Raw genomic sequence first — 72089 nt, 5'->3', positions numbered from 1 at the left:
GCATGCAGTATTTGGGGGAAAACGCTAACACTGAAGGTGCGAGCACCTGGAATGAGGTCTGTATTACTGAGAAATAACAGCTGGAGAGTCTTTCCTGACCTGGAGGTTTTCCTCCCCAGGAGCCACGACTCTGAAATCACTCTGCACAGGCAGAGGCAGCCAGGCTCTCACCAACACTTCTTCCACACAGCTGGTCCCCAGTCCATTCACTTGTGCCCCCGGTCTGCTCACCTGGCCCTGGTCCACTCACCCGGCCCCCAGTCTGCTCACCTGGCCCCCCAGTCTGCTAACCTGGCCCCCCAATCTGCTCACTTATTCCCCTGGTCCACTTCCTCCCAGTCTGCTCACCTGGCCCCCTGGTCTGCTCTTCTGTTCCCCTGGTCCACTTACCTGTCTCCCCAGTCTGCTCACCTGGCCCCCAATCTGCTCATCTGGCCCCCTAGTCTACTCAACTATTCCCCTGGTCCACTTACCTATCCCCCCAGTCTGCCCACCTGGCCCCTGGCCAGCCCGGGCCCTGCTGCACACTCATTAACAGGCTGAATATGATCAACACTGGACTTCAAATGTGTCTGCTCGCTGTGGCTCCAGTTCACTATGTGCTGCAGGCACTCTCTCTAACCCTCCGTATAAATTATTTATGTGGCAAAGAAAGGATCACTTCCTCCTCACATGAAAGTAATAAAAGGAAGCATCAAATTATGTATTTATGTTTGGCGAAAACTGAATCATGTATTCAGTGACTCCTTGCCCAATAGGGACACTGAAAAACGATACCAGTGGGAGTTCCCATCTGTCTCCTGTGGGCCCAACATCATGATAAGTATTTACTCATCTCATCTTAGTTATAATTCACAGCAACCCTCAAAAGATTCAGGCTATTACCCCATTTCACAAATGAGGAGACTGAGGCCTGGAGATTTATGTAATTTGCCCAAGGTCACACATCTAGAGAGGAATCCAGAAGGACAAAGTTGAGGGCCTTAGTTGAGGGTTGGCAGCAATGAGAACTGCCCTGGAGCCTTCGTGGACTTTGATCCGTGTGTGCAGTCTGGCCAGAGGGCCCGGCCCTCGTCACCCCCGGAGCCATCTGCTGACCACATCTGGGTAGGAGGGGGTTCCTCAGCTTAGATCAGATGAGCAAATATTGCTTTGATTTCAACATCGTCCCACCCAGGGCTTGCAAGAGAGGGATCTCAGAAGGGGGAGTCCGTAGGCCGAGAGGTCGGAGAAGGCTCTTTGAGGAGCATATGAGGGATGTGATAATGGGCTTCCCAGAGAGGTTAGGGAGGGCTTGATTGTGTGCCAGGAGGGGCTGAGCAAGGGGTTCCTGAAGAGACAAAGGGGGGGCCCAGGACAGAGGTGAGATGTCATGGCTGGGGGAGGGGCCCCTGTGCTTAAGAGGGCCAGAGCAGGTTTAGGAAGAGCTAGCAAAATCTGACCTAGAAACCCGGGTAAGGAAGAGTCTCTGCAGCTGCTGCAGGTGTGGGAGATGCTTCCTTAACTTTTGAAGCCCTCAGGCTTGCGCACGACGCCCCAGGGATGAAGAGGAGGCAAGTGCCATTCTCATCCCCGGAGAGCCTGGGGTGAGGCAGCTCCCAGCCCGCCAATGCTTGCATCCCCCAGGAGCAGGGCTTTCCAAAGCGCATACTTGCTAACTCCCAGTGAGGTTGTGCAGGGACCCAGAGGGCCAGAAGCTTGGATTCCAGGAAGGAGTGTGTGAGCTAAGCGGAAAGAGGCCCCAGATGTCAGCAAGGCAGCCCTGGGGCAGCCCTGGGCCCTCCTCAGGTCCTCCCAGGGGCACTGTCCACACGGGGCTTCCATCGGAGCCTTGAAAACGCCAAGTTCACACACTAAGCCTCTCCCTCTCCTGAACAGCCTTGCAGCCCTTGCCTGGATGAGCCCTCGTGCACTCTTCTTCCCTCTCATGGAAACTAGTCATTTCCTCCAAATGTCTTTCCCACAATTGGTGAGATCGTGCATCAATTTGTCTGCTATTCGTTTATCTTTGGTCTCAGCCTCCGATGTATCCTCCCCACAGGAGCCGGGATGATGACTTTGACTTTTATAACTCTATCCCTGGTGCCTGACCCCCTGCCTGGAACAGGTGGGCCCTCAGGAAATACTTGATAATTATTTGTTCGCCAATTAGGTTGTGAGTAAATGATGAATGTGAGGAAGGGCAGCTGCAAGCTCTCCGACACACGGTCTCTGGGAGGCTGGAGGACTAGGAGATCTCACCGGAGGCGGGCTGGGGGCTCACCCAGGAAGGCAGGACTGGGACTTGCATTCATGTGTGACAAGCAGGTAGGCCTTCGTGGATCTGAATCAAGAGAGAGGCTGCCTCACTTGTACTTCGTGCTTGAACAGCCTCCCGGACACCTTGAGGAATCTCCTGGCCTGTGGATACCTGGTACTTTAGGTAACTTGAGGTGTGTCCTCCAAAATGAAGACCACCGTGTCGTATTGAATAATTTTTGAAAATGACATTTAATTGGAACTTAGACAATGAAACAAAATATGAAAATAAATGTATTTTGTCTTACCTGTAACAATAATCCAGTTATAATTACAATTAAAAAAATAGTTCCTAGAAGAGAAATAACTAAGAGTTGTTTGTTTTTTTGGTCAAGTTTTTCAGACACATTTTCAGGTTAGGCTGCTGTAGCTCCTTCTCTTCATGTTTACTTTTTTTAAAAAATAATTAGAAACACGAAGTTTTTTGTTTTCTTTTTTAAGATTTTATTTATTTATTAGAGAGAGAGAGAGAAAGGCAGAGACACAGGCAGAGGGAGAAGCAGGCCCCATGCAGGGAGCCCGACGTGGGACTTGATCCTGGGTCTCCAGGATCAGGCCCTGGGCTGAAGGCGGCGCTAAACTGCTGAGCCACCAGGGCTGCCCTTCATGTTTACTTCTGCAGCATAACCAAAACAATCGTCACATGGCAAACAAGTACTTTAGGTCTTTATCGTTTTTCCCAAGGATCTCTCCCAGGAAATGATTTGATCTCTGTATCACTTTCTTCAGAAGACCCTGTCATCCTGACAGAGTCTGTCCAAGGTGGCCTTAACAATTGCCTGCTAATGGCCAAATTCTCTTTGTCGATGTCTCTGTGTGAGATTTAACCACCATTCCTCCTACTGATATGTAGAAGTCGTATGCGATTTATGACATTCATAATTTTCTTTTACGGCTCAGTTGTATGTTCTTGGTGCTGTGTGGTTGGAGTGTCCACATCTGACTGAGTGAGTTCACCCCTGACCCAACGGGAATGAAGAAACTGTGGCTTTGGACACCAGCGGCTCCTTGACAGGGAGTCCATTCTCCAATGGAGGTCTCCTGCCTTGGTAAGCACACAGCAGCCATTCTCCGTCCATGCCCCGGGCCAACAGCACTCCTCATCCTTCCAGACTGTGCTCCCTGCTTTTCTGTCTGCATCCTAGATTCCTGCCAGGGACACCCTAATCGATTTCTCATACCTTGCTTCTCCCATAGAGCACTTCCTAACCTCCCTCATTGGATTTATATCCACGGTCTTCCCACTTGCTTTTCCATTCTTATTCTCCTTTTAACTGTAATAGAGAGTCAAATCTAAGTGCTTTCATGTGGTGTAAAAGAAGCTGTATATGTTCCGTGTGGCTGACCTTTTCAATCCCTGCCTGATAACTGATACCCAGGTGAAAAGATAAATCTGCTTAGAGATCCTCCAAAAAGGACTACTCCTTGTCTTTGTACCTGCACTTTTTTTTAAGTATTTATTTATTTATTTATTTATTTATTTATTTATTTATTCATAAGAGACAGAGAGAGACAAAGAGAGGCAGAAACATAGGCAGAGGGAGAAGCAGGCTCTATGCAGGGAGCCCGATGCGGGACTCAATCCTGGGACTCCGGGATCATGCCCTGAGCTAAAGGCAGAGCTCAACCACTGAGCCACCCAGGAGTCCCTGTACCTGCACTTTACAAACCAATATAGCCTGTGTGTTCACAGACCAATATGGTCACTCAGATGGACACCATGCTCCACTTCCACTTGATTAATCCATGTATCACTACATTTGACAAGTGTCTCTCCATTATCACTTGGCTGGATGCACTCATCCCACACTTGTACCTGTATGGCCACAATTCCTTGTGCCTACCACTTTATGACCATTCGCTGAAATGCATTATGGTTATCTGCTACATGTTGGTCTCTCCAACTAGATTGCATGTTACGTGGGGGTGAACACTGGATCATAGCTTTCCTTCAATCTCAAATATCTAGTAGAGTGTGATATATAGCAAAGTGCTTACTAAGAATTCATTTAGTTAAGTAATGGATGTGGAATACCTTTTTGTTATAATTATGTTGTTATATTAAGTTGCAGATTCCTACAAGGCTCAGTTAAGATGTGGCTCAGTGATCAATATATCCTGGTGGGAAAGACCCACGCAGGATGTCCACACTCTTGACCTTAGTCTTTATTCTGCCTCTCCTGGCTGATAACCCTGGATAGATCTCTAAGCTACCAAGCATTACCATCATCTAGAAATTAAGAGGATTGGACGTGTTGTCCTTGGGAACTCCTCCAGCTCAATAATTCCAAGAATCATCAGACAATATATAATTTACTAATCAAAAAACTCCCTTTTTAATTATTTCACAATTTGTTGTTCATCCATAAAGTCATATGATTTTGTATTTTATGTTTCCCAGAAGTAATCTGCAAATATATCAACCTCCTTCTAGTCTGGTATTTAATTCAGTAATCATTTTACCTCACTGGTAAACAGATCCACCATCTTGGGGTGAAAATGTTTAGATGCTTAGGAGCAGTGATTTGTTTGGGACCTTATCTTTTCAAATAGAACCCTTAACCAATTTTTGTCAGATTGATCTGAAATGTTCAAATGAGATTATAATGCAGATTCCATGACTCCTCGCTCCAAGAAGGGAGAATGAAAGCAACATATTTTCAAAACAGAGATAGCAGAGAATAGAACATGTAACCCAAGACCATCAGGGAAAACCATTTCTGCTTGTCATTGTTCAAAGATACTCATAAAAACAAACTCTTCTTTTTATGTGTGTATATTTACAACATGAAACTACCAAACATGAAACTGCTTTCATTGTTTATCTTGTATAGCTATACCTTTGGTGTATGTTATGAAAACTTTTTACCTTGAAGCGAAAGTACTTTAGGAAAGGAAAAGTCAGTTTTGTGCTAGCATCTGAGAATAAGCAGCATATGGAGTTTCATGTATAAATTCATAATCATTATTTGGTACATAGTATAATTTTCAAGAAGTTAAACCTACCAGTGAGAAATTTGGAATCATAAAAGAAGCAACATCAAGAGCAAGGAATTTTGGCTGCCACAGGAGATTTTAAAGCAGGTAGGAAGATGTGCTGGGTGATGTACAGTCATGCTATCATGTAAAGGACCAAAGACAATGCTGAAAAGGTCAGAGATTTGGCTGATTCCAATACATGATTAGCCAGGACAATGACGGCTGAAGAGTTAAATTTAGACCAAGAGACAGATGTGAGCATCCTGAAAGAAAACTGTACATGAGGAAGGTTCCTCTGAAGATTGTGCCAAGCACTTTGATTGATGAACAGAAACAGCAAAGCCTTGACATTTGTTCTGATCTTTCAGACAGAGCTGGATAAAATAATGCTTTATGAAGAAAAGAGTAACCAGGAATGAACCAAAGAGCAAAAGAACTTAGACTCAAAGATGAGAATTTTCAGTGGACACATCCGCATCCCTAATACTCCCCCAAAGTAAGTAGAAAGTTATTAAAATCATCTTTTACTTAATTAATGTACATTTGCTAAGCCCCACACAGGTATTATAACAGAATTATGTTAAGCATAATGAGAGTTTTAACTAGGAAGGAGACATTGTTCCTGCCCTCTGGCTGTTTATCATATAACGAAGGAAAGTAAGACAATCACAAGAACTGGGACAAAACCTCATAGAGGCAGTAAATGGTGAGCACCTAGCAGTGGCACAAACAGGTACCATTATGAGATGCACACATCTCTTTGTAAAGCGAACATCAGTGTGTTTCTCTTATATTGGTGGTATACTCGATTTGTCTTTCCAAGTAAAATAGCATATCCATGCATTTTGAAGAATTGTGGTGTGAACCTCTGAGTTATGCCAAAGGGAGAAATCAGGATGAACATCCTCACCACGCAGTCTGCCTTCCATTAAATTGGTTTGACCAGTTGTGTTGATACTATGGATCACATAGATGTGAAACAAAAGTTCAAATATACCTTGAGAGGAATAACATTTTCCACTACTGAGAAGAGTCAAGAAGATGTGATGTAGGCTTTGAAGGAATTCCCCAAAACGAGTCAATCCAGATCCATAGCTTCTCCAAATGACTCCCCTAAATAAGGTGATGCCCATCTCATTATTTGAAGATTTGGCATATTTGTTATTAAGAATCAGTCTCATCATCTAAGATCAGACATTTTATGCATTTATTCATTAAAAATACCCATGTGTTCAGTTCCTACAGTGTGCCTGGCATTCTGGTAGAGCTAGTTTTAGGCATCCATCATCGCTAAAGTTTATAGACTGCTTAATTTTCATCAACAATCAGCAAATTAGGGGATCCCATGTTGACACTTACATTTGAACCTAAAGGTTTATTTATTTTACCATCCACATGAAGGAAAGATTATAGAGAGCTCTTAGAAGAAAAACAAATAGTTTGGGGGACAAGGGCATAGAAAGTATCCCAATTTATCATTTGGCCAAGTTCAACAAACATTGCATCATGAACCAATAGCTCCTAATCAGGATAGCTGCAGAACCCTAAATAAATACCCCCTTTATACTTAGTTGACTTACATTGAAATCTCTTAATTTCCTGATTGTGAACTTTAGCCCATCTGCAGATGATGGTGGTTGTGTATGTGTGTGTTTTTGACAAACATGAAGGGACATCTTAAATGTTAATGGTAAAGTGAATAAATGTTACCATATACAACAAAGGGGGAAGAACATACCCATCTGACACTGACTTACACTCATTCTAATTCAGACCGGAGCATCATGAAGAATGGCATTCTTGCATACGTGTAGCCTGTATATGTATTCAGAGATTTTTACGAAAATGCGCCAAGTATACAGTAATATGAATTTAAAATGACTAGATGTAGCCAAGGGGAAAGCAAAAGTGGGGAGACAGAAGAGCAACCATGTAATTTACTGTGCTAGAAACTTTCAAATAAACTGGTATTAAAGCTATCATAGCAGTGATGAGAAGTAACTAGTCAAGCATCTGATTTGGGGTTTGTGAATGGTATTCTCATTACCCTCTTGTTCAAATGACTACTTGAGGGGCAAATGACTTTAGAAGAAAAAGCAATTATATTTAAAAATCCTAGCAAACTAATAGCCTACCTGGCTTTCTAGATAGATACTTTCTCTTCTATCAGGCGTTATCATGAGGTATGACACCAACAACTAGTCATAGTAAAGGTTTTTATTGTATTTGTCTTCACGAAACTAGCTATAGTCATTTTGATACCAAAACAAACAAACAAACAAAAATATCTTGTTTTGGAATGTGTTACAATACAGCTTACATACAAAGAAACAAGTTTATAAAATCTGGACTCTTAAGACTGCCTCTGGAGGTTATTTCTGTTAATTACTGTGTGTTCCGGGTCATCTTAGATATTTGCACTTATTTTTTAAGGTAAATTGAAGAAAATTTGACTTACACAGAGATGAAAACTACCATCCATAATAAATGACTCTAAGGATCCTAAAACGTTGAACTTCAGCAAAACGATTCCGAGCAGCTACTCATCAAGCATTCATTTTGGTTAAGGTAGTAGTGAAGGCTTTGCTTTTCTTATGCTAGGAGCCACTACTCAGAGCTGTAATGAGTTGTTTAAACAAAACTGCCAACCAAAATTCCCACAGTTCAATCATGGAATATGGTGAACTATTTTAAATTAATAATGACCTTGGTGAATCCAATTGGAAAAGAAATTTCTGGAAATTAAGTGCTCAATATAGGCAATGCTTTACTTCTCCCCAAACTAATTTCTTGGTGGTTTTTATGGGAGGTGAGTGGTAGGTAGGTTATGACCATAGTTGAATTATTTTAAGCCATCCATTTCAGGTGGCTGGGAAAGATGATAAATACAGGAGGAAGATGTATAAAAGGAGAAACAAAGAGAAAAAGCTTGTAGCAAAATGTTAATGGAAGGAGATACAGAATTTCAATTAGATTTGCTTCCTCCATCTTGGAAGAAGCAAATATAGATTATACATAGATCTGGATGAAAACTATTATAACCTCAGAGCAATACAAAGGAATTTTTTTTATCTAAAAGAAAATAAAAACTAGGCTTGCAAAAACTCCCTGTAAAATCCCACCACTGAGATCGTTCACGTGCCTTGAGAAGGTAGAAGGGTCATAGATTGTGCCCTGAAAATTCCAACAATCATTGTCGTATGGGGAGGAATCTGACAAATTATTATTGTACCATCTGTTCAGTTTCCTGTAAGCTTAATTCTACCCTTCTGTTTACAGAAAATATGTGTTTATAACATAGAAAGGGGGGAAAAAAACCTACTTCCTTTCAGGCTCCTGCAAGATTGGCTGGTCAGAAAAGACAAATTCCTCAGGCTACTACAAGCTACTAGAGTCTCTCAATAGACTTTGGAGAATAAAATTGACAGGTTTTTTGTTGTTGTCGTTGTTGCAAAGCATATTTACTTTTTATTCATGATCATCCTTAACTCCATCTAAACAATCTCTTCATTGTAACAGGTGATAAATGGGTCTGTAGCCATTGCATGTGTCAGGGTAACAGCATATGAGGTAAGGATTCTATCTCATAAAGTAGAGAATTTTATCTTGTTTGCTCAATAAACATATCTGTTGACGGCGTCCATATATTTTTACCCACATTTCTCCGTTTTGAACAGAGCCACCTCCCACTCAGGAAGACGGCTTCTCACGCTTGTGCTAGGTATCAGCTGCATCAGAGACTCTAGAGTTTGCACTTTCCGCAGAGCTGCCTGCCAGCCCCCGGGAAGCCACTCCCCTTCTACATCGGTACAAACATGCAGGGAAGCTTACAATAAGGTACACTGGGCTGCATGGCAGTAAGTCATGTGCAGATATAAGATTAAACGATAGAAATAAAAAGCCAGAAATCGTGATTAGCATTTAGAAGCAGCATCAGCAAATTTCAGATGCGGTAAGCCAATGTCGGTAATCTAACGGCCGTTTAAAATACATCAGAAATATCTAGCTTCATCTCAGGGTAATTTGTTGGACGTTTGATGCTTGAGTCTGTTGGAGAAAATCTAAATAAATTACTGTAAAATATGATCAACAGGAATCAACGACGATATCATCATCACTAGCCCAATTGTGTACGTGCTTATAAGATACCTTCAGGTTCACTGAAAAGACAAGTTTCTATTTTAATCTGTGTGTTGATTTGCAAGAGGCAATCAAGAATGAATAGTCTTTCTCATTTTTCTAAATCATATTAACTTTAACCTATAGACACACAATGGAAAAAAAAACACTAATTATGCATCTTGGTGAATTATTTCCATCAATAAGACCGCATTTTGAAAATAAGCTAACTTTCATAATAGCTTTCCACCAGGAAGATAGATATTCTGTGGTGCTGGAGTCTCGTCTTGCCTTGGTTCTGCGCTTTTTGTGAAGGAAGCCATTTGAGCAAAGGCATGGAACCAGGAAATCTGAGTTGCCTTCTCCCCTCTATGAACCCCTGCTCCTTATCTGGGCTCTGCTCCTTAGTAGACCAATTAATATTACTCTCTCTCTCTCTCTTTTCTTTTTTTTTTTTTTTGAGAAGCTGTAGGATTCCAAGAATGAAAAGAACCCTGGGAGATACTGAGTACATATCTGAGGGTGTACCTGGGAGGAGATTACATAATTGTATCTTCGTCTCCTTCTCCCGAGGGTGAGGGAATCACTCTTAAAGTAATCTAAGCCTCCCTCATGCATCTTTCATTAACGTAATGTTTAATTTATACACTCATGAATTAAGTAAAATACATCAGACAACAAATTTTGAAATTTTAAAACCAGCACCAAAGAGAGAAGAGAGCTGATGTTTCTGAAGGCCCATTAACATGCCAAGCGAGAGGCTTTTGCTAACACCATCTCGCGTACTGCGTCCAAGTCCATCCGCAGCTGCGGGTTTCCAGGGGCTGAGAGGCAGGCCAGGGAAGCCAGGTGACTTCGGCCAAGCCCTGCTACTAATTCTTTTCAGCATGCCACACAGCGATCAAAAGTCAGAAAACACCGTGAGGCCCAGGAAAAGCAGAAAACACCCCCCCTACAGATGGTCACACGGTGTAGTGACCTTTGCAGCTAAAAATTAAGAACACCGAATTTATTCTCAATCTGCTAACAAATCATAGTGGAATGGTTAAACAACTTTCTGCCGTTACAAAATCTGAATGCTTTGGGGAGGTACCTTTCTGCATTTCTACGGTCAGTATAGAAAACCTTGGTATTTGGCTGGGGCTTAGAGTTCCTAAAAGCAAAGAATCCACCTTTTTTTGTTTGTTTGTTTGTTTGTTTGTTTGTTTGTAGAGGGAGGTGGGGGCAGATGTCATTAACGTGCATGTCTTCAACAAAATGACAATGGGCATAACTAGTTAAGCATACTTTTATCGGCAAGGGGAGAGTTTTTAAGTGTTTTTATGTTCTGGGTACATTTTATTGCTCTTTTTTTCTTTACAATAAGACAAAAATCAATGAATGCTGTTTGAGTTTTATGAACTCTCATAAAGGCAAGAGAGTATGTGTACACAAATATTTACACATTTGGTTTGCATGCATTACATTTGTGAAATCTCTCTGTGACAATGAAGAATAAGTCACAATTTCATTGTTCCAACTTCTGAGGACTTTCCACAGGCATCATTTCATTAACTTTCACAATATTCAGGAAACATGGAGCGAGGATGGTATGTTTTCCTGTTGGCATTACAGCCTGAGAAGAGTGGCCCAGAAAGGTTGAATTATTTGCTCAGGGTCACACAGAAGGTCCCAGGAAGCCACAGGAAGGGCCACAGTAGGGCCCTTTCCAAAGCTCTTTTTTTTTTACATCCTGGATTCCAAAAGGCCAGATAACTTGGTGTAAACCCTTGAGGCCTCAGATGCTTTGTGCATGCATGCTGATTACAATTTGAAGAAACACTTTCTTGTGTTGTAGATCATGTGGCAACCTAGCTATCTCATCTGCATCATTAAAATGAAAACACGCACACACAAGATGTCTGATTGCCTCATCTAAGATTTTCAATGAAGACCAAAATACCATAAATAATTGTGAAAATTATGGAGGCCTTGGGTTTTTTTTAACTTTCTTTTTCTTCAGGTGTCAAATTTTTTAAAAAATCAGAAATGAAGAGGACCATCATCCATCCACACATGCACTCTGACAGTGGACCAGGGAGACGAGGAGCCCCTCCATGTGAGGCTGATGCAGCCGGCTCTCTGCCGGGAACCCCGCTCCTCCAGCATTCCTGGGAAGACCACGGGATACAAAGGCCATTCTCAGCTGACTGCAGGCTTAATGGGAAATTGAATTCATGTTTCAGTACAGGTTTGCAAAAATTGATTTTTTAAATAAGCTCTTAATTCTATAATAGTTTCAGATTTACCGAAAAGCTGTGAGGATAGCACTGGGTTCCCATATCCCCGTGCCAGCTTCCCCTACTGGTAGCCACTTGCACTGTCTGATGTATTTGTCCCAGTTGCTCAAACCAGTATTGCCACAATCATTATTCCTAAACTCCGTAGTTTACTCAGATTTCCTTCATTTTCCTCTAATGTCCTTTTTCTGTACCAGGATCCCATCCAGGACATATTGCATTTAGTTCTCAAGTTTCCTCAGGCACCTAGTGGTTGTGACAATTTCTCGAACCCTCCTTGTTTTGGCTAACGTCGACAGTTCTGAGAAGTGTTTGTCAGTCATTTTGTAGAATGCCCCTCCATTTGGACTTTGCTGACATTTTCTTTGTGGTTATCCTGGGAGTGTGGGTTTTGAGATGCGTCTGGTGGAGATGATGGACCATTGTTTCCACCCATTGAAGACCATTTGAAGCCCCCTTCCTGTATGAGGACCATGTACACTGTGGTAGAGGCTATAGGTGGCCTCGCCTTGTGACATGGTGCACACAACAAGAGAGATGAACAGAAATTTTGTGAGGTTTTCTGAAAAGCTTTGGCTTTCTTCATGAAGGTATTTCCTGCTTTGGCTCTCCTCTCCTCTTGATGGAGAGGTGACATCTGGAGGTGAAGAAGCCATTCTCTGACCCAGATGCAGTGAGCATGAAGATAGAAGTCAAAGCATGGGGTAACTAGGTGAAAAGTCAGAGCAGCACCTTGATCCCTGGTTATGTAAGGCTACTACATGCTCCTGGTGAGTCTGTCCCAGACTTCTTGACCTATGACCCAGGAAAGTACTTGCTTAGTAACTGTGGTCAACACATCTGTAACTTGTGGCCAGGGAAAACCCTAATTGACTTATGGGAATGGGGTCACCTGGACCTTCCTGCTCGTTCCATCTCCAATAACACTGGGGTGACCAACATTTCCTATGAGCAGATCTTGTTCACCATGTTGATGTTGCTATTTACTTCTCTCCAATAAGAATCTTACCCATGATTTGGAACACCTCAACTCCCAGGAAGATCCAGAAATCATTTTTATTTCCTCCCTATTGTTGCCAAATCCTGTTAACTAACTTTGACGCATGTTTTCTCACTTTCAAGCACTCTTTCTCACTTTATTACAACATTCTCCCTTTTATAGAACATAGAGGGTAGTACTCAACTCAGATTATAGCAGCAAGGTCATCTCTGAGGGTCAGATATCAGGACTAGAAGCGTGTTCTTCTGTTGCTGGAAAAATGACTCCTGACTTATCCACACGTGATTCAGTTCACAACTCCCAGCTTCAATGCAGCAATTGAAGCAACACATCTAAAAACCAAATGGCAATCTCTATTCTTCACTTTTGTCCTGTAATTGCTATGTGAGCAAATATACTTTCACAATATGGGAGAACCACTGAGTGCTGAAATCTTCTACCACCAAATATCCTGCTGAATTCTTCAATGAAATGAATATCTAAGCTCTGCACAGAGTCAGCCAATGGCTGCACTTCCTTAGATGATCATGTCCTCTTTCCAAAACCATGGTTTAGCCTGAGCAGCATCTAGCATCCCCACGTTCAGAGACCTTGGGACAGGGGTTATTTGAGGAAACAAAAATTAAAATCTTCTCTTCCTTCCTTGTTAGGTTGTTTACATTCATAAGTCTCTTATAAATGTTCCTTAATAGCTTCCTGAATGTTAGCAGTTAGACTTCCTGAATGTCTCTACTGGAACATCTCTGCAGGGGTTCCTTAAGTCACTGTGATTCACCTATGTTGAACTACTTAAACATTTCCACCAGGTACCCAAACTCTAGGCAGGGAGATCAGTTTAGAAAGGTTGGGGTACTGATGTGGAGTCACCACCCATAGGTTTAGCTAACAGCAATGCTCCTTCACTAAAAGCCAGCAACATGCTCATTATTTACACGGGCACTTTGCTGAGACCTGGAAAGATGTATTGAAATGTTTTTTCTTTTCCCTACAGTTTAATGTTAGGACTTAGTCTTTTTTTTTTTTTAATCTTTACTAACCCCAAGTGGAAAACAGCCTTTTTGCTGTGAAAAGTAATCCAACCAGATATCTTCAAAATCATAATAGGTAAAGTGGATTGACCTCAGTTCATCTTCATGGAGCTTAGGACAAATTCATCAATTTTCTTTCTAAATAATTACCATTTGGATGTTGATTTTGCTTTCCTAAGATTAGCACATTGAAAAATCTGTATTTGAAAATGCTAATACAGTGCCATTCAGCATGTAGACCACATACCAAAGCAGAAATAATTTGTTTAGGTATGTCCTAACTAGTTCTAAAAAATGATGAACATTACTTACTCTTCTGTTCAGAAACTTAAAACACAAGAAATAAATCTCTAAAGTTAAAGTTATAAAATACCTTAACACACACATGCAAGTGGGGAAGAAACTTCCAAAAAGCATACGTAAGCACCAACCACTGAAGAACACTTACAGGAGCCCCTAAAAGTCAGCTTGTCTTTGGAACAGGAAATAGCCCCCATGTGTAGTCAGTCCTGGCATCTCATCTCTCCTCAAATATCTTCTCATCAATATGACATCCTTTAAATTAGAATTGTGTTTATTTAAAATGTCACATGTGGTTGTGGGCTAATGTGTAATAAATCCAATGGGAGATGAAAGATGCTTAACAGAGTTCCTGCCCTAGGGAAGTTTACAATCAAGCAAGACGGAGAAACCCATGTGTAATCTGCAAACATAAGTCACCATGTGACAAGTACCACAAGAAAACATAAACCTATGGAGAGTGAACACGCACAAGGGGCTGGGATGGGAGCATCCATGTGAAAATCTCAAGATCAGTCCACTCTTATCCACATGTTGCCGACTACTATGATCAGGATAAATAGCAAACAATTCTAAATATCATCCAGCTCACAGACATTCGACTCAATTTACTAACTTTGTGCAAACATCCCATTTGCCAGCTCTTCCACAATTTCCCCACTTTGCCAAACAAAGAGATACTGTATCTATATACATATATGTACAGTGTTCCTTTGAAAGATGGACCTAGACCTCTTTTATGAAACTAATATTATAGTAATAAATGGTTGAATCTTTCAACTGCCATATCTTTTTCCTTTTTCTTTCTTTTTCTGAGAGGCATTTATGATAATACGTTCTTGTCAATTTGATGCAAGGTGGGAAATGTCGATGTGAACCTTATTTTTCTTTTGTAGAAACAGAATTTAGGAGAGAAAGTCATGCCTTCATAAGCTATGAGCTATTCTTCCTTGGAAGGTTGCTTGCCCTCTCCCTCTGTTTTCTCATCTGTAAAATGCAAATAAGAGCTAGTTCAAGTGGTTATCTGAATAAATACAAGTAAAAGAAAGAAAAGAAAAATCATTCAAAATCCCATGACCAGAGATTTCTGCACTTACCTGATAACACGTCTTCCTTTCTTCTTCATGAACACTTAACATGCCCCTCCATTTCTTTACAAAATGTAAGATGTAAGTATGCTCTCTAATAACCTGTTCCTACTGCCTTCCCATTTAAGAGTATATTGTGAATATTTATCCATTTAGGTGTATAATCTTCTATAGGAATTTTTCACTAGCCCTATTCATACAGTTCAAATAGCTGCATCAAACCATAATTAAACTTCACATTTTTAAGCCTTTTCCAAACTGTGTCCTAGAAAAGACTGTAGCAATTGACAATCCCCACAGAAGGGCTTGGGAGTGCTGGTTTTCTCACATCATACCAACGCTATGTTATCAATTTTTAATCTCTTGCATGTTACTGATTACTAAAAGCCCATTTATATTTATATTTATCTCTTGACCTCTTCTTGGCTATATATGTTTATTCTTTGGTGAATTGGTGCTGTTCATTGTTTACTACCCCAAAAGCCTCTAAGCTTCTCAGCCAGATGCTTTAGTTTTGCCGCTACTGATATCTGAACTGTTCTCTCCACTCCTGTTCTTTTTCTTTTTTTTTCCACTCCTGTTCTTGTCCCTGAGGGACTCCAATATCCATGTGCCTGAGCCTATCGGTTCTGCGTTCTCCTGACCAATAACTCCTTCTTCCCCTGCCTCTGCTATAAACCCCGTGGTCATGCACTGCAATCCTCATCACTGATGACTGCACTGCCTCTGAAATCTCTGCTTCAAGGCTCCGACCTGACGGCCATTACTTCTACTCCCAGCTGGCGTTCTCTAGAATCACACCCCAGCATTTTTTTTAACTGTTCACTTCAGTAGGTAATTCATGGAAGTGATTGCTAAGCAAACATAATTTTTAAAAGTCTTTAATATCATCTCTTAATGTTGAAATGAACAGGGAAATCTCATCCACATTAAGAATTGAACATGTCTACGATGGACCAACCCAGGCATTGTACCCAAAATCATCTGGGAAAGCATGCCTACTTTCCAGATTTAAATTTTACATTTTTGTCATCACATGGTTTGCAAAAAGTAGAAGACTTTGGGGACCCATTGGCTTTAATTGAAATTTTGATTTTTTTCCTTTTGTCTATACATCTGCAAAACATGCTCCTGGGAATAGGACTTCTCTGTCCATTTAGCTGGTCTTGGGGAGATAGAAAGTATCTGATTTCCTCTTCACCCTATGGCTAATATATAATATGGGTGCCATGGTGGTCTGAAAGTGGCCTGTTGGTCTGCAAGACGTGACTCAATGGCCCTATGGGGTTTCATTTCCCTCCCAACCCTGAGTGACTCCACATCTTTTTCAGATCAAATCAAATAAGCACATCTAACATTTTGATACAATCTTACCCATTTCATCCTTATATTTTTCAAAAGTCTTGTTAATCTTCTAGGGTCTCCTAGCCCTATTGATCAACTCCCATTTTAGGATTATGGAGCACTAGTTAGTAACCTACAAATTAGTTAAGTCACTATCGTAGACATCATGAGAAATTATGAAATATTTGAAGTGTCTTTCTCTATATTCAAAATACCTAAAATAGAATTAAGAGTTAAGATAGACATGTGAAGTTATATAAAAGTTGAAATTGATATGGAATAATTACAAGCATGTAAGTGTATTTGAATATACATGTGTATTATAGATTTAGATAGACATTTATGCGCATGTAGATGAATATAGGATATGAAGCTTATTGTGCGTGTTTCTGTGTGTTTGCATGTGTGTCTGTATGTCTGTGTGTGGGTGGATGTACATACACGTGTGAAATGAGTTACTAATGTAACTGTACTGATGAGGTGAAATGACATGGCCATAAGAAAATTAGAAAATGGTATTTTTGGCTCATGTTCTGTGTAATTAAACTGAGGCCTATTTCTCTATACATGTTTGGCTGAACATGGAAAGATATTAAAAGGAAGTACAAGGTAATAAAAATGTTCATTCAGAGGGTTCAAATATTCTTTGTGTTAACTCTGGAACATTTTTACATTTAATATATATTCTTTACCTTGCTCTAGAAAATTTTTACATTATTTTATTAAGAAAAAATAAGAAAACACCACATAAGGATTTATTCTGTGATCTTGGAAGGTATAACTTTCCTTCTTGAAACGCCACGCAAGAATCGCCTGGATTCTAAGACTTTCTTCTTTCTCTATTCAGGCTGACACAAGTAAGAACAGAACAACAGGCCTGCAGAGAGCTTCAGACCTTCAGGCATCCTCATAGCCCAGGTACAAGAGATGCAGGTCTCTAGTCCGCCTTCCTATGGGGTTTCATCAGAATGCCACGTGCCATGTCACTGCACGCTGGCCAGTTCCTCCGGCCCAGGCTGGCTCCCCGGCCAATGAGTGTGCAGGTTGAGCTGCAAGCCCAGGTCAGAGGATCAACAGTGAGCCTCATGTGGTGCCTCCTGAAAGCCTCACTACCTCTGCGAGGGACTGGATGCTCAGTCACAGTGATTTTGACTTTGGGCATATATGTGCTAAGGCTGTTTTCATCATAAGATATACATTTCCTTCCAAAGAAGCCACCAGTGTCTCCGTAACTGATGTACTTATAAGACACAAATTTTAAGAACAGAGGGTTCTTTAAAAACCATAGAACATCTAGGAGATGGGCTCTGGTGGCCTCCTCCTCAGCAGGCAGCCTCTACTGTGTGTCTCTGTGCCTCCCAGGGAAAAACTGGGAGCTAGGTACAACTCCCATATTGCCACCTTCTAAAATGCTTACTTCTAAACTTTGAGGGGTGTGTAAATTGAACTCTCCAAGCACTTTCTCCACTGAAATTTAAGCTGCAAGCAGAAGAGGAAATGGTGCACACTGGGCTGTGGAGGATTGAGGACAGCGTGATAACAAAGCCCACTCTGCACCTACGTGCTCAGAACATCTTCTCCACGTGTAGCACATTTCCCTCGACTTACCTGCGAAAAGAAAAATTTAATTCTGAAGGGCACAGTTGTTCCCGTTGTCTTGTAGAGGTCAAAGGTCAAAGTTGAGAGCTGCCCGTGATTCAACACTGGTTTCTAAATGGATTTGATAAAGACTTGTAAAAAAGCCAAAAGAGATGCTGCAATTTTAATGCTAAGTGGCTTTGCATTGGAAAAATGCCCAAGGGCCATGTCTAGCACAGTCACTTACTAATGAGTGACAGGAGATCGATGGGGATGAGTGTGGAGCAGCTCTGTCACTGGGACGCCCGGCTGGATGTGACAAGCTTTAAGCAGCATCGGTGGAGAAGTGGTGCACAGCCAACCCCTCTTGCCCACTTGACTCTCACGGCCAGTGATGCCATCCCGTCAGCTCATGGGGACAGGCAGGGGCCACCTGCTAGAGCTTGGACAGAGCAGTTTAGTGAGGTTTTACTGGGTCTTCATTTTCAACACTCTACTTAAGTTCATTGCAAAATAAATTAAGTATTCCCCAAGTACCCCTTCATTCCACCACCTTGAAAGCCTGGTGATGTGGAGGGGACTGGCAGGTGCTCCAGTGGGACATGCTCACAGCCTTTTTCAACACCGATAGGGGCACCCTTGCGGGTTGCCAGTCCTCCTGTGCCCTCTGAGCCTGTGGCCATGGGGTCAGTTTAAACTCCGTGTTCCCCAGCAGACATACCCAAAGGCCTTTTGTTGGTTCCAGTAAACTCATGTCTCTAAGGGAGCTGGTCCCTCCCCAGAAACAGCTCCTGAGGAGAGTCTGGCCCATATCCCATGGACACGGAGTCCTAGAAGGAAGAGCACAATCTAATTAAGCCTCTCCTGCAATAGTAAATAAAAGGAAAGAGAGAGAAATATTCCAGGGCTTATTGGTGGGGATTATTTGCTTATATCAGAAACAGTAACACAGGAGAAATAGAACCTCAGGGCAGGGAAACAGTTCTGATTTTCTCAAAATTCATAAGGAAACATTAAAAAGAGAGAGAGGAGAAAAGCACACTGGGAATTTTTCTGAGAACACTATAGGAAGGGGAGCTAAGGCAACTGGACAGGATGCACACAGGCCGAGGCCCAGCCTGAGACTCTGAGGGGCCATCAGGGGCCATTCCCTCCACAGAGCAAAATCTGAGAGCAGTTCCCTGCACCCAGGGGGTCTCTGAGCTCAGAGCTAAGATTAGCATCAGCAAAAGGCCATTTTTAATTGATCAGCTAATGTTCATAAAGTACTTAGAAGACAAAGAGAACTAACTATATAATGCTTACTAGTATTGTGGTTATTAATAAGTTAATATATTTTTTTAAATGTTTGGTTAAGTGCAATGCAGCATGTTCTCCCTAGTGATGGTGACAGGCAAGGCCAAACAGCAAGGAGACCCCTACACGTGCTCAGATTCTTACTCCCTTGATGGCCTTTCTCTTCCACTGCCTGAGGCATGGAACCCTTGGAATGCGGCTCAGGCCTCACACCCAGGGCGATGCCTCTGTGGGGTGGCCCTGGTCCTTCACTTGGGAGCAAGATTGCCAAGGGCACTGGGTTATACAAGGCTGCTGACAACTTGGTTTAGATATTTATTTCTGAGTTATTCTTTTAATTGTCAGGAAGTTTCCTCTGATTAAATCCTCCCCATCCTTAACAATGGACTTGCCCCTCAGACCTTCTTATTCCATTGTAAATAAATTATTTTTAGCACTTTCTACTACTCTTTGAACACAATGACAGCTGTCTCCTGCATTGTGCACTCAGCAAGGGCTTACTTTGTACCTCACATGCACCCAAATTGCAGGTAGTGTAGTGGCCTCATTGCCTGACATTTTAATCCCAAGATGAGCTGACACCAAGTGAGCAATTGCATCTCAAAACTATACACATGCTTCAAGCTCAGTTCATGCCTTCCTCCATCATACCTTTCCAGATCTTTCTACCTGGAAATTATCTCATCCTTCTGAGGCCTCCTGCAGGCTTCTCTGTAAACTATTTTGTGTCACAACTTTTCACTTTCTCATTACCCATGTTATCCCCTTAAAGCAAAACCTATGTCTTGCTCATTGGTTTATCATAAAATACCTTACACATAGCAGATTCTCAAAGAATATTCAATCACTAATTTCAGAAGTGAAGTATGCATTTACCCTAAAAGACTTTTGAATCTTAAACATAACTACTAAAAGATCTGTATCATCCCCAAGGAAGATTAATATTCTAGGTTAAAATTTCCCCTCTCTTCACTCTGCACAATGACATATCAACATAAGAAATACTGTGTTACCAATAAAGCCAAAGCAGACTTCTGGTAAAATGGCAGACTGAGATGCAAAGAGGGGTTGACTCCAAGCGTATAAAAATTCAGGGTGAAATATGAAAGTTATTAAGAAATCATATTGCCTTTGGAAGAATGGAAAATCCCAAGGTTCCAGAAATGAAGAAAGAAATCAAGGATGGGGTAGAAAGCAGCCCCCCAGGCCTGCTGTTACATCAGGCCTCAAGCTCCTCTGGTAAGTTGCTGTGTGTTGTATGTTTTGCTGCTGTAGCCAAGAATCTCAGAGGGCTGGAGGGTGAGCCGGAACACCACTTTACTGCTTAGCACCAGGAAGCAGCAAGGACACTTGCCACCTGGCGTACCCTGAGTGGAAGAGGAAAGTCATCTGGGAGAAATCAAAACTCTCAGAGCACTATTTGGCTTTGCACATGCATGAAGAGAACCCTGAAGCAAGACATGACCATAAATGTTGGACTACAACCATTGAAACCGGTCAGGTCCAGCAGAGCAAAAAAGTAAAACACAACTCAACCTGGAGGTAAATAGGACCATCACAGAACAGACGACCCCCTCAGAAGATAAATGCACATTAAAAAATTTCAAACCACATAAGAGATGAAGCAGGGTGAGGGAGAGTCAGCAGACTGAATCAGGAGAAGAATCAGAATCCTTCAAGAATCAGAAATCATACAGCCTTATAAACAAATATAAAATAACATTGAAGTTTAAGATGGTTTCAATATTTAAAAAAATAGAAACCTACAATAAAAAACAGAAGCTAAATTCCAATCTCCCCCAATTCAAACTTGAGTGTGGTTTGTACCTACTGACTTGCTTCCCAAGGGTCATGGTACATGTGATGACATAAGCTTATAGTGGAGAAGATATGGCCAGCACCACTGTGGCCAAGTGATCAAGATTGACATTATCAATAGCAATTGATGTCAATAAGATGTAGCCTTGACATAATGAAATGGAAATTGCATCTTCCCAAAACACATAACTCTGATGTAATCATGAAAAAAAAAAAAAAAACACACCTGACAAATCTCAGCTGAGGGACATCCTACAAAATACCTTATGAGTCTTCCTCAAAATGACCAAGGTCAGCAAAAACAAGGAAAGTCTGAGAATTCTCATAGCCAAGAAGAGTTCAAGGGCATAGGATAATTAAATGCAATGGGGTGTCCTGAATGGGATGGTGCAAAAGAAAACAGACATTAGGAAAAACTGCCAGAATCCAAATAAATAGTGGGATTTCGTTTGGCATGTCTAGTAATGCACCAACATTGGTTTCTGGCTATGACAGTATGCTAATGGAAGGTGTAACAACAGGGAAAAAGGACTCTGCACTATCTTTGTAACTTTTTCCATCAATCTGAATCTATTCCAAAACAAAATTGATTAAAAAAAAAGAATAGGCAACTCTGACAGCCATCAAATAGACCTTCTGAAAAGATTACCAATAAAACAAATACAATTGCTGAGAGAAAATTTCATAACACAATAGCTGTCAGAACAATTGAATGATACATTTGAAGTACTGAAGGAACATAAAAATGTAAAAACCTATATCCTTCCAAATAATCTCATGAATCTGAGCAAAATAAGTTTATTTGCAGATAAACAACCACGAATAGACATTACCATTTACAGACACTTGTTAGAACTTCCAGCACTAGCTGTGCATCTCAGGAAAAACTGAACCGAGGAAACAGCAGGTGCAAAGGGTAGTGAAAGAAGGGAATTAGAACATCTAAGTAAGCATTAACTGTAAATCATAATGACAAGTTTGGAAAGTGATGGTTAAATATGGTATTAGAAAATTAGTAGACAACAATAGAAGCCAGAGGGGGATCAGTGATAAAAACTTTTTAAGATCCTTGGATAATTTCAGAAGAACACGTTGATACTGGTTGTTTGGACTTCATTAAGTCAAGAAGACTTTTAAAAATATGACACCAAAGAATGATAAATGTGATATTTATCTTGAGAATTGGCATTATAAGGTTTCTTGAGAATATGGCCTCATGACAAATCTTTATTGTAACATTAGCTGGGTCACTTAATCCTTCCACACCAGTTTTTCTCATCTCTAAATAAAAATAATATTCAGAGACAGCTCATAGTGTTGTGGTAAACATTACACATATTATGATGTTCTTAGAACATGATAAGCTCTTATCAAAACTTAGCTGTTTGGGAAAAAGGAAATCAAAAGAAAATGTGATGGATCCAATAGGACACAGGAAATGAAGCCAAGAAAGAACTTGCTAAATGGAAAACATAAAATATGATGACAGAAGTCTGTTCAAAAATGCATCAATTGAACAATAAATATAAGTGGGCTATATTTATACATTAAAAGACTCAGATTTTCAGATTGGATAATAAACAAAATCCAGCTATAAGAAAAACAAAATCCAGCTATAAGAATAACCAGCTTTAAGAAAAACAAAATTTGGCTATAAGAATAACCAGTTATAAGAATAAACATTTCATATGAGGCAAAAAGATTGACTGTAAAGGATAGAAAAAGGGCCAAATTCAAGCTGGCAGGGTACCATTGATATTAGACAAAATTGACTTTTTGGCAAAAATATTTTTAGGGATTAAAAAGTACTACATAATAATTGTACTAGTCAGAGAAACAGGATGTGCACATTTCCAGAGAAACAGGATGTGCATACATAGAAAGAGAGAGATTTATTTATGGAATTGACCCAAAAGGTTGTGGAAGCTAAGAAGTCTAAAATCTTCTGAGTTTACATCCCTGTTCAAGTCCAAAAGCTGGTAGCCTGCCATGGATCCAGGAAGAGCTGAGGTCCTGGTTTAAAGGCTGTCAGACTAGAACTCTGTGACTGGGGGAGAGTCAGCCTTTTGTTCTATTCAGGTCTTCACTCACTGGATAAGGCCCACCTGTATTATGGAGAGAAATCTCCTTCACTTATTATACTTGCCTTCATCCCAAAACACCTTTTAAGAAACCCCCAGCATGACATTTGACCAACTTTCTGGCTACCTCATGCTCCTGTCAAGTTGTAACACAAAATCATTAATCACAGAGTTTGAAGGCGACCTTTTGTCAGAATTCCTCCTTGTTTAATGGAGGTCAGTCTTTGTTCTATTAAGGCCTTCAATTGATTGGACGAGGTCCACCTACCCATGTTATGGAGGGCAATTTGCTTTACTCAAAGTCCATTGCCTTAAATATTAATCTCATCCAAGAAAGCACCTTCACGGAAACACCCAGAATAACATTGGCCACATATCTGGACACCACGGCCCAGTTAAGTTGAAACATAAAATTAACCATCACAATAATAAAGCAAGCAATGCACTAGAAAGATGAAGAGGCCTGAAGTTGTGTTCTCCTAACAAAGGAATTGTAAATCTATGAAGAAAAACTTGGCGGATGCCTGGGTGGCTCAGCGGTTGAGCGTCTGCCTTCAGCTCAGGTCGTGATCCTGGGGTCCAGGGATTGAGTCCCATATTGGGCTCCCTTATGGGGAGCTTAGCTCCAAGGAGCTGTACATAATGAAAGACTTAAAAAAAAGAAAAGAAAAGAAAAAGAAAAACTTGGGAGTACTGCAGGAAGAAGTAAAGTGAAAAAACTACAAACAGGGGATCCCTGGGTGGCGCAGCGGTTTGGCGCCTGCCTTTGGCCCAGGGCGCGATCCTGGAGACCCGGGATCGAATCCCACGTCGGGCTCCCGGTGCATGGAGCCTGCTTCTCCCTCTGCCTGTGTCTCTGCCTCTCTCTCTCTCTCTCTCTCTCTGTATGACTATCATAGATAAATAAAAAAATTAAAATAAAAAAAAAAACTACAAACATCATCAGAGATTGCAGCACACTCTTTTTAGAAGCCGATACATCAAATATTGGTGGAAATTTGGTATATTTTTAACATCTTCTTTTTAAACAAACAATTTTTATTTATTTATTTATTTATTTATTTATTTATTTATTTATTTATTTATTAGGGAGAAAGAGAGAGAGTAAGAGTGTGCAAGCAAGAGGGAGGGGCAGAGAGAGAGGGAGAATCCCAAGCAGGTTCTGTGCCCTGCATGAAATGGACAAGGGCTCCATTTCACAACTGTGAGATCCTGACCTGCGTCAAAATCAAGAGTCAGGTGCTTCACCAGCTGAGCCAGCCAGGTGCCCTTGAATATCGTTTTTAAACACAATTGATCTAAGAAAAATAGAGATAGTCCAACATTTAGAAAATAAAATAGAGAGAGTCCAACATTTAGAAAATAAAAATAAAAATAAAAATTCTTTTCATGTGGACCCAAAACTTAAATTTAAAAAAAAAAATTTTTTTTTTTTTAAATGAGCACATACTCTGCTGAGGAAAAATTTTTCACTTAAATGTCACACAAACATATTATTCAACCCTAAAATAATACAACTAAAAACTATTTACATGTAGACAGAGGACCACCCCTCTCCTTATTCCCTGTATTTTTGGAAACTAAAAGCCCATGTTCTGAAACGAAATAACAATGATCAATCCATTACTTTTCTTGTTCATCCACGGAACACAACCAGATGCAGTAAATTCATAGGATTATAGGCACATATTTACATAGATTTATGTTCAGCACATGGACTATTACAGCCTGGCCAAAAATTTTACCAATTTACATTGGTTGTAAGCTGTTAAAACCTAGGACTTTGACAACTGGTGCATATAAGGAGGTGATGTATTTCCATTTGTGTCTCGCTGTGCCACATTTGAGCTTGCTATTAGATAGTGTCTAACAAATATTAAATCTCATTTTTAGGGCAGCCCGGGTGGCTCAGCGGTTTAGCACCGCCTTCAGCCTGATCCTGGAGAACCAGGATCGAGTCCCACGTCGGGCTTCCTGCATGGAGCCTGCTTCTCCCTCTGCCTGTGTCTCTGCTGCGTTCTCTCTCTCTCTCTCTCTCTGTGTGTGTGTGTGTGTGTGTCTCTCATCAATAAATAAATAAAATCTTTAAAAAAAAATCTCATTTTTAGACAAGTTGGTGAAAGTCAATATTTACCAGTCAACATAGGACCACAGAGAATCCTCAAGGAAAACAGAGTGACAACTGTCACAGATTGGAGCAGGCGGAGGACACAAGTAAGTGAAACACAGGAAACTGAGTTGGAACTTGGACCAGAAAGAGGACACGAGTGAGAAAACTGGCAAAATTTCAACAGAGCATCCAGATGAGTTCGGAACTCTGCAGTAGGGTTGATTCTCCCCATTTTGACCACTGCTGTAGGGTTGGCGAGCTGTTAGCATCTGAGAACAGGAGAGAGGTGTAGGGAACTTGGCGTGGTTTTTTGTAGCTTCTCTGTAAGCCTTAATCTAAAATTTTATGAAGCTAAGAGGTTTGTAAGTTGATCTTTATAGTTCAAACCTCACTCTTCTCCAGTATTCCCACAGGAAACATTTTCCCTTCTAGTATTGGGGAGATTTCACCAAACTCAATATAGGGAGAGGGAGCTGCTTCCTGGACTCTTTGTACCTTTACGATTACACAGCCACAAGGACGTTGTCACTCATTCAGCAGAGCAGCGTTCATCAAATCAGAAAAGTGAAGTGTGATCTCTGTGGAAGAAGAGTTATTTTGGGAGTTTCATTTACTCTTTATCTCCCATAGATCACCGGCCTCCGAATCAGTTTGAATAGTACTCCATTAAAAATCGTACGTGGAACCCAAATGCATAAAAGACATCAAAGCAAAGGTGCTCTCAGCGAAGATGGGGGCTGCTTGCCCTTCTTGCAGGGCGCCTCCCCACGTACCACCTCCCGCCCACCCACTAGACTGCTGAGCCATAGCTCCGAATATTCTACAGAAGCCTGAACAATACTACCACGGAAGAGGGGAGATCTGATTCACACTCTGCTAGTGATGAGCACACCTGCACCCTGGTAACAACTTCTAGGCTCCTACGGAGCCGAGTCCCTGGGAGCACTGCTGCTAGTGAAGGGATCACGTTGTTCTCTCTAGTCTCCTTGAAGAGACGCATCCTAAAGGGATGCCAGTGTGTGAGCAAGACAGAAGTCAACCCTCAGCTGCCATTTGCGTCCTCTAGGCGCTAACGAGCCACAATGCATGCGTGTGAGTCCGTGCATGTGTACTATCAGGATTCTTATAGAAATTAATTGTAAGAATCATAATTTGTGGGGTTTTTTTGTTTGGTTTGCTTAAAAAGGAGGAAAGTCATGCAGCTTGGGATAAATACTAAGGAGAGGGGAGGGCTCTGTAGAAATCAATCTCCTGCTTTTATATACTCCCAAATTACACTCCTCAAGAGGGAGCCTCCAGCAGCATTGTCAGTCGTGATAAAGCGATCAGTCTGAGATTTATTATGAGTTTTCTTTTCATGTATTCAATGAAAAACGTCCCACAGGTGTGTTTATATTACCAGAGATAGATGAAGATTAATTGTGTGCCCAGGTGCTGAAATGCATTGACATATTTTCTAAGATTTAAGTTGTGTTAAGTCTAATGCTTTTAAAAGGGTGGGATGGGGGGAGCGGAAATGCCTCGGATTCTCCTGGAGAGAAGGAATAGGGGATCCTCAAGGACTGGAAGAGAAGGCAAGGCAACTTATCATTTATGGAAATATTAGTCCGATTTTCACCTTGAGGCCTCAGATCGTACTTCTGGTTGCCCAGAAGGTCACAGTTGAAGTCCTTCGAGGTTGACAAACACCCCATGACCTCTTCACCTCAGCCTCCCCTCCCAACATAGGGTCATCACTCTTGAAGCTTTATTTCAGGCACAGGCCAAGACCCAGGAAGGAACAGGGTCAGCTCACATTTAAATAAATGCAAGGGACTTCTGGCAAAAGGAAAAGTTGGTTACTGTCCTCTGACCTTTCCCATAACTGCTGCCCCTGTGACTTGAGCCAGAATCACCAGAGCTCCATTTTACACGTCTTCCCTTTACACACATGTGAAGGTGACACATTGTCTTACATGGTGCAGCTCTCCCATAAAGCTCTGAGGGGCAGAAACGAGTCCATTTCTGTTTTGGTTGTTTTAGGGACAAGGTCAGTCATGACATTGACAGGTAGTAGGCATCAAGGCTGTGGGTTGTGAGGAAGATCTGTGGAAGTCCGTGGTCAGCCGCTTGTGGTCAGGAGAAATAGGACATTTCAAAGGTTTCCTTTGTGCACTGTGCAATGAGCTGTGCAGCCACGGGGTCCCCAAGCAGAATGCCCATATTCCGGGGTTGCACGAAATAAGCCTTGGAAAAACACTAGAGTAGATATCTATTTCCATCCGTAAGAAAGGAGGCAAATGTCCCTTGTGTTCACTGCACAGTGACACTGGCTATTGGTCGGTCTTGTGACACATGTAGCACACGGCTGTCCTGAGGGCACACTGGACTTCTGCGTGCCGAGGCTCCGACTCTTGTCAACGTAATCCACATGACATTATCTAGGATTTGCCAGCTAACCTTCACAAAAAAGGACAAGTGGCTTGAAAGTTTCAAGACAGAGTTGCTCTGAGGTCATACAAATATGCAGGCAGATTACACAGAACGAAATAGCAGAGGCGACCTTTCTCCTACTTCTACTCTGAGATTTTCTCAGCTAGATTCAAAGGAAAGGGTTTAATTTTCATGTTAAAGAGCTCATAATAAAGAGGAAAAATAACACCCTTTCATGCCCCTTACCTTATTCCTATTTGTTCAGGATACTCATGTGAATGAGTACAAAAAGACTGGAGCAACAGCAGTCATTTTGCAAGCATGAGGTACTAACATAAGGAGAAAAATAAGCATGCTAAGGATGACAGAGAGGAAAGAAAGAATGAACCTAGGTCCTTGATGATGCCACAGAGCTACTTATTACATCCTGTGAGAGCCTTCTATTATATAATTCATTTAACACCTTTATGACCAGGCACTCTGAGTCAAGTTTTCTGTCATTTACAGCTAAGTGCATTCTAACTGGCAGAGTTTTATATTAACAAAATGATAGAAAGCACTGCTTTTTGAAAGAAAGAGATACTTGTAAATATTTGGAAAGAAGCAGATGACTGTTTCCTTAATCTGTAATTTGTGATAAAACTAATGCATTATCCCTTAAAAAAAAATCTCACAGTTGCAAACTAGCAACTTAGAATCCTCTGATCTGCTTAAAGGTTTTTCCCTCAAATTGGCCAAGAATAAAAATAAAAGACACATGTTCCTCTAGTTTGTTGGTAGAATTGACTGATAAAGGAAAATGGAAGTTTAATAGCCAGAATTCAACAAAATCCTTGCATAGAAATTTGAAAACCGAATAGCATAGGTTTGAAAACAAAATATTATAACTTAAGTAAAGCTCATAATACATTTTTCTCACTCAGAAGGATGAATCTTTGTGAAGGATTTTTTATTTTGTAGTCATGACAGCCCTTGAAACCAAGTAGTAAACATAAACAGAACTTATAAATGGACATTTGAATTGCTGTATTATAAAATGTAAACCAAAATTTTCAAAAATAATAAAGCAATTATTGATTTTACCATAATCCATTATAATAATTTTATACTATTAGTATATATTTTATTACTTAATATACTCTTTTAAAATGTATCTAACATTTGAAATTTTTTGTAAATGTTTTATGATAGTGCATGATTTATAATTGATTTATATATTGAGTTAATCCTCAAAAATTTTTTACTGGAAAAGATCAAATGCCAACTATTGGAAATTACTGTGTTTTATTTATTAATGAGACTTGCAATTTCTGTACATGACTGGCTTTTTCCACCCTTGACTCTCTGTTGGCCTGGCAGAGAGATTCATGCACAAAAAGCCTTCTCTTTTTTCATGGGCCCTAGCATTGGGGTGTTTGGGGGGGATTCTATTCTAATTCTTTAAAAGAAGTTGCTAATGTGCCTTGAGGAGCAGCAGTAGTAAAATATTGCAGCAAGAGTACTTACCAAACACTCAGGCGAGGCCAGAGTGAATCTCCTCTCACCTCTCGTGCAAATTCCCGAGAACCAGACTTTGTAGGAGAAAAAGAGAAAACCAAAATTTTCGCTTTCAAAAACTGGTGATGCCCACCTGATATGCAGAAAGGCAGTTAGTTGAAGAAAGAATTCATTGAGTTCTCTGCCCCACGCCCACCAAAAAACAAAACAAAACAAAAAACACCAAAACAAGCTGCAAGAAGCCGTATGACTGAGAAATGCCTCAGATCAACATATTTTTCTAAAAGTTAAAAAATTGAAACTGAAGTCTTGGCTTTTACCAACAGGAGGAAAAGCATTCAGAGAGAAGGCAGAGGTCTAGACGGCACAGGAGGTAGAGCCTCCAGCAAACTCACGGGCAGGGAGGTCACCGTGCACACAGGAGAGCGGTCCCATCCAAACCACGGCGCGTGCTAATGAGTGGGTAGCAGCCCCCTCTCCTCTTTTCCCCGTAGGCTTGTTTCTTGATGGGAGGCGACTGTCAGAAACTTTGTGAACAAGGCCAACAGTGCTCCTGACAAACTAGTCCAAATTTCAGTTAACTCAATTATTAAAGAGGAAGTGGGTCATTCTCTTCCTCACATTGACCTTTCTACCAAGAACCCAGTTTAATTTTCTAATTGTTTTAAAATTACTATAATTTTATAAAATAAATTGTGATTTCCTTAGAAAAGCTCCGAGACAGATAAAAGCAAAAAGTCAACTTTAGCTATTTACTGTTTCGTCACCGAGCAGCTAAAAACCTACTTCGATCTGTTCTTGTCTACTGTATTTTAATCTACTGATATTGAACCGCTGACTTCTGTGGTCAGCAGGAAACATTAGAAATCAACCTCCAAGTTCAAGTGTAACTGGAATGTCTGGGTCTTTGGGCAAGCCACTTAACCTCTGGGTCTGTAAAAAGAAAGGGTCAGGCTGGCCTACCTCACACAGCTCCTGAGAGGATTAACCAATTAATAATCGTTGAGTTCTTTGAAAGTATAAGGTTCTATGCAAATGCTAAGTAGTGTTATTATTAATGTTTCACTTGAAATTAGAGCTTGCAAGTTTCATAATTTTTTATGTAAGAGCATAGTGAATATTCCACAATCTTTTATTTCAATATCAGTTAAATCATAAAGTACATAACTGAATATTTTGATGCTATTATGAAATAAAGTGCTTGCTTTCTTTTTTAAGGGAAGACTAGCTAATATTAGCCCACAGAAATGAAGAAAAAGAAAAAGAATATACTTTAGGGGTCTATTTAAGTTCAGAAAGCCTTGGGGACAGCTTAATTCTATCCACGTCATTTTATTTGGATTGGTCAAACTCTAGGCAAAATAATAATAATAATAATAATAATAATAATACATTATTATTATTGGATTGGTCAAACTCTAGGCAAAATAATAATAATACATTATTATTATTATTATTACTATTATTATTAAACCTGAAACCATAAAACTTCTAGAAGAAAATATAGGGAAACACCTTGACAACAATTTCTTTGGATATGATACCAAAGCAGAAGCAATCAAGCAGAAACCAATGCATGGGACCACATCGAAATAAAAGTTTCTGCGCCACAAAGGAAACCATCAACAAAATGAAAAGACAACCTATGAAATGGAAGAAAATATTTGCAAATCATCTCTAATAAGATCTAAAATACACCAGGAACTCATGCAACTCAATAGCAAATAAGTAAGTAAATAATCTTATTTTAAAAATGAGCAAACCACCTGATTAGACACTTTCCCAAAGACATACAAATGCTCAAGGTACATGAGGAGATGCTCAGCATTATTAAGTATCAAAGAAATGCAAACTAAAAAACCACAATGAGCTATCTGCTCATACATGTTAGAAGAGCTCAGATCCAAAAGACAAGAGATCACTAGTGTCGTGAGGAAGTGGGGAAAAGTGAACCCTCCTGCACTTTTGGTGGGAATAGACATTGGTGTAGTCACTGTGAAAAATAGTATGGAAGTTCTTCATAGAATTAAAAACAGAATTAGTATGTGATCCAACAATTCCCCTTCTGGGTATTTATCCAAAGGAAAAGAAATTAGTATCCAAGAAAGATATCTGTACTCTGATGTTTACAAAGCAGTATTTGTGAAAGCCAACAGAGGAAAGCCATCTAAATGTCCACTGATGGATGAATGGATGAAGAAAATATGAATATATCTTTGAGTCTATATACATAAAATAAATATTCAGTTATGAGAAAAGAAGTCCTGCTATTTGCAACAACACGGATGGAACTTCAAGGCATTATTCTAAGTGGAAAAAGTCAGACAAGGGTATTGAGAGTATTTCTCTAAAAACAAATACTGCGGGATTAACAAAAGCTGAACTCTCAAAAAAGGGGAGTAAAATGGTGGTTGGCAGGAGGTCAAAGAAATAAGGAGATGTTGGTCAAAGTTTCGGACTCTTCAGGTATAAGATGGGTATGTTCCAAGGATCTAACCCACAGCACCGACCATAGTTAACAATACTGTGTTGTACACTTGAAAGTCACTCTGAGAGTAGATCATAAGCATTCTCACCATGGCAACAACAGGAACTAAAGGGTAATTATACGATGTGAAAGATGTGTTGATTAAGTTTATTTTGGTAAACATGTTGCAATATGCATGTGTAGCAAATCATCACCTTGGACACCTTAAACCTACACAATGTCATATGTCTGTTACGTCTCCATAAAGCTGGAAAAAGCTAATGAGAATCAAGAGACTTTCAATATGATAATCATTGCTTTTATTGACTCTCAAATATTCCAAAGTTCTTTTATATATTATTTATTTACTTAACCATCATACTGTACTTCACAAATCTTGGTGAAATAGAAATAGAATCTATTGGTAGATTCACCAAGGTGAATCTATTGGTGAAATAGATATAAACATATAAAACATAAAAGTATGTTAAACATATAATAATGTACACATAAAAATATTCATATTATTAAAAGCATATAAACATATAAGATTATATTCAAATTTATATTCAAAATTTTAAAGATACAAACATTGGGAAAGACAGACACTTGAGAAGGGCTTTGTTTATTATTTCAGGGACATATACTTGCTGTAGTAACATTTGTATGTCAATTTATATTTTATAAAGTCCTTTCCCAAAAATCTCATTTAATCATATATTGTAGTCATCTGCAAGCTTCTTAGCAACCAGAGCGAAAGAAATAATTCGTTTATATAGTCTTATCTGAAAAAAAAATGAAGCTTACAGATTTTCTTGAACCATTTCCTGAAAGAATATATTGCTTGGACCTTACATCAGTGACTTTGGGGGTACCTCTAGTTTACATCTTTATTAGTATTTTGTAAAATTACAGGAATTTTCTCAATGTGGCCTTTTGCCCCATAATTTCCCTACATATGTAGAGCTCCTACCTCAAAATCCTAAATCAGTTGACAAGCCTTCAAGAACATAAGCTCATGTGGTCCGGGCAAACTTAAGAGCATACCTCAAACTGTTCTCGTTGTGTTCAATGCTGATCCCAAGAGTTATCAAAAGGGAATGTGCGTGTGTGTGTGTGTGTGTGTGTGTGTGTGTGTGTTTGAGAAGTCACCAGTGTTACAGACATTTTCTCACTTGATCTCCTCAACGATGGCCTGGTGAAGGACTTCTAACCATCTCACCGGGGGAAACCAGAGTTTGGGAAGGATCCAACACCTCGTGTCTGTGGGGCCCCTTCTCTGCAGGCTGGCTTCTCCCATGTAGCTGCCCACACACTAAACCTCCTTTTCACTTTTGCTTAAAATAAAAACACAATCATTAGATCCAAAGATCAATATTGTCTCAAGTGTAGATCTCAATCTATATAGCTTTATCCTTTTCAAACAAAACTCTCCATTCCACTTCTGATATATTCTTACGTGACTGGAACCTGTTCCTTTCTGCTCACAGGAAAAAAATTCAGATATTCTTTTATGGCTTGTATCATTGCCTTCATAGAAGAGCAAATAGTCTTCATTTCAATTACATTTACTACATCAGAAAATAGAATATGCTTGATTTTGTCCTTTAGACATAACCTAATGACAGACCAATATTGAAAGTAAGCGATTGCCTGAAGTCCATTTCAATTCACAGCATCCAATATGTCTAGTATAAAATAATAAAGTGTTCCTAGAAATATTAGAAGAAACACCATTATTTAATTACCATAAGGCCTTCCGGGACAGAAATAAAACGTGATTTACGTGGATGAGCAGGGGGGTGGGTTAAAGACTGAAAAGGCATTATACAGATGAAACATGAAATGCTAGGAGAAAAGAAAGGAATTTGTGGATAAGCCAGCAAAATGATAGATAAAATGCTAAAACAAATAAAATAATAAAAAGAAAATCTACAGTGATATTTTGTATTATTGAGGTGGAAGCAAAGTGCTAAAGCATCGAGGACCAATCACACTTCAGACATTAAATAAAGCATTTTTTTTTTCTGAAAACCAACAGGAAAAGAAATTATGGAATAAACTTCTTAATTTTTATTTCTCATAAGGGAGCATATTCCTTTTGTGAATCAGATTAGTTAAGCAAGTGGTTTGGTTTTAAAAGGCAGTGGGTCTGTGAATGCATTTTGATCTAAGTGGCTTGAAATAAAATAACAGGCATATAACCAAAATGTGTTCAGTGAGAGATTGGCTAAGAAAAAAACTAAATAAGAAACATACATAATACCCTTGGTTGTCAAATAATCGAAAGCTGCAAGGAAAACCAAGTTGTTATAAAACATCAGTTGTGTTACTAATATAGTTTGGAGATTTACTCCTCAGACTCTAAACACCAGTAGTTAGAGATGCAAGATCAATTGCAAAAGTATAGAACATATTTCAATAGATGATGCAATTCAGCATGTAAATTGTATTTAGTAAATTCACTTAGAAAGTGCTTCAAAATACCACGAAATAGTTTTGTGCTGTGGTTTAGATCACCCCCTCTGTCTCTGAAAATGGAGGTTTCTCTCCCTGTGATGACCTGAGCCTCAGCACCACAATTTTAAGGAATTTTTAGAATCATTGCAAAATTTAGGCTTTGGGCAAGCTCGTAGCTTAGTTACTTCTCCTGCTCCTAAATAAATAAATAAATAAATAAATAAATAAATAAATAAGGCTTTTTTCACTGGAACTAACATAAACAATTAATATAAAATAAAATTTAAGTAATTTATATATATATATATATATATATATATAAAGGGCTCTCATAAATATTGAATAATAATCTCTAAAAACTGTAAAGAAAAATGACCACTTTCCCATCAGAGGATGCTGTTCTCTTAAGACCCTAGAGTGAGGTTTGTTTCTCACTCCCATTCCAAGACAGTTGGGGCAAGCAGGGGCTTTGCTCTGAGTTGTCTCCCCTCCAGGACCTGGATGACCATAGTACTGTACTGTGCAGAGCGTTGCTGGACACAGGGGACCCTTCCCTGGGTTTGAAGAGTCTGCCTCTAAGCAGCCCAGGCCAAGCACAGGTGTGATGTGACCAGGAGCCTGGCAGGCAGGGACCAGAAGACAATGATGCCTCCAACAGCTGTTGCTCCCATGGCATGGAGATGAGTGGGACAATTCACTCCTAGCAGGCAGTACATCTACTTAGCATCTTTTAAAATAATTTTGATGAAGTCAGTGATGCTCCCACTAACCTGGCACAGCTTGTCAGGTTGGAAGTTAGAGCTGTCCTCCAAAGGTCAGAGAATGTCCAGCAGTGTGAACTTGAGAGCCAGAAATACATATGGGGAAAAAAATACCGAAGTTTAGAATTTCTCAAATCTTCCCACATGGTAAGATATGCCCAGACACATTTTGGAAAGTGAGAACATTCCTGCAAAGTAGAATGTATCAGCCAAATCAATGAGAAGGGATGTGACGTTAGCTCCCACTGAGGCATCCATCACTGGGATGGAAACCCCTCGCTCGCAGACAGTACAATAGAGGATGCTTTGTAAAGGCCACGAAGGGAAAAAGATGAAAACAATGACCTCACGTTAATGCACATTACAACAGATGTGCCAATGTATTCTCGAAGTATCTGAAGCTGAAGATGACATTGTGTGAGAAAACATTTGCAATAATCTGTGGATACAGCTCCACGTGCATTCCCTGGCCAAGCCCTGCAGATGCTACCTCCAGCCCTCCCAGGATCCCCAGTTTCTCAGTCTTGCCCCCATGAACTCAAGCCAAAGGGCTGTCCCACTGTCCACCTGCACGATCCATTGCTGCTGATCCATGAGGCTCTGCCAGAGAGCTGTGGTCTTCCTCCACAAGAACCCACCAAAGTGGCAACTCTCCCACCCAGCAGCATCTATTTGTGTGCATTTATATGGGTTTTGTTTCTCCAGCTCTAGGCTTCACCTTCTAGCCTTTAATTCTAGCAAAGGGTCTTTGCTAGACTTTTCCTTAAAGGTTATTGATTAGAATGCAGTTGAAAAAACAAAATAAGCCACACCAATGAAAATAGGAGATAGCCCCCAAACAGAACCCGGTATGTAGGAGAATTTCATATTCGACAAAAACATCCATGTAAAACAAGGAGAAAAAGAAGTTTTATTTGGTAAATGATTAGCAAGTTGAGAGAAAAGTGCAGTAATAGCTTCCCCTCATAGGCACCAGAATAAATACTGATAGATCAAATTATGAAGTGAGAAAAAAAAAACAAAACAGAGAAGAAAATACATACAAAAAATAACTTCATGATCTCTGATTAGAAAATAAATTTCCATGCATAAAATTAATGAAAGAAATCACAAGATATTACTACATTTGATTACAAAAAAGAATATGAAACTTTATTAAATTCCATAAATGTCATAAATAGAATTTAATTTTGCCTTCTCAGGCAAATAACAGGTGGGAAAATTTGTTTTATAAATACATTATATATTTTTATATATGTATATTCATATATTTATATAAATACTTATATTTTATATATTCATGTGGTCATATTTTATAAATATAAAATACTTATATTTTATATAAATATATGTAAATATATAATATACAAGTAATATGTATGTTTTTGTGGTTATATTGATCATGACAAAAATGCAAAAATCCAAAATGCAAAAATGCAAAATGCATACATGCAAAAATGCAAAATGCATGCATGCAAAAATGCATGACAAAAATGTAAAAAAATCTAAATGTCCATAAATAAGCAATAGTTACATAAGTTTTGACCATTGATGAATGGAATATACTTATGGTATATTAATTGGAATAAGAAAAATTCACATAAAAAAGAAGGAAACAGAGGAGCCTCTGGGTGGCTTAGTGGATGAAGCATCTACCTTTAGCTAAAGTCATGATCTCAGGGTCCTGGGATGAGCTCCGAGTCCGCTCCTCACTCAAAGGGGAGTCTGCTTCTCCCTCTCCCTCTCCCCTTCCACCTGCTTGTAATCTGTAAAAATAATGAAATGGGGAAAAGACTCAAAGAAATATAGGAATATTTAGCAGGCTCATATTATAGAAGCTTTTTATTGATAGATTTATATTTCATATATTTCCAGTTCTTCCTCAAAGGGCAATTTATAACTAAGAAAATGTGTTTTGATTTTTTTTAAGTAAAAATAAATATTAGTTGAGGTCAGAAAAGAATTATTAAATAATTGTAATATGGAATCTTAAGGTCCCAATGCACTCCCAAATATCAGCTCAGTCTTTTTGACCATTAGCTTTGAATTCTTGCAGGAGGAATATTTTAACTTTTTTTTTCTGTTTCGTCTTTAAATGGTATGATATTAATGTGCCAATTCATAGAGATCTAGCTAAAAACAAACCAGCACATGTTGTTTCACTGCACATTCTGCAACAAGAGGGAAAATTCGCCTTGACAAGCTTGCAAAATTTTCTTGGAATAAGGAAATTGTTTGGGGTGACTCATCCACCACAGCGCGCCGGTTTGTTGTGGGTAATTCCTCCACACGCCGTTTGAATGAAAGAGCTGCTTATGACATCAACTCACTACATGACATTCCTGCATGTAAACTGGTTGAAAGGAAGCAGGGGTAACACTTCTCAGTCCAGATGCGGAGACAGAGCAATTCTGGCAAATCCAATCCTTCAAGGAACCTGCCTGGGATTGACATGAGTGCCACCCATGTGCTCACAAAATCTAGCCGCAGTTGAAATTATTCCTAAGTTTTTTAAGGTCTCAGGGAGGTAAGGGAGAAGGAACAGCCCAGCCATTGCCTGAATCAATGAAAATATCAACAAATGCCATTTAATTCAGGTCATGGTTCTGGAATCAGGGACAAAATTACTGTAGAATCACAGATGTTATTGAGGAGATGGGTATCTTGCAAAAGCATCACTTAATCTGTAATGATGGATAATTCCATTTGTATTGAATTATGACGCATGTTGAAAACAGCCCATCACAGAATCCGAGGACCTGACTGGTAGTCCTAGGCCTGTGATTGGCCAAAAGACTTCAGGCACGTCATCGCAGCTCTTTCCTTTTGTCATCTGTGAAATGGGTACAAAAACCAACACCTCAAAGTGGGGGTGGTGGTTTAAACTCAAACTCGGAAAGAAAAAGAAAAACAAAACCTTTTTCTAAACGGAAGAGTGCTTCTTGCATACAGTGAAGTGTCTTACAGAGGAAGTGTTGTCATACTGAGTTTTAGACATGGAGTTTGCTGCTCACAGGTGCCATGTGCAGGGGAGCCAAGTGATGGCTTCAGACTATGGGCGACACCTTGATTCATTTCAGAACCACAGTGAGAAGACCAATGGCATCACCTGCAGCCGTCCCACACAAACAAGTTTGTGCATCATCTCGCCCCTCGTAAGGACAGTTGCCACCTGCAGGACCAGCCCCTGACCTTCTGCTCCCCAGGGGTCCTGTTGGTATTGGAAAGAGCTCCGTAATGCACGTTTCCTAATGATTCCATGGCCATCTCAGGCCTGACCCAGAGAATCTCATCTGAAATTAGTAAGCATCTAATTGCTTTTTAATTTAAAGCAATTAGAAAGAAGGGCACCACCAAACACCATTTGTGAAGAAGGTATCACAATGAGGACGGCTGAAGGAGCACAGGTTGGGCATCTGCGAATTGCAAATGCACTTCTGTGCATAACTAGCCCTAAAATGCCTGAAAATCAATGAGTTGGAAAGGAAAGTTATTACAGCTGCCCGCAGTAGTGTGTGGCCATAATTGTAATGGTTTCATTTTAAAATATGAATCCTTTGAGTTTTCTTTTTAGGAACTTATCTTGCAACTTCATCACAACCCTTATAAATTGTACAGAAACCCGGAATCTGAGAATATCCACTGGGTCTTGAATCTGAGGGGAGTACTGTGTACCTGATTAGCAGGTAAAGAAAGCCAGAAATGATGCTATTTCTCCTCCCTGCTCTCCTCCTTTCCCCCTCCCCTTCCTTCCTTTTTTTCCTACTTTTCTTTCTCCTTCCTTTATCCATTCCTCTCCTTGGCCTTGCCTTCAATAAATACTTACTACTTACACACCACGCTTGTGGGGATATAAAAATAAAGCAGAACTATCATATTTCTAAATATAACACAAAACCATAAGAAAGGAGAAGCACCAAATTTATTATGTGTTTTTCAGAAGCTTTCAGAAATCCTTTCTCTGATATATATCAAGGAAAATATACGAGAGTGTAGGGAATAGTGGAATTTGGGGCTTTTCCTAAACTGGCAGAGAGTGGCTTCATTCAGGGCCAGCATATATTTAAATTCTACAATTTGAAAAACATCTGTTCCCTAGACAATAGCAAACAAAACCAAACAATGATGGCTGGGTTCAGGGGTTGGTGTACGAGACACAGGAGTCGCTGTACATAGACGAGCACAGCGTCACACACAACCTGTCCATTGTAGCGTGTCACCTGTTTTAAAGTCCACACTGTAGGACTCAGGTTTGAATTGGACTCCTTTTCTCCTAAATGAAGAGCTGCCTTCTGGTCCCAAGCCCCGCACCAGACCACCTGCAGGGTGCAAGAATGGGTAAGAGGTAGCCCCCGACTTCAAGAGGCCTATAGTCTGGCAAGGGGGAGACAGAGAGAAGGAGAAGTTATCTTCTCAAGCTAGGAAATCACAGAATGACAAGAAATACAAAAAAGCACAAGCCAAGTGATGCTCAGGGTACAGAAATCCAGTCCTGGAAAAGGGTCAGAATTGCTCCCTGGCTTCTGGGATGAAAATGGGGATAAATTAGGGTTTTAAAAGGATGGGGGAGAAAAGCAGGAGAATCACGGGAAAAGCTTAACTGGAGATGGGCAGTGACAGATCCCCATCATCTGCACCAGCAGATGGCCCTGGGATGAGGACAAGTATGGGGACAGGAGAGAGCAGTGCGAGGTTAGTGACCCTTCGCCCCTGGGGGTTCAGGAGGGCGGGTGTAGGTGAAGAATAACCTGCAGGAAGAAGCAAGGCTGATTCTACGGGCTGCATTGGGCCTCTGATGGCCTCCTGATGGCCAAGCATGGGTGACCTCTGACGCACAGGCCAGAGCCCTCCTCCCGGGATGCCTGGGGTGTGCGGCAGTGGCCGTGGAGTGCGGCATTCTGATCAGGGTCATTCCTGGGAGGCCCAAGTGACCTTGGGGACACAGCGAGATCCTGTCATGAGATGCATCGCCCTACCCCTCCTTCCCTACTGTTTCCATCTCCTCTTGGCACTCCCGGTGACTCGGGCTCCTGCCGTCTCTAGGTTTAGGGGGTAGGCAGCCCTTCACCGAGAACAATGGATTGCCAAAGCCTTTCTTATTTTTACTTTGGCCAGGCTCCTCTTCTGGCGGAGGGCGCAACTGTGCCCCCAACCAGCCCGCCTCCACAGTCAACGGTTTGCCATGTGGTCCCTATCTTCTGGAAACGTGCACGTTGCACGTTCATTTTAACAGCGAACAATGAAGAAATTACAATTGTTTCCATTCACGCGTCTTTTAATGAGGATCGCGTGATAATGGCAGTGCTTGCATGGAAATCTCAAAGTTTGCAGTTCCAAGGAAAGCTCCTCCACATGGATAATTATATCCTGATTCAGAGGCTCTGCAGAAGAATAAAACCATATATACATCGGGTTTTTTTATTTTGTTTTTCTTCCTGGATCATAGAGAACTGAGGGAGAAAAGGGGGAAAATAATATGCTGGCGAGGTATGAAAAACGCAAGGATTGTGATGGTAATAGACGATTACATCATGCATTACCATAGCAACTAAACTTATAAAATAACAATTATGTTAGCAGAACTTATTTGAAATAGCTTTCCTGATAGTTGATATACAACCCTGGTGAAAAGATGAGACAGATAAATAGAAAGATTTGTTCTTTCAATTGAGGTTTGATTCACTATTTGTCTCTGTTCTTGATTTTTCCCCATTATACTCTGAACTTCTTTAGAGGAAAGAAATATCCTTTGTCTCTTTGATGGAATAAAAGCAATGCTTAAACCTTTCTCTCTACCTTTTTCTGTTTGGGAAAAGCTCTACCATTATTTACTTTACTCAAAAGGGAGCGGAGCACACGTTCAGCAGTTACAACATATGTAACAATAAGAAAATACCATGGGGAAGTATTTCCCCGGAACAAAAAAATAAAATGAAAATAAAGCGTCAGTGAAACCAGCTACAAAGTTCACTTCCATTGTGAAGGCATAAAATGGAAGAAGTTTGAATCTATTCCTTGTTTAAGTTAGGTTTCATTTTTGTTCAAATCCACATTGTGAAAGAAATATAATAGAAAGAAACATAGCATTTATCTTGTAGAATTGGAATATTTTATGCAAATCTACCTTGCAAATATCTGGCTACAAAATCCTTTTGATTTCTGAAAAGATATTTGATGGCCTACACAATTAAAATATTCCTGATAATTTAGTGAACCGATAGACTAGCTTTACAATCACTGTTTTTTTCTTTCACTTTTCTTTCTTCTTTCTTTCTTTCTTTCTTTCTTTCTTTCTTTCTTTCTTTCTTTCTTCCTTTCTTCTTCTTCTTTCCTCCCTTTTTTCTTTATTTCAAGAAATGTGGAAAACATTAGCCAAAATTGTGTTGGTCTGTACAATTTTATTCTGTTAAAGACAGGTTTTATGATACATTTAGCCCTTTAAATGACACTAATAGTCTCTGGAGACACATAGGGTTTTCCTCCAGTGCAACAATTAGGTCCATTTCAATGCTATTTGGATAAGTTGAAACAATTCAGTTACTGTATGTCTGCTCCTAGGTATGTACTGTAAGCCCAGAGGAGAGCGCCGAAGTTACCTAAACAATAAAGTTTTAGCCAACTTTAGACATGTACCAAATGATTTGCTTTTTCCATATTTCACTCTCTTATTTTGCTCATTTCATACAGAAAGGGAATAGTAAGTCCTTCCGAGGTGTGTGCTGGTCAGAGGAGCAGCTCAGTAATGAGCATTATTAATCACAGTTGGGTTCTTTCCTTCTCCCTCACTGGAATTTGCAATGTGTTTTCCACCAGACCAAGAAAGTTTATTTGACTTCTTCATTTCGTTTTGTTAATCAAGCAAGTTAGAATAAATACATGTGCATAATTTGGCACACACATTCTGCTTTTCAGGTAAAAACTTATTTTGGTAGTTAAAAATCCGTTTGGAGCATATATTTGTATGTTGCTCAATTGAGTTCAGTTTATAATCAAATTATTACTGACTGAAAAATAAGGAAGTCAGAGGAAGTAATTTAGTGAATTCCAGATCTACACATTTGGCTTAGCTCATACTTTTCAGTTTAATCACTGGGAGAAAAGACGTCCAGGAAGGCCTCCATTTCAGCAAAAGGTCCCCGGGTAATACTATTCACCTCTTTCAGACATCTGATCTGCTAAAATTACCTTATTAGAAAAATTGCTGGCAAAAAGTTCTTTTTATTTTTTTTTTAACAGGGGCACATGTTCTTTTTTCATGCTATGGGAAAAGAAATAAAGATTCTTAATAAAGCTGGAAAAATGATTTCAAGATTTCGGAGACTTGAAGTCATTATTGATGCATTATTGATGCGTTATTGATCTCTAAGCTCCAAAGATACCCCAAGAAGCAGCAAAAGAAAACAACCACAAAACAAACAAATCAACAAAACATGCAACCTTCGATAGAAGGCTGGTCTTAATTTGCTATTTTGTCTTGAATTTGTTGATATAATAATGCTCAGAACATAACAGAGAATAACTGTCCTTGTGAGATCAAGGATAAATAGAAAACATGAATTTTCTTTACCTTTTTTAAAATTTTGGATAATAAACATACAGTGGTATATAAGATTCAACAATTCTATGCACCTCTCAGTGCTTATCTTGACAAGTAAGCTTTAAATCCTGTTCACCTATTCACCCATTCCTTCCCCCGCCAACCTCCCCCCGGCAACCATCAATTTGTTCTCTGTGCTTAAGGCTGATTTTTTTGTTCCTCTCTTTCTTTCCCCTGTTCATTTGCTTTGTTTCTTTTAATCTTTCTTCATTGTTTTCCCCCCAAATAGTAAGAGTGCTAACCTGAATACATCTCTTTTGAGCCCATAGCCATCCTCACTCTTCCAAGGATAAGATTCCTCTTACATCCACTTCTCTTCTTGCCATCAAGCATGTGATCACTCAGCATCCCAAACTCACATCTCCTGGGGCAATGCAGCTCTCTTCTGTGAGTTCTTCTTGTGCATCTTTACATCCTATCTCCCCAGGAAGATGACATCATCCTTAAATGAGACAGCCATCCTTGGGATGGACCCTGTTGACACCCAAAGAACCTACCATGGTGTTAGAAACCCTTGTGGGCCAACAGCGAGCCCTCTTAGGATTTGTGGATTGATAGTCACATTAAAGTCATCCTATATCGTTGAGTACATATTAATGGGGGAAAAAAGAAAGAAAAGGACTAGGGAAAACCAAAGTAGTAAAAACCTCACCATGGAGGCAGGAGAAAGGAAGTGATTTTTGCAAATCCAAATGAGAAATGGATTAAAAGCCATTTATTATCTTTTTAATATTTTGTTGTTATAACAATAAATGATTTTCTTCAGTATTTGGATGAAGAAAGCTGAAGGTATAAAATATATCTTTGTGATAAAAATTAAAAGATGTATATAGTTAGTGTTGAATCATCATTTCTTCAGCAAGTTTTCTGGTTCAAAACTGTATGAAACACCATTTGTTGTTGTTGTTGTTGTTTTAGATGAGTGTTGTAAAGATAAATTAAAATGCCTTAAAGGAGCTTTAAACTAGACAGAGCAGGCAATAGATTTTTAAATGCAATGCATTTTTAAGTAATTAATTTTTGTAAAATGCTTTCAAATTGTCCATGAGAACGCAATTTCTATGGTAAATGTAAAGCAGTAGGTCTGAAGCTTATACTAGGACTTCAATACTGAAGCCTAAATGTTCTCGTTCTCTTTCTTTTCTCTCTGTAATTGGACAAAGAGAAAGTTAGTTTAGTGCCCAGACTAATATATTATAAGAGGAGATAGGGATCAATACAATTCTCAAACTAAATAACCTCTTGCTGCTGTTTTTATTACTCTCGTCATTTACAAAACAAAATGCCTTCAATGTTTCTGTCCACATTTTTACTACATCCAAGAATTGCTAAGCCAAATAGTGTTGTTAATATAATGATAATGGTTTCTTAAATTTCTCTGGGTATTATAATGCTAAAATATCATTTCATACTGTTCATTTTCCATCATAACCAGGTGTCTCATCCCAGATATCTTAAAATTAAAAGAATTTTTATCAAATTCACCAAATATTTGAACATACATGATAAGCTAGGAACCATGAAATAGGTTGAAAATTTTGAAAAATAAAATATAATAAAACAGAGTCCTAATTTTGAGGAGCCCCCATAGGATTTGGTTAGTATTTAATGTAGTTTATCTGTGATTTCTAATGCAGAAGATATTGATCCACCTTGAAAAACTATAGGATTCCAGAGAATCATTAAAAAAAGTTTTATTGCTTGTAGTTTTATTTTACTATATATTATTTATCTCAAATTTCAAAGTTAACCATAAAGCAGAATTAGGACAAATTCAAAATTCAGAAAAATGCTAGACCAAAGGCCTTCAAACTATAGAGGTAAGTGACTCATGTCAAGCATAATCTATATTTTTATTCTTACAAATGGAAAATAATATTTTTCATCCTAGTGAGAAGAACATAGACTTTGGAATAAACACACTCTGGGTTCAAATCCCAACTGTGAATGACCAAAGGACACAGTGCTTGCAAAGCCCTTGACCCACATGAGCTAGTCATGTAGAACTAACTAAAGTTTATTAACCAGATGCAATGTAGCCCAACTTCGAGATTATGAAAACATGAGAATTATCAATAAACAATGTGGGTAATGTGTGGATATTTTAAACTCAAGACACTTGCAGGATGAACCTAAACTTTATGCTTCTGGAAAAGCATGCTGGTGGAAAGTGAGATCATACTTCCTCATTTACTGTCAAATTAAAACAATTCTAAGAAGTTATGGATTTCTGTGTAGTATGGATTATATGCATTTCAAATAAGTAGTACAAGTTTGTTTGGAGGTAGTTCAAGAAAGTAATGTCTTCCTATAAGGACAACACACAGCCCTGCTGGGTGGGGTTCAAGACTTTGGAGTCTGATATTTCCGATTCAAACCCCAGTCTATTCATTTCCTGTGTTACTCTGGATAAAGTACTTGATCTCTCTGAGTCTTTGCTTCTTAAAAATGCAGTGCCCATTGGGCTATTATTATAATTTAATAAGATAATGCATACAAAGTGCTTAGCACAGTGCTTGGCATGGGTGAACGGCTCACAAATGGCACCTGTTATAATATTGATGCTGCTGCTTATGCTATTGATGCTGCTGATTGTGATGATGCTGCAAAGCAGACTTTCTAGGGGCAGAATGGCAGACATCTTACCTTCTTTTAAATTATGGAAGCATTGCTCTTAGAGAAGTTGGCTAGACCACAACTTGACTATTTGTAGAGCTGAGGTTTCTCAGCTTTGTTTGGTGTTGAAATGGATGCATCCTAGAGGAAGCCCAAGACTAGAAATATTTATTTCTATGTCCTTGACATTCTGCAATTATAAGCTTGAATTCCTTGCAGGTGAGCCGCCGCCTGGTGGATATTTTAGCTTTAATATTTGGAGATAAGCCACACTTGCAAGAGAAAAACCCGTGTTTAGTGCTTGGTTCTCAATTCATAAAGAAGACATGAGATTCTAAATTTCTTTCCAAGATCTAAAATAAGCCAAGCAAAATACTCTTTTAATTCAAAGGATAATGAAGAACTTAACATTTTCTCAAATCATCTTTAATTTATGTTTAAAACTTGGATTAGGTGGCTGCAAGAAAGCAGTCTCAGATGACACATCCATGCTTTTCATAGCAGTTATCAATTTCAATATTTTTAGTGAAACTACATAAAAGCACAAATACGCAGAATCAATAAGCCACACATTCCTCCCTTCACTGTCGCCAGGCACCTAAGTACATAGAATAAAAGCCTGTGCATAACCAATGCGCTATTTCTGTTCCTGATGCAAATATTACATGAGTCATGGGATCAAAGATCAGCAGGAAGTCACCCCCACCTCATACTTGGTTTGAATGCCGTCAGCACCACTATCCATAATCTGGCTGTGCTTTGAGTCTGGAGAAAATACTGCCCTGCACACATTAATGTGGTTCTTACTTTCACTGACCAGCAAACCAGCGAGCAAACACAGAGGATTGCAGGGAGAGAAACTTCCTCGCTGCCCACCATCTGCTAATTCCTCCCAGGCTGGGGGGCAAGAACAGGTGACCCAGCAGGGCTCACCTTCTGATACACCATGAGGAAAGAAAGGTCATGTGGGCACCCTGGCCCCCATCTACTCTCAAAGAAGGCAACTTTGTGTGGTGCCCAAATCACAAGCTCCTGTCTTACCAATCACCGATGCTAAGAGCCTGTCTGGGGCCTTTGAGAGAAAGGACTCAGGAGCTTAAAGAAAAACCAGTGAGCACTAATGAAGCTCAGCAAAGACAACTGTAGGTCAAAGTTGGAAATGTTCACTAGACTTTCACATGTGGAAAGTTCATTGGAGTAACGTGGGGAAAATAGTAAAAGATAATAACATTCTTACCATACTATTGAGTTTGAGGATTTATTATTAATAATTCCCATGTCCAGGGCTGTGCTTGTGCACAGAATGTGATGGAGAACATGATGGACAGAGAACCCGCCCTCCTGGATATTAGATCCTGGAGAGAAAGGTGGTGTGTTGTGATGAAGAATGCCCAACTCCTCTGCCTGTCATGATGGATATCCACATCCTGACCCCCGGTACCTCTGAATGCCTCCTCATAAAAATGTCTTGGCAGATGTGATTAAGTCAAGGATCTGGAGCTGTGGGTCTTATCTGGAATCACGCAGATAGGCCCTAAGTCATCATGACTGTCCTTATCAGAGAGGCAGAGGGGTATTTAACTCAAAGAGGAGGAGCCCTGGGTCCACAGAGGGGAATTGAGTGATGCTGCCACAAGCCAAGGCCCACATGCCACCACCAGAAGCTTGAGTGAGTAAGAATGTGCTCCCGCCCTGATTTCTGGGATTCATCCTCATTTAGGGCTTCTGGCCTGCAGAACTGTGTAAGAGTAATTTCCCAATTTGGAAGTTTGGGATCATTTGTTACAGCAGCTGCAGGAAAATGATACAGGCTGTTAGAAAGTAAGGAAATGGGTCAATGAAGTGTTCCCAGATGGTTCTGGGTGCCCCAGGGGAAGAAGCAGGGTGTGGTGAGTGAGTAACAGAGGGCAGGAAGCTCGGGCACCAGGTAGGGCTAGGGGTCACTGCTGGAGGTGTTAGAAGCCTCACCCCTGCCACCTCCCCACCACCCAAAGCTCTGAGACTCCCCTTCCCCAACTCCTATTGGGCTGTGGAGCCTGAACTGGAAGCTGGGGAGCCTTGCCAACTGGTCCTCCCTCCACCCCTGGGGCCACTGCGGCCCCTCTCTGCTCATGCCCCTCCTGGCTGCACCTTCCCTTTGCCTTCTCTGCCTCACCTGTCATCAGGGCTCACCTGGGCGACCTTACCAGCCTCCTCACTGGCACAGCAGCCCAGGGGGACATCTTCCACACCCTGTTCTGGTCTTCCATTCAGGGCTTCAATTCTTGTGATGGACCCACACAGCCCTGGCTGTTTCCATGCCCCAGGACCCAAGACCCAGGGCTGAGCTCTTTTGGGTTCCTCGTGCACACTGTACTCCTTGGCCATTAAATAAATAAAACTTGGTGTGGTTTATTTCCTCTTTTGGGAACACTGATCCCATTCTACAAGTTATCCTCTGCCTACACAGATGCGCTGCTTCTCAAAAAACATGTCCCTGTTCCTTTGGGAGAAGGTGGTCCTCCCTATTCCTCATCACCAGTATCACATCCTGTGCTCAATGTTTTGTATAAGGACCATCTTACCTCCATGAGAGCAGGAGACAGTACCTTCCAGTTCATTATGCTTCCTCGGTGGGTCAGAGGATGGAGAGGCTCGGTGGGAGCCAGATCTTCCTCAGCAGCCTGCTGGTGCGTGATCATTTCTCATCATGATTGAGTTACGGTGAATAAAACAGACTGAGAACATCTTGGTTCATGGTACCAGGAAAGAGAGATGTGCTCAAATAGGTCATGTGGCAGAGAATGTGCCACCCAGTGGCTCTTTCTGAAGTTGGCACCCAAAAAGCAGGTTACAGCAATGGTCGTGCCTGACATTTCAGGTGAGGGAGGGTAGGAGACGTGCTGCGTCAGGGTAAAGCCAGAGTTTACAACTGACTCTTCAAAAGCATAATAAACTAGGAGAGATTTAAGGTTGTCCTGAGAGTAAGAGAGCTCTGGTTCCCTCTCATCCCGAGTACTCAACTGGGAAGGACAGAGAGGAGAGAATGAGACCAGTGAATCCATTGCTCTGTACACAACCTGGGAGAAGCAGTCCTACTGACACAGCCTTGCTCTCCAGGGCAATCATGCAGGTTGTAGTCTTCACTCTCAGCAGACCCAGGGCATGCAGGAAGGGAGTATGTGTGTACACAACACTGTAAACATCTTCCTCCTTCATGTGTGATCCTAGACAAAGGCTCAAATCATTGCTCTAGATCGGGGATAGGAGAACATGTCCTGTGAGGGGCCATACGGCACTTAGGAGAGACTCTGTGCCCCCCTCCCTCCAGGTCTCCACTACAAGCCATGAGCTCTGCTGCTGGAGCTCAGAAGCAGCCTCAGGGCACGAATAAGTGATACGGCTCTGTGCCAGCATGCCTTGATTTGTGGAAACTGAAATTTGAATTTTACATGATTTTCATATGTCATGAAATATTATTCGGCTTCTGATTTTTAAAAATCATATAAAAATGTAAAACCATCCTTAGCCCAGGGGCCTTGCACAATCAGGTGGCAGCTGGATTTGTCCCACAGGCTGTAGTCTGAGGATCCAACTTGCTCTAGATCATTAAGGAAATCAGAGGAGACCGGGAATGAGTTCGTGAGAGAGGAAGGCTTGTAGCAAACAATAAAATGATTAAACATATACAGATATCCAGACACTCTCTGCAAATATTAAAGATGAAAAAGTTGCAACAGTAAATGTATTTTAAAATACAGGATGGGAACAGATGAATGGAATTGGAAATGCAGCAGAAAGTTAAAAGATAATGACAAATTCCTCACACTGCATACCGGCAGAATATTTCTACCATTTAAAATCTTAATTAGGCTAATGCAATATTTATTTTAAAAGTTTTAGCTAACTGCTGGTAAAATTTAAAACATGCATCTACTTCCAAATCACAAGAATAAAAAAAAAAAAACGAAGAAGAAAGTGTAGAAAACGAAGTCTATATTGCAAAAATCAGGAAACAAATAACCAAGAAAAAGGTTTTTTAAAAAATACAACATTAGGAGAGAAAACTGAGACATTCTCATGTATTTATGAAACAAGAACCAACCTTTAGAGTCACTACTACAACTCACTGAGAAACATGATGAAACAGGAAACTAATAATAATAATTTAAGGAAAAATATTTTTTTATCCTTACAAATACTCTTGCAAATCTCTACATGGTCCGAGAAGAAAACAAAAGTGCAGTAACAGAAAAAAAAATAAAACATGAATATTTCAGATTTAGATCTATGTAACTGAAAGTGTTCCCACAAGGAAATTTATACCCTCCTCAGCACTCTGCTTAGGAAGGAAACAAAAGAAGTGTCCATGTCATGTATTTCGAAATAATTTCAAAATGTCCTTATTTAAAAAAAGAAGGGATACAATAAGAAAGAGAAAGGCAAGAAAACAAATTGGAGCAGCAAAGTCTAGAGTGGACGGGAGAGTTCACTGTGCAGGATCTGCAGATCTGGGGAGGAGGCATCCTGGCGCCCTAGACGGGAGGGTGGCTGTCCAGGGCCAGTGACCCATCTACACTCACAAAGCCACCACGTGGCTGCACACTGGTGAGCCCAGTGGGCAGCCCCCATGAATGAGGGAGGAGAGTAGCTTTCCTTCACAGATACAATCCTCTTGCCTACAGCTCCTTCACTTCTTCCTCTGTGCCGGGAGCTTTCTGGTGGACACAACAGAAGATGCCAAAGTATGTGGTTTGCATTCTTTTCCCTTGGTGTGTCTGCACACAGGCCCCTTGCCAAGACTTCCTGGGGTTAAAAAAAAAAAAAAAAAAAGACCTCCTGGGGTTTATCCCTCTGACGTTGCTCCCTCCAGTTAAGCTCTTGGCCACTGCCCAGATCCCTCTCTATTACTTCCCTTGACTCTCTGCTGTTCCATCTGAACTCCCTTTGACGTGTGCTTGGTCCAGGGCTCTACATTTCACCTGGCTGCCCTAGGTCCCCATTTCAACCAGGAAAGGAGCATGCGAGAGCTCGGGGTCTCTAGTATCAAGATTCTCATGAGCTCTGCATCCAAGGAAGGGAGGACTCTCTTTCCCACTGTGACCAGCATCTCTAGTGAATGGCCACAGCTCCCTTCAGAGAAAGATGGCATATAATTAGGACAACACTGTGAAGTCCTTTCTCAGAGAGACCTGACCTCTCTTCAACCGATGGGCTTTCATCTGGAAATGGGGCAGGGGATCGTGATTTGACCCCAACTGGCAAAGGGCTTCTGCGGACGCTTTTTTAAAATTGCTTTTGGAGATAAAGTTAAGCAACATGCACATCCATTCTCCAACTGGTTGACCACGAAAAACCCCATGGCCAGGGCCACAGATTCTATACGTGCAGGACCCCTATTAACGCTGAAGCCTTGTTGCTCTGCTCGTCACTGTGCTTACCTCTAACTCAAGACGTTGGCCTGTGACAACCTGGTCTCATGGCCCACTTCTGGGCTTTCCACCACTGCTACCCTTTAAGAGAGTGTTCCCCATGGTGCTAATGAGACAGTGTCCTCCAGAGAGCACAGGCTGCCAGTGGACTCTAGTCCCATATAATAAATGTATTTTAACGTGATTACTATAAGGTTGCCCTCAGGTGAGAAATGCCAGAGGAAACTCTGCGTGCACAGGATTGCAAGTACCAAGGGCATGTGCTACAGGAGAAATAGGAAAGCTCTCACAGTGGTCCCCAGTCAACAGTGCATACCCTCACCATGGTGAAGAGTTGTAGGCTTTTGCCTCTTTCTCCCTCCCTTCATTAACCTTGTTTTGGCCTCACTCTAGGATTTAACCTCTTTGCAATGTGTGCAATCCCAAGGGGCTCACTATGAGGATTCCCCACCTAGCCCTCACCCAAGGGTGAGCACAAGCTCCAAGCCAGGCCAATTGGATTCTCTCTCCTAGAGGGCTGAACCTTGAAGAGAATGTGCAAGGAGACAAAATTTTTTAAAATGATGGCTCTCATTAATTCCAGTAGTATTTCCTTGACATGACCTTTGGTTAGTTCTTGCTACCCAGACCCCAGGAGATGTCCTGATTCCTGTTTTTTATAAGCCCGTTTCTCCAGTCTTCCTTTTATTTCTGTGAGCAACATGATATTCTTTCAATACCATCTTATGTTTATGTTGGTTATAATAAATTCCTGTTGCTTGCAACCAAAGAACCCTAATAGATAGAGGTGGATATTAGTGCTCCAACTTCACAGATGAGAAAAATGAGTTTCAGAACGTATGATGAATTACATAAAGTAACACAACTACTAAATGACAGACCCAACACTCAAAAAACCTTTGATTACAAATGTAATGCTCTATTTATTATGACACGATGCCTCCCTCCTATATATTTTTCCAGTTTTACTGAGAAATTATTGATACACATCACTGCACAAGCTTACAGCATACAGGATGATAGTATGGTTTACATTTTTTGTCACGTGGTTACCACAATAATAAAAAGAAAGAAGAAAGGGACAAAAAGAAAAAATTTTCTCCTTGTGATGAGAACTCTTAGGCTCTACTGTCTTAACAACTGTCCTATGTATTATACAGCAGCATTAACCAAAGTCACCGTGTTGTACATCCCATCTCTAGTACTTATTTACCTTATAACTGGAAGTTACACCTTTTGACCACCTTCTTGCAATCTCCCCTCCACCCACCCCTATATCTGGTAATATATTTTCCTTCCTGGGTGTTTCTACTCCTTAAATGATCCCTAAAAATTTCCCGCATCATTAGACCAGAGCATTATAAAGGGTTGATATAGATTGGCTCTAAACTGCTTAACAGGATCAAAAGATAATTAAAAGTATGAGCCCAGTTTTCTGTTTCTGTTCCCCCATTCCTTACTACCAAGTACACTGTCTTGCATATGGTATCTTGAATAGATATAGTTAGATATAGTTATAGATATAGTTGCTGCTCATTTATGCAAAGGAGACACAAATTTTCAAGAGTTTTTCAGCTAATCATCTCTTCATTTTTTATTTAAAGTCAATTAATTAACATATAATGTATTATTGATTTCAGAGATAGAGGTCAGTGATCGATCAGTCTTATATAACATCCAGTGCTCTCATGACATCACATGTCCTCCTTAATGCCCATCACCCAGTGACCCCATTCCCCCCACCACTTTCCCCTCCAGTGACCCTCAGTTTGTTTCCTATGATTGAGAATCTCCTATGGTTTGTCTCCCTCTTTGATTTTGTCTTGTTTTACTTTTCTTCTCTTCCCCTATGATCTTTTGTTCTGTTTCTTAAATTCTACATGTGGGGATGCCTGTGTGGCTCAGTGGCTGAGTGTCTGCCTTCAGCTCAGGGCGTGTTCCTGGGGTCCTGGGATCAAGTCCCACATTCCCTGCAGGGAGCCCACTTCTCCCTCTGCCTGTGTCTCTGCCTCTCTCTGTTTCTCTCATGAATAAATAAATAAATATTTTTTTAAAAAATTCACATATGAGTGAGATCATATCATAATTGTCTTTCTCTAATTGACTAATTTCACTTAGCATAATATTCTCTAGTTCCATCCATGTTGTTGCAAATGGCAAGATTTCATTTCTTTGATGGCTGAGTAATATTCCATTGTATATATAAAGACCATATCTTCTTTATCCATCCATTGTCAATGGACATCTAGGCTGTTTCCATAGTTTGGCTATTGTGGACATTGCTGCTGTGAACATTGGGATACAGGTGCCCCTTTGGATCACTACATTTGTATCTTTTAAGTAAATACCAAATAGTGCAATTGCTGGTTCATAGGGTAGCTCTATTTTCAACTTTTTGAGGGACTTCCATATCGTTTTCCAGAGGGGCTGCACCAGTTTGCATTCCCACCAACAGTGAACGAGTGTTTTCCTTTCTCCACATCCTCACCAACATCTGTCGTTTTCTTATTATTCATTTTAGTCATTCTGACTGTTGTGAGGTGGTATTTGATTTGTATTTCCCTAATGCCAAGTGATGTTGTGCATTTGTTCATGTGTCTATTGGCCATTTGTAGGTCTTCTTTGGAGAAATGTCTGTTCATGTCTTCTGCCCATTTCTTGATTGGATTATTTGTTCTTTGGGTGTTGAGTTTGATAAATTCTTTATAGATTTTGGATACTAGCCCTTTATTTGATATATCTTCTCCTATTCTGTCAGCTGTCTTTTGGTTTTGTTGACTGTTTCCTTTACTGTGCAAAAACTTTTTATCTTGATGAAGTCTCAATAGCTCATTTTTGCCTTTGTTTCCCTTGCCTTTGGAGACGTGTCTAGCAAGAAGTTGCTGCAGTCAATGTCACAAAGGTTGCTGTCTGTGTTCTTCTCTAAGATTTTAATGGAATCCTGTCTCACATTTGGGTCTTTCATCCATTTTGTGTCTATTTTTGTATATGGTGTGAGGAAGTGATCCAGTTTCTTTCTTCTGCATATGGCTGTCCAATTTTCCCAACATCATTTGTTGAAGAGACTGTCTTTTTTCCATTGGATATTCTTTCCTGCATTGTCAAAGATTGTTGACCATAGAGATGAGGGTCCAATTCTGGGTTCCCTCTTCTGTTTCATTGATCTATGGGTCTGTTTTCATGCCAGTACCATACTGTCCTGATGATTATAGTTTTGTAATAGAGCTTGAAGTCCAGAATAGTGCTGCCACCAGTTTTGGTTTTCTTTTTCAACATTCCTTTGGCTATTTGGGTTCTTTTCTGCTTCTATACAAATTTTTGGATTTGTTCCAACCAAGAACCTCTTTAAATGCATCTTTTACCAATTCTTAGATTTGTCAGGTTTTTACCTTACTGGCTCCTGCTCATTCTATATCCTCTATAATAAGCACTTGGCATTTGTTCTAGATCCTTACCCACCTTAACTTGCTTACAGTATCCTATATTGTGGCTCCTTGCCTAGACCTGGGACCTTGGAAATTACAAGCTGCATTTGAAGAATTTGGTCCCTTGAGGTCGGCCTTTGGCCCCAGTCTGAGTGGCCAGCCCTGCTAGTCTTTTGCCATGCCATGGTTCTGAAGCACCAACTTCAATGACTACACCCCCCAGAACTTCCTTTCTGCCTCCTTGCCTAAGAGAGGGAATTCGGAGAGGATGAGGAATTTTTCACACTCTCTCATACAAAGGTCGACCCTTGATTGTTCAAATAAACCATCAACATTTTTTCTGGTATTTTTTTCTCCCTTTCTTCAGTAGTCTGTCCCATTAATCCATTTTTTAAATATCTTTGTTTATTTTATGAGACATATTTGTATACTTTTAATCTCTCTTATTAGCCTTTTTGGTAGACTGTACTATAAATGTATTTTTTTTTAAAAAATGCATTTTTTTCCGAAGAGCATTGTACTGTTAAATTGAATTGTAAGCTCCTTGGAAATAAAAGACTACTCACCTCAGGGTCCCTGGAGCTTTGTGGCACACCTATTACCTGGTTAGCAGCACTCTGTATTTGTTGATCAGCTGGATTAATTAACATAGCCACAATAACCAGTACAGGGGAATAGTGCATTTCTACATAAATATATACCTATTCTCCATAAAATATTCATGTCAACAGTTATCTCTACTCTATTTCAAGCCAAGTATGACCTTTTGTTTAAATTCTGTTAATGTGATGGTGAACATGCAGTCTGTTGAGATAGTTTGCAATTTCAATTAAATTATTGCAGCTTCCAGCTCAGTCCTAGAGCAGACAGTGTTCCACAGAGTTGGTGGAGATCAAGGTGGGGGAAGGGGCACTTTGAAATCTGTGGTCTTTAGAGGCCTCCTTGGGATGAAATTTGGGGTGTAATGTGGTTCCTCCCTTTCCAATCATCTATTTTCCTCAGGCTGCTTGTCATCTGTCAGCCATGAAGTGAATTCTAAATTCCCCATTCCTTGTGTCAGCACATGACATAATGTGTTTAATTCCCACAAGAGGACATCTCTAACTTGGTTAAACGAAGGAAAAGAGTAAACCCAAAGATTGCATGTTTTTCTTTGTGCAGATCACTAAATAGTTGGCTGTGAAGGTACTGGATGTCTGAAGTATAATACAGAAAAGTAGAAACATGAATTTATTTCCTCTTCAAACCCAATTTCCATTTGATTTAACTGAAATAATTGCCATTGAATATTTTCCCACAGGTCAACTCCATTGTCTCCGAAAGGGACAACCACGTGACAAAAACTTAACACAGTATTCACGCGGAATTCAAGAAGGCCAGATCAAAATGCACAATAACATTTATCTCTAATTTCAAAGCTCCTTTGTCCTATTTTTTTCTCCCTCAAAGCCACTCTACATTAATTTATTGTTATTAGCTTCTTCTGCTGACGCTCCTCTGTCACACAGTGGATGTAGTAATTTGCTGCTTAGAATTCTCTGCAGAAGGTAACACAGGCCCAGTATGACAATGCTGGTCATTTCTTTATATGGAAAACCCTATGATAATGTTGGGCATCATGCATATTTAAGTGGATGTATCTGTTGTGAATGTGTGTGTATCTGCATGAGCGTGTGTTTGCCAGACTGTGATATCCACAGTGAAATGATCCTGAACCATAAGTGTGCGAGTAAACTACGAATGTGAATTCCAAACACTGCAGGACATCCGATCTCAGTGCTCTGGGATATGATTAGCTCCTGAATTGTGGAACTCTGTGAAACCAAGACAGATCTCAGTGGCACTGCACATGCAATGGGGGGAAAACAGAAAGTAAAGGGTAAAATACAGTCAAAGTGAAACAATAGACCAAAAAATATGAGCTGACAATCATTAGTGTCGATTACCTTCACTCAGCTCACATGTGACCAAATATAAAAATGGTTTTGGGATTGAGTTGCTGAAAAATTCAACAGATAGAGAGAACTGAGGCATATTAGTGTCCTTCTAGAAGGCCTAATTTGGGGAGTGGGAGGATATGGTTTTATGTTTCTTATTTTTAGACACTGATAAGCAGCATTTTATAGTGAGTGGAAATGACAACAAACGGATTCTGTGGGCAAGAGGACAATAGGAGGGCGAGATGCTGCCTCTAAAATGAGTCTTTTCTATTTAAAAGCAGAGAAAAAGCTGCTTTCTTAATATTTGGTTAAAAGGTCAGTGTAAATACTTTGTAAACAGGAAGAAAAAAAATAGTGTTTTAAATAGGCTAGTAAGGCAGAGCTGGAAATGTTTGATGGCATGCACTGCATGTGGACAAAAGAGGAGAGAGGTGGAGAGATCTATTCTCTGTGTTCAATGACACTTGTTTCCCAGCATCATGTCCTCCCCCCACCACCACCACACATACATAGAAGAATAAGGATCCCCCACAGAGAGAGAGGAATAAGGACTCCCCACACACACAGGCACACAGAGGAATAAGGACCAAGAAGGGTGTATTCATTCAACAAACTATTAAACGTTGAAGTACATGGGAGGTCAAGCAGAAGTACAGACAGGGTGCAGGGTGTTGTAACGGCTGGGCTAGGGAAGCAAAAAGGGTGGAGGCACTCATGGGATTGGATGGGAAATCAAGAGAAGTGTCATCCCATGTTGGTTCCCAAGCCCCTGGGGAAGCCATCGCTGATGTCTTTTGGCCTGGATTTCTCCATCTTCAAAGTGAAGCATGGAACTCAACGAGCTCCGGGACATTTTTGGTTTCATATTTAAGGAAAATGAGAGGGCAGTGGACCCTGTCTATACAGTTAGCATAGGTTTGTTTACACCAAACACACCTTTACGAGGTTGAGTCTTCCAGTTAATGAACAAAGTCATATCTCCATTTGTTTAGATCTTTGATTTCTTTAAGCAGCATTTTGTGCTTTTTAGCACACAAGTTCTATACATGTTTTGTGAGATTTACACTTAAGCACTACACGTCTGATTGTTTTTGGAGTTATTATAAATGGTACCATATTTGCAATTTTGGCTTCCACTTCTTCACTGTAGTAGGAACTTTATGCACTGATTTTGTATTCTGTGAATCTGCTGATTTAACTTATTAGTTCTAGGAAGATATACTGGAGGTTCTTTCTGTGCAAATTCCTTGAGATCTAGATCATCATGTTATCTGCAAACAGGGACAGATTTTATTTTATTATATTGTATTTATTACTTTCTGATCTGCATGCATTTTCTTTCCTTTTCTTTCCTTATTGTAATGGTTGGAATTTGCAGCACTATGTTGAATAATAGTGCTGATAGTGAACATCCTTACTTATTTCTCAAGTTTGAGGGAAAGCATTTTCTCTTGCTTCATTGGGTATGATGCTAGCTGTGGCGTTCTGTAGATGCTATCAAAATGAAGACATCTCCTCCATTTCTAACTTGCTGAGAATTTCTTTTTTTATCATGAATGAATATTGAATTTTGTCAAATGCTTTCCTGCCTCAAATGGTATAATCGTGTAATTTTTTTTCTTAGCTCATTAACACCATAGATCACGTTCATTGAATTCTGAACATTGAACCAATCTAGTACCCCTGGAATAAGTCCTATTAGATCATGGTGTATAATCCCCTTTATATATTGCCGAATTCCATTTCCTATTCTTTTTTTTTTCATTTCCTAATATTTTATTAAGGATTTTCTTTATCTATATTTGTGAGAAAATCTGTACATGAAGTTTATACTTTCTTCTCTCCCTCCCTCTTATCTGTCCATTCTTCCTTCTTTCATTCCTTCCTTCCTTTTCTGCCTTTGTTTAATTTTGGTGTCAGGCCATTCTGACTTCATCAAATAAATTGGGAATTATTCCCCTATCTTCTATTTCTTTGAAGAGGTTATGTAAAATTGGTGTTAATTTTTAAAAAAATTTTTTGTAGAATTCTCCAGTGACATGGATTCTTTCCTCTGTCCCGATCACTCTGCTTTTGAGCCCATTCGTTGAGTTTTTATTTTGGTTAATGTATTTTCCAATTCTAATTCTTGGTGATTCTTCTTTATACCTTCTGTTTTTGTTGAGGTGTATGCTTGCTGAAATTTTCTATTATTTTGTGTGCTATAAGCATATTTGTAGTCCCTCTTTGAAGAATTGTTATGATGGCTGCTTTAAATTCTGTCAGATAATTCTAATATTCCTGTAATCTCTGTGTTGCCATCTGTTGATTATCTTTTTTTACTCAAATTGAGATTTTCCTAGCTCATAGCATGATGAGTGATTTTTTTTTTCTTGTTGGAATTTGGGCATTTAGGGTATCATATGATGAGACTATGGATCTGATTCAAACCTTCAGTAGGTAGTTTTTCCTGTCATTGCTCTGACAGGGACTGATACCACCCTGGCGGGAGGAACAAGAGCATCTTCTTAAATCCTTACACACAGACTCTGCTGATTATGATGGACTGGGATCACCACTGCTGAGAGTTTGTGAACCTCTTGATCCCTCACTAAGACTGCTCTGGCAGTGCCTCACTGAGGGCAGCAGCAGGCAAAGTCCAGGCTTACCTGGTGGTCTCCACTGACACCATGAATGGGAGTAGCATCTAAAAATTTTCTGGATTTCTGAGCTACCCCTCCCCTGATAATTTGGAGAGAGTAGACTTACTGGGACTTTGTTTATATACACCTTCTGGTATTTCTGCATTGCTGGCTTCTTTAGCTCCAAATCTAGGGTATAAGAGGAAAAAGAAAACTCAGATAACGCACCACGGTTTCTTTCCTTAGACACAGAGGTCCCTAGCTGCTCTACCTTCTGTACTCTGCCTTTCAGAGTTTTCTTATGCATAATGTCCTGGTTTTCTGATTGTATTTAATGAGAGGATTGGAGGAAAATACTTCTACAACGTCGTTTTGGAAGCAGAAGTCCTTTAGATCCATTCTGAAATATGTTTCAAAAGACTTAAAAATGTTCCAAATTATGCAGCAACATTCTCTGGCTATGAAACAATAACTTTAGAAATAAGTGACAAAGCTTTAAACAAAAAAAAATCATCTAGTTATTAAATAATTAAATAACTGAAGTTAAGAAAAAAATCAAATAATTACAGGGTATCAAAAAGTAACAATAATGAAAAGTTTGTGCTAGGTTGTCAAACATATAGTCAAAGGAAATATATTGGAATAGTACATTAATTTTTCCAAGAGATAAGTGAAAATATATCATTTAATTGTTAAATTTAGTAGGTTTTGAAGGGAAAATAAGAAAGCCAAGGGGACAGAAATAAAGATAAAAGCAAAGATAAATGCATCAGGAACTAGGGAAAAAATGGTATTTTTAAAGATATATTCAAGAGTTAATTTCTCAAGATAATTTAAAGGGTAGACAAATTTTTGACAGATATAATCAAGATACTAAGAGATAAAACCCTATAACTATAGAAAAATTAGTATTAAGAAGGAAGTCCTTACAATAGATAGATAAATATTTTAAATTATTGAGAAAAATCTTTAAATTTTTACATTAATAAAGGTGACGTTTTTATAAAATGAATTACTCTCCAGGAGAAAATTACTGGAGTTGACTTACAAATAAAAGAAAAATTTTAAACAGTAAAACTGCAGGGACTCCTAAGGAAATAACTTCAAAACTGTCTCTAATGTCACATTTTTCCCAGTTTCAAAAACAGGATATTGTCATGCCTTTTGAAATGTTGTGCAGCACATCTAAGTGGATGGAATTCCTAATTTCTTAGTCCTTAGTCTATTTGCAGGGAACTTGGGAGTGCACCAACTACATCTCCTGCCCTCATGGAGCTTATACTCTGATGGGTAGTGTGGTGGAAAACAAGCTTATTAGCAGAGATATAAATAGATCACAGATAATATAATTGCAGGATTAAAGGTATTGTTTCTTCCAAGGTATGTTTTTAAATCAAGACTAAAAGGATATTTCCTTAATATCAGGAATACAATTACATTAAACAAGCATTCTACATACTCCTTGAAGAAAAATTAGAGGCAATCCATTTTAAAAATTAAATCATGGATGAGAATGGTTATTTACCAGTGTTATAGAAATTTTGTTGTGTTAAAAAATGAGAAAAAACTAGAGGGTTTTATAAAATAAAAATGTTACTAAGAGTTAATATAAATATCTGTTGAGATTATTGCTTAATAATATTTACTCAATAAGTAAAATCCAAGATATCAGCCAAAAATATAGAGGAAAAGAAGAGTTGATAATTAATGAAGAGGTTCAGTAAGATGGCAAATTATAAATGTATAAAAATAAAATAAATCCTAGAAGAAAATATAATGGAAAAAAGTTTGGTCTCACAATTTCAAACAAAACGTATCATATCAAAGAATAACCCTGATTTACATATATTTTTAAAAACCCTAATGTGTATAAAATCATGAATGAATGAAAGCATACTGATTATTTCTCAATGGAATTACTGAATATTTTTAAATATGTCATTTTTTCCACAGGTTAAAAGTTACAATCAAAATTTCAAATTACCTAAGGAATAATATGTTGGTGAAATACAGAGAATATTTTGAAAAACAAGAGTATGGGGAGTCACACAACTAGCTTTGCCAAATATTAATTAATAGAGTGAAGGCTGGTCATGCATACTAATGGAACAGAAGGGAAGGCCAGAAACAGATCTATTCTTTATATATTTTATCATTAACTAAGGTACATATTACTCATCATTGAAGAGATAGTTAATTATTTAGGGGAATGAAAATAGTTTGGTATCTCCCTAAAATTATATATCATAATAAACGAAAGAAGGACTACATAGTTCATCATAAAATATAAAGAAAAAAGATCTAAAAGCTGAAAACAGCTAGAATATTTCAGCAGATAAGGGCTTTTTAGCATAAGATCAGAGAAAGAAATAAAGAAATTCAAATATTTGGTTGCTAGGTTTATGCCCTCTCTAAAAACTCCACCAAAAATAAACAAACAAAAAAAAGTGTTTAATGACATTCAAAAATAAACTAATGTACCTTTTGACCTGCTTCACCCACTTTTGAGGTAAAAAGTTACAACCTTCTAGTTACAAAATAAATAAGCCATAGGGATGTAAGATACACCATGCTGACTATAGTTAATATTGTATTGCATATTTGAAAGGTAGAAAGACAATAGATCTTAAAAGTTCTCCTCACAAGAAAAAAATCTGTGTAACTATGTATGGTGATAAATGTTAACTAGACTTATTGTGATGACCATTTTGCAAATTACACAAATATTATTCTATATCACATTCCAATTACACAAATCATTATACCATATGTCTGAAACAAATATAATGTTATATATCAGGTATATCTCAATTTTAAAAATTTAATGTAATCCATCAGTCACAGAATAAAAAAGAAAAATCACATGATTGTATCAATAAATGTAGAAAAAGCAGTTGACAAAATCCAATACCCATTCATGATTTTGGTTTTGGGAAAAAAAAAAAAAAACTTCAGTAAGATAGGAATAGAAAGGAATTTTCTCAACTTGATAAAGACTACGTACAGAAAACCTATAACTAATATCATATCTAATGATGAGAAACTTGCAGCTTTCCCAATGAGATCAGATATCACCTCTTAGCATTCTTTTTTAACATTGTACAGAAATTCTAGCTAATGCTATAAGACAAGTAGAGGAAACAAAATGTATATGATTAAGAAAAAAAGGAAATAAACATGTCTTTATTTGCAGATGACATTATTGTCTATGTAAAAAAACTGAATAGATTAACAACAACCAAAAAAACCTCTCTTGGAACTAATAAAAGATTATAGTAAGGATTCAGGATACAAGGTTAATATACAAAAGTCAATTGCTTTCCTAATATGCCAAAAATGAACAAGTGGAATTTGACATTAAAAATACAATACCGGGGTGCCAGGGTGGCTCAGTCGATTAAGTATCTTCCTTTTGGTTCAGGTCACAATCCCAGAACCCTGGGATCAAGCCCCACATCAGGTTCCCCACTCCATGGGGAATCTGATTCTCCCTCCCTCCGTCTGCCACTGCCCATGCTTGTTCTCTCCCTCCCTTCCTTCCTCTCTCTCTATGTCAAATAAATAAGGAAAATCTTTAAAAAACTAAAAATAGAAATAAAATTTAAAAATAACATTATTTATATTAGTACCTCAAAGATGAAACAAAATAAATGCAAGATCTACATGAGAAAAACCACAAAACCTTAACAAAAGATAGCAAAGAAGAAATAAACAAATGGAGAGACATTCCATGTTCATGAATAGGAAGCTTCCATTTTGTGAAGATGTCTGTGTCTCCCCCAACTTCATCTATACATTCAAATGCAATCCCAATCAAAACCCCAGCAAGTTATTTTATTTTATTTATTTATTTATTTTTTTGCTTTTTGGAAAACTAATTCTAAAGTTTTTATGGAGAGGCAAAAGGCCCAGAATAGCCAACACAATGTTGAAGGAAAGGAACGAATTTGAAGGACCAACACTATATAACTTCAAGATTTACTGCAGAGCTCCAGTAAAGAAGTGAGGTTGTAGCAGAAGAAAAGACAAATGATCAATAGAACAAAATAGACAACCCAGAAATAGACCTGGAAGGAGGAAAGGCAACATAACAGAACAAAGATACTCTCTTCAGCAAATGATGCTGGAACAAGGAGATGTCCTCATGCAAAAACATGAATCTGGCACAGATGTTACACCTTCACAAAAAAATATCTCAAAACAGATCATAAGCCTGCATCTAAAACACAGAATGATAAAACTCCTAAAGATAAGACAGGAGAAAACCCTGATACCTTAGGTTGGTGATGACTTTTAGATTAAACACCAAAGGAGTGATCCATGGAAGAAATAACCAATGAGCTGGACTTTATCTAAAAAACAAACAAAAAACAAGGTATACAGAGAAAATATTTGCAAAAGATACATCTGATAAAGGACTGTTAGGCAAATATAAAGAACTCTTAAAACTCAATGATAAAAAAGAAAACAATCTAAATTTTAAAAGGGCCAAATAAAACAACAATCTCACCAATGAAGATATACAGGCAGCAAATAAGCATGTTAAAAGACACTCCACATCATACATCACCAGGGGAATGCAAATTAAATCAACAGTGAGAACATTACACATCTATTCTATTAGAATGCCCCAAATCTGGAACACTGACAACACCAAATGCTGGAGAAGATGAGTGGAAACAGGAACTTTCATTCTTTACCTGTGGAAATGCAGAATGGTGAGGCCATTTTGGAAGAAGTTTGGGGCTTTCCTATAACCTACCATACCATCCACCAATCATGCTCCTCAATAATTACCCAAAAAAATGTTGAACAAATTATGCCCACACGAAAATCTGCACAGAGATGTTTATAGAAGCTCTATTATAACACTAAATTTAAAAGCAACTAAGATATCCTCCACTAGGTACATGGATAAATAAACTGTGGTCCACCTAGACAATGGATTATTGAGTCCTAAAAAGAAATGAGTGATCAAACCATGAAAAGATATGGAGAAACCTTGAATGCATATCATGAAACAAAAGAAGTCAATCTGAAAAGGCTGCTTACTGTATGGCTCCAGCAATATGATATTCTGGAAAAGGCTAAACTATGGAGACAGTAAAGATCAGTGGTTTTAGAAGTGGGGGAAGGGAAAGACAAATAGGAGAACCACCAAGGACTTTTAGGGCTGTGCAAATATTGTGTACAACACTATAATGGTGGATACATCTCACTATATATTTGTCAAAACCCATAGAATTGACAACATTGAAACTAAACAGTAACAGAATCTATGGACTCTGGATGCCAATGATGTGTCAATGTAGGTTTATCAGGTATAATGAACATGATGCCCTGGTGGGAAAGCTGATAGCCAGGGAGTCTGTACATGTGTACTGGCAAAAGGTATAAGAGAAATCTCTGCACTTCCCTGCAATTTTTCCATGAACCTGAAACTGCTCTAAAAAAATCTCTCAACTAAAAAGATGTTTTAATATAAGTGACAAACCAAAAATGTGGCAAAACCTTTGACAAATTACTTCTTTTATATACACAAGATCTTATCAATCAAGGGCCCTGGGAAATTAAAAACATAAAAGTTGAAAAAATGATGGCCACATTGAATCTCTTTTCAAATTGGCATTTTTAAGACAAATCAAATGCTGAAAAATCCCAACAGGTAAACAATTTTAATTCAAAATCAATTAAATGTTCATGTGCACACACACACATGCACACATATTATACAAAGTTTTTAGTTGTTTAAAATTTATTTATTTGAGAGAGAGAGAGAGTACAAGTCGGGACAGGAGGGTGGGGGGCCAGGGGAGAGGCAGAGAGAGAGAGAACCCTCAAGCAGCCTCCCGAGGAGCACAGAGCTGAAAGCGAGACTCCATCTCACAACCTCGAAATCATGACCTGAGCCACAATCAAAAGTTGGCCGCTCAACCAACTGAGCCACCCAGGCTCCCCATAACAGGGGACAACTGAATTTCACTACCTGACAAAGGTAATAATAACCCGTAATTGATGAAGAAAAGTCCAATGGTGATATGCTTCCAAGAGAAAACTGGTAACTGTGTTCAGAATGTTGCCACGCTTGGGTGATGGATGGTTGAGGGCCAGAGGGGCTGTACTTTCTCCTACTGATGATCATGATGTGTGTGGGAGACTTAGTCTTCCTGGGCCAGCTGCCCTGGAGACACATTGGCATCAGGATATGGAGAGAGTGACCTCACTGAATGGTGGGTCATGATGGCCAGGCAATGGCCATGATGCTACAAGCAACTGCTGGAAGGTGACATGTGTGTTTCTCCACACGACACCGGGGCAAGTCTGCCCATTTCCACCCCACTCAGCCTGCCATTTTGGGTCCAGTGTCCACATTCCCCCTTCCCATGGGAAGGGCCCCCGGAGGCCAGGGCTGCTCTGTGCCGGGGACCTGGGCCCGCACCCTCCCTGTACACACTGAATCCTTACACATAATCTCTATCAGGTGTGGAAACTTCCTCTCCTGTTATTTTAATCCATTTTATTAATAAAAATGCTGGGTTTTTAAACTTTTCCATTCCATAAATATAGGCCAATTTCTTGATTCCTTTTAAGCATCCCATATCTATTGCAAGTTTTCATTAGGAAATAGGAAATAAAGGAAAACAGAAAAACAGTAATCCCTTTACCTGTAGACATGAGCGTCTTCTATTTTTATTTTCAAATTGTGAGTTCAAAGCAAAGAGAATTTCCGGAGCCTGGTAACCGCGGGGCTCCGACCACCAAGGCTGAGCTGCAGGTGTCCCAGTGGCGGCCTTCCCCGCACGCCCGCACACCCGCACGCCCGGTCTCTTCCTTGCTGTTCCTTTGTTTCACCCTCCATGCCCTTTAGGAATGACACGGCCGACGTCTGGCAGCCCCCGCTCTCGAGAGCTACCACAAGGTGCCTTTGGAGAGTCTTCCTTAGCGTCTGCAAGGTAACGTAAGCAAGGGAGCGGCCTGGGACGAGAGAGCTCTTGGGCTGTCATCTTGTACCTGACTTCATATCTTAACCCAATCCCAATTTCAGGTTTACCTCTTGGTGGGCTCCACTGTCCACGGCGCTGCCCCACTGCCTGGTGAGCCTGGCATCTCGGCTCTCAGAAGGCCCCTGGTCCCTGCTCCTTCTCGACAGGCCGCGTGCATACGCGTCAGCCGCCAGAGTTACAGGTGCACCCGGTGTCCCCGGAGCCGGACACACATCCCCTAGACGTGTCAGGAGGAGAGGCGCGACTACATTCCCTGAGATGTGCAGGCTGTGAGGTTTCTCACACATGACACACAGTTTCAGCCAGCCCGGTCACAGTCGTAAAACGCTTCGTCTTCCCCCTGGCTCTTCCCTCACCCCTTCCGTGGACCACCAGGCAGGCACACAGCTCACATCACATGCGGGACTGGGACAGATTTCAGCTGTCAGCTCAGTGGTGCAGAAACGTGCCCACCAAAAAGAAAAAAAGAAAAGAAGAAGAAGAGAAGAAGAAGAAGAAGAAGAAGAAGAAGAAGAAGAAGAAGAAGGAAGAAGAAGGAAGAAGAAGGAAGAAGAAGAAGAAGAAGAAGAAGAAGAAGAAGAAGAAGAAGAAGAAGAAGAAGAAGAAGAAGAAGAAGAAGAAGAAGAATCACTGCAAACTTTTAGCAGGATATGAAATGTTAGTTCCCTGATGAAAAACTGGTGGCCAAGGCACAAAGGAGAATTTAATTTTTTGCAAGTAACCTCACTCATCATTAAATCTACCCCCACTCACTCCACAAGGCCTTGCAACTAATGAATGACACACCTCTGCTGGGAGCCGTGCTGGGGATAATGAACAGAAGCATCGACCCCACGGACCAGCCCCTCTGGTCTGTGCTTCTGGAGGCGAGCACCTGACTGTCAGTGTCACACCCGCCAAGCCAACTCCCAGCACGGCACTGACTCTCTGAACCTGAGGCAGCCCCCCCCTCCCCCCCGCGGTCACCACACCCAACAACTTCCTTGCCAGGGCCCAGCTGATCCTGTCCACCCGCACTACTTGCCCGTGCACAGCAAGGCTGCCCTGCAAAGCAGAGGCTGCAGAACCCAGAGTGTCCTGGGGATGCTTTTCAGTCTCCCTGGGAGGCTGGGGAGCTGGGAGGGGCAGCAGGAAAACAAATGCAGGCGAAGAAGGGGAGGCAAATGACTGAAATCCAGCAGAGACAAGTGCAAATCAATGCTTCTAAAAGGCACATGTAAAAGGAAGCTGCATAAATCTATAAGGCACTCACATTGTATTTAAATAATGCTGAAATTACAGAGCTGTCACCCGCAGACCTGCCGAGGCATCTCGCCCTGCTCTGGGTGCTTTCGTGCCTCTTGGGGAAGGACAGGGCGGGCTGGTGGGAGGGGGGAATACTGGGCAGAGACAGCCGGGAGACCCTGCGGGGCCACCCTCCTCCAGCGCCTGCTGCAGTCGGGGAGAGGCACCCTGGGGGCACCCTGGGGGCAGGCTGCACTTGCACTTGCACTTGCAGGTGCCCTTATGCTCTGGGAGACCAGCCTGGGTGGGGTGAGCTGAATTGCCGCCCTCACCAAAAAATTAAATAATAATAATAATAGTAAGCCTGCAACAGGACCATGGAGCATGAGGAGGTAGTGGTGTAGATTGCGCTACATCCTCCTGGGAATGAAAGGATTATTTAGAAACCGACAACACAATTTCCGCCTCTGACAGTAAGTAAGTACAAACAATAGGAACTAAACCGTGGTTACGGGGATGATGCAAAAATGCAAAAGGTCCCTTCTCAACCACCAAAAGGCAGGAGTAAAAATTTTGGAGCGCCCCAGGATGGCTTTGCTAAAGCTCTATTTCCCGAGCTTCACTCATTAACCTTTATGACCACGCCAGCAGATCGTTTTTGAAGCAAAATATTTTCCATGCTTTTCACCGCTGAAAAAGAAAACATAACCCTTGGACCCTTCCACTATGTAAGTCTCAGTTAAAATATATATATATATAATAATTGATACGAAAGAAAATGTTGCTTCTGTCATTAAGAAATTGCCTCATGTCTTGTCTCCACGTAGCCCGGGCAGTGGCCGGCGCGAGCGAGGGGAGTGAGAGAATAATTCCACAGCCCAGGAAAGCGCGGCCTGCTTTGTGCTGCGCCCAGCGAGCGTCTCCTGACGGGCTCGGGCTCCGTGTTATTGTTCAGCGAAGAGCTGGTTTACAGATACAGGTGGCCCTGTCAGAAGTTCTGAATAGCGCAAAGCTAATTGCTGACCCTAACAGGCACAATTAGCTGTTACAGGCTCAGCAAGGCAGCCCCTGGGACCCATCCTTTCTCACACACATATTGTGAAACTCTCCCTGTATCGGTACCTTGGCTCCAGGCTTTGTAGTCACCATTCAACAGATCAAAGGTTTATTAGAGAGAATGACGACCATCTCGGCCTCAACAGGCACAGACACAGGCATCCCATGCAGCTGCACACACATCACAGGAAACCCCGATGCGCCCATGGTGATGAGCAAGAACCCAATGTGGTATTTTTAGTACAAGTCTCAAATGATACTTGATAGGTGTCATTTGATGAAATAATCCCAAGCATTTAGTCCCAATAAACTCCCCAGTAATCAGTCCTGATTGTAGTCCATCCGCTGGCTCAATCCGTGAAGTGGAGCTGCACACGTCCCTCCCATCTCCAGACCCTCCCTGTCTCAAAAACACCCTCACCCACACAAACACACATGTGGGGCATTTGCTCCCTTTTTTCCTACCATTTAAACAGGTTGCTCTTATTCTAGAAGAACTACATGGCCATGGTAGGAATTATGGGAAATAGATGGGAAGAAAAGAAAAAAGAAAGGAAAAGAGGGAAGAGAGCCCATCATCTCCCGAGGCAGCCTTTGGGCTCTTGGTTACTGCAATTTTCTCATATTATTTAAGACTCCACGAGTAGTGACAGCATAATATTCTAACACGTGCTGCAGTTTGTTTCCCATTCTCTAATACTTTTGGCCACTTAAGTAGTTTTCCAGGTTCTGCTATTATGAGCATTAAACATAAAATTTTTGTCCATAGTTTGGGGTTATTGTCTTGGGATTTATTTTTAAAGTGAAATTATTAGGTCAAAGGATACTAGGTCAAAAGGCATTGAGCAATGTTGTCAAACTGTTGTCCAGCAAAATGAAAACATCTTTTTCTCTGTCCGGTAATGTTTGACAATGGTTTAACAGATGTTCACCAGCATCGTGCTATCATTAAGAAATTTCACATTAGATTATTATTGTAATTGAAATTCTGCCATATGTTTGTTAGAAATTTGTGGAAAAGTTTTGTTCATGATCTTCATCATTTATCTACTGGATTTTTAGTGTTTTTTGTAATTGATTGCATGCTTCTTTATGTAGCACAAATAATATATTTAATAAGTAAGTTTGATTTTTTTTAAGACTTATTTATATTAGAGAGAGAAAAGAAGCATGAGCACGAGAAACAGAGGGAGAGGGAAAGAATCTCAAGCAGACTCTACATTGACATGGAGTCCAACTCGGGGGCTTGATCTCATAAACATGAAATCACGAACTGATCTAAAACCAAGAATTCAATGCTCATCTAACTGCACCACCCAAGTGCCCCTGAAGTTGTTGGATTTAGTGTTGGATTCTCTCAGTATCCATATATTTTTTTCATTTTTAAAATATTTTAATAGTAATTTAATTTTATTTTTATAACAACTTTTTTAAAAATTTCTTTTTATTGGAGTTCAATTTGCCAACATATAGCATAACACCCAGTGCTCATCCCACCAAGTGCCCCCCTCAGTGCCCATCACACAGTCACCCCAACCCCCCGCCCACCTCCCTTTCCATCACCCCTTGTTCGTTTCCCAGAGTTAAGAGTCTCTCATGTTCTGTCTCCCTCTCTGATATTTCCCACTCATTTTCTCTCCTTTCCCCTTTATTCCCTTTCACTATTTTTTATATTCCCTGAAAGAATGAGACCATATAATGTTTGTCCTTCTCTGATTGACTTATTTCACTCAGCATAATACCCTCCAGTTCCATTCACGTCGAAACAAATGGTGGGTATGTTCATTCATTTTTTCATTTTTATCTAGCCAATGTTATCAGTTTTCTGATTTATGCCATTGCTTTTAGGCTTAGAAGACTTTTCCACATGAAGAGATCAGATGCATATTAACCCACGTTAAGATAAAAAGAAAGATCTCAAATAAAAAAATCTAACTTTGCACCTCAGTGAACTAGAGAAAGAAGAACCAACCAATCCCAAAGGCAACAAAAGGAAGGAAATAACAAAGGTCAGAGCAGAAACAAATAAAACAGAAATCAGAAAAACAATAGAAAAGATCAATGAAACTAAGAGCTTTTTTAAAAAAGATAAAAAAAATATAAAGCTTAGCTAGACTAAGGAAAAGAGAGAAGACTCAAATAAATAGAATAAAAAATGAAAGAGGAGACATTACAACAGAAATACAAAAGTTTGCATGAGACTACTGTGAACAATTACACACCAATAAATTGGATAACCCAGAAAAAAATGGGTAAATGTATGGAGACATACAACCCACCAGGACTGAATCAGGAAGAAATAGAAAATCTGAACACACCAATAACATGTAAGGAGGTCAAATCAGTAATCCAAAATATCCCTACAAAGAAAAGCTTAAGATCACATGGTTTCACTGGTGAATTAAACCAAATATTTTAAAGAAATTTAATACCAATCTTTCCCAATGTCTTCCAAAACATAGAATAGGAAGAAATACTCCCAAACTCGTTTGATGAGGCCAGTATTACCCTGATAGGAAAGCCTGATAAGGACATTACAGGAAAAGAGAACTACAGGGCAATCCCTGATGAACATAGAAACCAACGTTCTCGAAAAGTTTTTAGCAAACTGAATTCAACAGCACATTAAAAGGATCATGAATCATGATCAGGTGGGATTTATCCCTGGAATGCAAGGGTGGTTCATAATATGTGCATCAATAAATGGGATACACCACATTAACAAGATGAAAAATAAAAACCATATGACTGGCTCCACAGATGCAGAAAAAGCATTTGACAAAATACATCTTTTTTGATGATGAAAACACTCAAGAAATTGGGTGTGGAAGGAGCACACCTCAACATAATAAAGGCTGTGTATGACCAGTCCACAGCTACAGCATTCCCCAGGGATTCATGCTGAGTGAGAAAAGTCAACCCCTGAAGATTATATACTTGATGTTTTTACTTACATCATATTTTCATAATAACAAAATTTTAGAAATGGAGGACAGGTTGTCATGGATTAGGGCTAGTAAGGCAAGGTTTGGAAAAATGAGTGGGTGTCGTTTAAGTAGGGGCCAAACAAGGGACGCCAGCGATGTCAGGACGGGGCCATGGCTTCACTGTGATGGTGGCTAGACAAAAACTGGGAAAATCTGACTGGTATCAGAAAACTACTTCTTTGTCCACATCCTGGTTATGGTATTATGCCATGGTTCTGCCCCACATTGCCCCTGGAGTGATGGGCCAGGTGCACAAAATCTCTTCGTATCCTTTCTCAAGACGCAGCTGAATCTACCTGCTGCCACCAGATTCTTTTGTTTTTTATTGGAGTTCAACTTGCCTACATATAGCATAACACCCAGTGCTCACCCTGCCAAGTGCCCCCCCCCAGTGCCCGTCACACAGTCACCCCAACCCCCCACCCACCTCCCCTTCCACTACCTCTTGTTCATTTCCCAGAGTTAGGTGTCTCTCATACTATGTCACCCTCACTGATATTTTCACTCCTTTCTCTTTATTCCCTATCATTAATTTTTATATTCCCCAAATAAATGGGACCATATAATGTTTGTCCTCCGATTGACTTACTTCACTCAGCATAATACCCTCCAGTTCCATCCATGTCAAAGCAAATGGTGGGTATTTGTTGTTTCTAATGACTGAGGAATATAACATTGTATACATAGACCACATCTTCCTTATCCATTCATCTTTTGATGGACACTGAGGCTCCTTCCACAGTTTGGTTATTGCAGACATAACCGCTATAAACATTGGTGCCACCAGATTCTTTTCTCCACTGTGAGCTCCTGCTCCTCCTCTTGCCCTGTCTACGCCTGGACCTTCTCGGATGATCTGTGCAGATGGTATCTGCCATGGCCTGACTGGTCTGCCGCCATGAGAACTCACACAGAGAAAAAGCATTAAAAAAAAAAAAAGACTTTCAGTCTTTATATTCCCAAGTCCCTATTTTCACGAGTAGGAGAGTAAAAAGCAACTAAGATTCAACCTCTCTTGGTGGTATTAATTCTCATTTGAATGGATCTCTCAAGTCTGGACTTAACAGTGGACTTAACCAAGTGCACCACTTTTCTTTTTTTTTTTTTTTAACATTTTTATTTATTTATGATAGTCACAGAGAGAGAGGCAGAGACATAGGCAGAGGGAGAAGCAGGCTCCATGCACTGAGAGCCCAACGTGGGATTCGATCCCGGGTCTCCAGGATCGCGCCCTGGGCCAAAGGCAGGCGCCAAACTGCTGCGCCACCCAGGGATCCCTGCACCACTTTTCCT

Source organism: Canis lupus, chromosome 1 (assembly GCF_011100685.1).
Source record: "Canis lupus familiaris isolate Mischka breed German Shepherd chromosome 1, alternate assembly UU_Cfam_GSD_1.0, whole genome shotgun sequence".
Lineage (NCBI taxonomy): Eukaryota > Metazoa > Chordata > Mammalia > Carnivora > Canidae > Canis > Canis lupus.
This window is presented reverse-complemented; position numbering follows the sequence as displayed.